The sequence below is a fragment of the Cryptomeria japonica genome, chromosome 4 (assembly GCF_030272615.1).
Source record: "Cryptomeria japonica chromosome 4, Sugi_1.0, whole genome shotgun sequence".
Classification (NCBI taxonomy): Eukaryota; Viridiplantae; Streptophyta; class Pinopsida; order Cupressales; family Cupressaceae; genus Cryptomeria; species Cryptomeria japonica.
The window spans coordinates 238620985-238693073 of NC_081408.1; the positions used below are offsets into that span (position 1 = coordinate 238620985).

The 72089-nt window shown below is 35.1% G+C and overlaps 2 protein-coding genes and 1 pseudogene across 2 annotated transcripts; 2 read left to right on the forward strand and 1 right to left on the reverse strand.

Annotated features, from left to right (window-relative positions):
* The first annotated feature begins 18952 nt into the window (after window positions 1–18952).
* On the forward strand, window positions 18953–19813 carry LOC131037223 (cytochrome P450 716B1-like). Its single transcript, XM_057969291.1, has 3 exons — window positions 18953–19124; window positions 19262–19449; window positions 19520–19813. Exons 1-3 carry the CDS (start codon window positions 18953–18955, stop codon window positions 19811–19813), a joined length of 654 nt encoding a protein of 217 aa, XP_057825274.1.
* Window positions 19814–29133: 9320 nt separating this feature from the next.
* Window positions 29134–34000, reverse strand: LOC131875055 (small ribosomal subunit protein uS2c-like; annotated as a pseudogene).
* An 18578-nt stretch (window positions 34001–52578) lies between these two features.
* LOC131037222 (putative leucine-rich repeat receptor-like serine/threonine-protein kinase At2g24130) lies at window positions 52579–54506 on the forward strand. The gene is made up of 3 exons (XM_059219066.1): window positions 52579–52807; window positions 52966–53071; window positions 53174–54506. The coding sequence occupies exons 1-3, from the start codon at window positions 52579–52581 to the stop codon at window positions 54504–54506; spliced, it is 1668 nt and encodes a 555-aa protein (XP_059075049.1).
* Window positions 54507–72089: the final 17583 nt, after the last annotated feature.

Here is a 72089-nt window from a genome sequence, read left to right on the forward strand (position 1 = left end):
GACTTTTTCTCTCACATAAAAAATCGTCAAATGCAATCAGTGAAATGTAGCAACATAGAATAAATTTTGGTCTACTCATTGTGGTAATGAACCATCAATGTGAGCACATCCCGGTGGCCAAGTTTATCTAGGTATGCCCTTGTTTCACTCTCCAAGTCACCCAATCATTCTGAGCCACACTCTAGCGACGCTTTCTTTTAAGTCTTCAAAGTGTGAAGACCGTCAAACTTTGACGTCGTGTATATGAGAACCCGTGGCACATACATATGAGCCATCTGAACCTATGGGGTCATATGTGTGGTGCCTAAAAAACCTCTCTCTTTCAGATAACTCAATTTCATTTTCCCATACCTAGATTTTTTCGATCGCATAAAAAACTGTCAGATGCATTCAATGAAAGGTGTCCAAATCGTGCAACTTTAATTTTTCCCATTGTGGCAATGAACTATTAGTGTGAGCATGTCTGGGTGTCCATTTTACACTAGGTATGCCCTTGGTTTGCTCCCTAAGTTGCTCGATCATTCCGAGCCACACCCTCGCAATGCTTTCTCTTGAGTGCTCAAACTATGAAAAGCATCAAAGTTTCACATCGCATATCTCAGAACCCATGGAATGTATGGATGATTCATATGAACCTACATGATTGTATGGTGGGTTCCTACAAAAATATCTCTCAATTTCAGAGATCTCAACTCCATTTTCTCGTGGTGATACTTTTTCTCTCTCATAAAAAACCGTCAAATGCATTCAGTGAAACATGGCAATATAACATAACTTTCATTCTTCTTGTTGTGGCATTGAACTGTCAATGCAAGCATATCTGGGTGGCTAGGTTTATGATAGGTATGCCCTTGTTTTTCTCACCAAGTCGGCCAATCATATTGAGCCACACCCTCACGATGCTTTCTTTTGAGTGTTCAAAGTGTGAAAATCATCAGACTTTCACGTCGTGTATCTCGGATCCCATGTCAGGTATGGATGAGCTCTATAAACTTATAGTGTCATATAGTGGATTCTTAAAAAAACCTCTCTCACTTTTGGAGAACTTTATTTCATTTTCTCATGGTGAGACTTTTTCTCTCACATCAAACCCATTAGATTCACTTAGTGAAAAATGAGCAACATAGCATAACTTTTGTTCTTCTCATTGTAGGAATGAACCATCAACATGAGCACATCTAGGTGGCTAGGTTTATGCTAGGTATGCCCCTATTTTTCTCCCCAAGTCTCCCATTCATTCTGAGCCACACTCTAGCAACACATTCTCTTGAGTGCTCAAAGTGTGAAAAACTTCAAAATTTGATGTTGTTTATCTCAGAGCTCATGGAACATACGAACACACCATCTAATCCTACAACATTATATAAGTGGTTCCTACAAAAAACTCTCTCATTTTTGAACAACTCAATTCCATTTGCCCATGCCTAGATTTATTTTGTCGCATAAAAAATCATTAGATGCATTCAATGAAAGGTGGCAACATTGTGTAACTTTCATTTTTCTCGTCATGGCATTGAACCATCAACATGAGCGTGTCCGAGTGGCTGGTTTTACACTAGACATGTCCTTGGTTTACTAGTCCCCAAGTCGTCCGATCATTCTAAGCCACACCCTCACGACGCTTTCTCTTGAGCTCTCAAAGCATGAAAACCATCAAACTTTCACTTTGCATATCTCAAAGCCCATGGCATGTATGGATGAGACATCTGAACATAAGGGGTCATGTGATGGGTTCCTACTAAAACCTCTCTCTCTTTTGGAGAACTCAATTACATTCACTCATGGTGAGATTTTTTTGTTCCATCAAAAACTGTCAAATGCATTCGGTAAAACATGGCAACATACCATAACTTTCATTATGATAATTATGGAAATGAAATATTAGCATGAGAGAGTCCAAGTGGTCGGGTTTACTCTAGGTATGGCCTTGGTTCACTCACCAAGTCGCTCGGTCATTCAGACCCACACCCTCGTGATGATTTCTCTTGAGCGCTCAAACTATGAAAACCATCAAAATTTCATGTCGTATATCTTAGAGCCCATGGCATGTATGTACAATCTATCTGAGCCTATGATGTGATATGGTGGGTGCCTACAAAAACCTCTCTCTATTTGTGATAAATCAATTCAATTTTCTCATGGTGAGACTTTTTCTCTAGCATAAAAAATAGTCAAATGCATTTAGTGAAATGTGGCAACATGGAAAAACTTTCATTCTTCTCATCATGGCAATGAACCGTTAGTGCGAGCGCATCTAGGTGACTTGTTTTACACTAGGTATGCCTTTGTTTCACTCCCCAAGTCTCCTGATCATTCTGATCAACACCCTCGCAATGCTTTCTCCTAATTGCTCAAATTGTGAAACCCTTCAAAAATTCACGTTGCATATTTCATAGCCTGTGGCACATATGGATGAGTCATCTGAACCTACGAGGTCATAGGAGTTGGGCCTACAAAAATATCTCCCACTTTCATATAACTCAAATCCATTTGCTCATGCCTAGATTTTTTCTTTCGCATAAAAAATCATCAGATGCATTTAATGAAAGGTGGCAACATAGTGAAAATTTCATCCTGCTCGTTGTGGTAAGGAACCATCATTGTGAGTGGGTTTGGGTGACTGGTTTTATGCTAGATTTGCCCTTGGTTTTCTCTCCAATTCGCCCCATCATTCCGAGTTGCACCCTCACGACACTTTCTCTTGAGTGCTCAAAGTGTTAAAACTGTCAAACATTCACATCGCGTATCTCAAAGCCCGTGACATGTATGGACGATTCATCTAAACCTATAGGGTCACATAGTGGGTGCCTACAAAAACCTCTCTCTCTTTCAGAGAACTCAATTCTATTTTATTATGGTGATACTTTTTCTCTCACATTAAAAACCATCAAATGCATTTAGTGAAACATGGCAACATAGCATAACTTTTGTTCTTCTCATCGTGGCAATGAAGGGTGAACTCACAATGTTGGTTCCCACTTTTTCATACATCCTATTTTTTGCTAAAATCATACATTTTTTAGAAAATATAATGATTTAAGCTTTAAGAGGTCCCATTTTAAGTAATTAATTGAAGAGAGTTAGATCAAAGGCTCTTAGATCAAAATTTCTTGGATAGATCCTCTCTACTTCTAAATCATACTTGCATTGGAGTCTCCTTTGCATCTATCAAATGCTGATAAAAAACCAATTTTACATTAGCTTTTGGGAGGTCAAATGAATTCATTTAAATTTTTTATTTTTTTATAGCCCTTCTCATAAGCTTTTCAAATAGTGTAATTTTTAATATATTTAGTTTCATTAATATATTTTTATTTTATTTCTTATGAATGTAGGGTTTTCACCGAACATGAATATTTGTGTTCAATGCTTATGGAAAAATAGTAAACGTCACCCAAAAAATTCTGAAAAATATATATGCACTAGATATTGAAATCCTCTTTCCAAAAAATAATAATTTTCATCACATATACAACAAGTTATGTAATATCAAATGGATATATGTCAAAATTACAGTTAACTCAACTTCAAATCTTAATAAAATATGAAATATTGAAGATAATATTACAAAACCGATTTAAAACACTAGATATGGATGTTAAAAAACCAAATTCAAAAGAATCACATTCATATATATTTTAGAAAAAAAGTTATGCTATACAGAGTGAGTATCACTCTTTAAAAATGTTTTTTTTTTGAAAAAAAATAGCTTTCGAGGGAGATAGAAAAATGGAAGCAAATTGATTCCAAACATTATCAAAAAAATATTTTTAGAATCTACATACAAAATGACACAAATCACTAGTTCACATCATCTACACATTCATTACGGTTTAGAAGCAATAGGTGTTTGAATTTGAAGTTTTGTCTGAAAATGAATGATGCAGTGTCAAAGTTGGCACAAAAGTGTAACCCACTATTGTGGGTTTGCCCTGAACCATCAGTGCAAGCTCATTTGGGTGACCGGGTTTATGATAGGTATTCCCTTAGTTCACTCACCAAGTCAGACAATCATTCTGAGCCACACCATCGCGATGCTTTATTTTGAGTGCTCAAAGTTTGAAAATCATCCAACTTTCACGTCACATATCTTATAGTGTGTGGTGCATAGGGATGAGCCGTATGAACCTACAAGGTCATGTGGTGGGTTCCTAAAAAAACCTCTCTCACTTTTGGAGAAATCAATTCAATTTTCTTGTGGTGAGACTTTTTCTCTCTCATAAATAACTGTCAAATGCATTCAGTGAAAAAAGAGCAACATAGCATAAATTTTTTTTTTCTTGTCATGGCAATGAATCATCACTGTGAGCGCATCTAGGTGGCTGGGTTTATGTTGGGTATGCCCTTGATTTTCTCACCAAGTCACCCAATTATTCCAAGCCACACTCTAGCGTCGCATTCCCTTGAGTGCTCAAAGTGTGAAAACCATCAAATTTGGTGTTGTGTATCTCAGAGCGCATTGAACATACAGATGAGACAACTAATCCTGTAGGGTCATATGAGTGGTTCCTACAAAAACCTCTCACATTTTTGGATAATTCAATTCTATTTACCCATGCCTAGATTTTTTTTGTCGCATAAAAACCCATCAGATGCATTCAATGAAAGGTGGCAACATCATGCAACTTTAATTTTTCTCATCGTGGAAATGAATCTTCAATGTGAGCACATTCAGGTGGCCGATTTTACGCTAGGTATGTCCTTGTTTCACTCCCCAAATTGCCTAATCATTCTGAGCCACACCCTCGTGATGCTTTCTCTTGAGTGCTCAAAATGTGAAAACCGTCAAACTTTCATGTTGCATATCTCAGAGCCCGTGGCACATATGGACGAGCAGTCTAAACATATAGGGTCATGTGGTGGGTGACTACAAAACCTCTCTCTCTTTTTGATAACTCAATTTCATTTGCTCGTGGTGAGACTTTTTCTCTCACCAAAAAAACCATCAAATGCATTCAGTGAAACATGGCAACATAGCATAACTTTTGTTCCATTCATCATTGCAATGAACTATGAGTGCGAGCAAGTCCAAGTTTCTAGGTTTACACTAGGTATGCCCTGGGTTTGCTCACAAATTCACCCAATCATTCTGACCCACACCCTCGCAACGCTTTCTCTTGAGCGCTCAAACTGTGAAAACCATCAAACTTTCACATTGTATTCTCAAAGCCTATGGCATGTATGTACGAGCCATCTGAACCTATGAGGTCATGTGGTGGGTTCCTACAAAAACCCCCTCTCTCTTTCAAACAAATCAATTTTATTTGCTCATGGTGAGACTTTTTGTCTCGCATCAGAACCTGTGAAATGCATTCAATAAAATGTGGCAACATAGCATAAATTTTGTTTTGCTCGTCATGGCAACAAATTGTCAATGTAAGTGCATCTAGGTGATCAGGTTTACGCTAGGTATGCCCTTGGTTTTCTCCACAAGTTACCTGATCATTTCGAGCAACAACCTCACAACGCTCTCTCTTGAGCGCTCAAAGTGTAAAAACCGTCAAACTTTCACAGCACGTATCTAAAAGCCCACGACACATATGGATGAGTCATCTAAACCTACAGGCTCATATGAGTTGTGCCTACAAAAATATCTCTCACTTTCGTATCACTCAATTTCATTTTCCCATGCCTACATATTTTTTGTCGCATAAAAAATCATCAGATGCATTTATTCAAAGGTGGCAACATAGTGCAACTTTCAGTCTTCTCATAGTGGCAATGAATCATCAATGTGAGAATGTCCAGGTGGCCATGTTTACACTTGGTATGCCCTTGGTTTTCTTCCCAAGTCGCCCGATCATTCTGAGCCAAACCCTCGCGATGCTTTCTTTTGAGGGCTCAAAGTGTTAAAACCATCAATCTTTCACATCACGTATCTCGAAGCCCATGACACATATGGATGACCCATCTAAACCTATGGGGTTGTGTGATGAGTACCTACAAAAACCTCTCTCTCTTTTAGAGAAATTAATTCCATTTGCTCGTGGTGAGAATTTTTCTCTCACATCAAAAACTGTCAAATGCATTCAATGAAACATGGCAACATAGCATAAAATTTGTTTTGTTCATCATGGCAATGAACCATCGCTCATCATGGCAATGAAGCGTCAGCTCATGCGTATTTGGGTGGCTGGTTTTATGCTAGGTATGGCCATGTTTCACTCCCTAAGTCACCTAATGATTCTGAGCCACACCCTCGCGATGGTTTCTCTTGAGCACCCAAAGTGTGAAAATTGTCAAAATTTCACATCACATATCTCAGAGCCCATGGTACATATGGATAAGTCATCTGAACCTACGGGGTCATGTGGTTGGGTTCCTACAAAAACCTCTTTCTCTTTCGGACAACACAATTCCATTTGCTCATGGTGAGACTTTTTCTCTCGCATAAATAAAAGTCAAATGAGTTCAGTGAAAAGTATCAACATAGCAAAAATTTTGTTTTGGTCATCATGGTAACCAATCATCAGCACGGGTGCATCTAAGTGACTGATTTTATTCTAGGTATGCCTTTGGTTCACTTCCCAAGTCGCCCGATCATTCCAAGCCACACCCTCATGATGCTTTCTCCCAGACGCTCAAAGTGTGGAAACCGTCAAACTTTGATGTTGCATATCTTGAAGCCCATGGCTTGCATGGATGATATGTTCAAACCTATGGGGCCATGTGGTGGGTGCTCACAAAAACCTCTCTCTCTTTTGGAAAAATCAATTCCATTTTCTCATGGTGAAACTTTTTCTGTCAAACCAAAAAACATCAAATGCATTTAGTGAAACGTGGCAACATAGCATAACTTTCATTCTGCTCATTGTGGCAATAAACCATCTGTGAGAGAGCATCTAGGTGGCTGGTTTTATGTTAGATATGCCCTTTTTTTTCTCCCCAAGTCTCCCAATCATTCCAATCAATACTCTAGTGAAGCTTTCTCTTGAGTGCTTAAAGTGTGAAAACTGTCAAAATTTGACGTTAGATATGTCAAAGCTCGTTGCGTATATGGACAAGCCATCTAAACCTACGACACATAGTGTGATGGGTTCCTACAAAAACCTCTCTCCCTTTAAGACAAGTCAATTCCATTTTCCCATGGCTAGATTTTTTTTATTGCATTAAAAACCATTAGATGCATTCAATGAAAGGTGGCAACATAGTGCAACTTTCATTCTACTCATCCTAGTAACAAAGTGTCATTGCAAGTGCATCTGGGTGGCCAGGTTTACACCAAGTATGTCTTTGTTGTAGTCTCCAAGTTGCGCAATCATTCTGAGCCACACTCTAGCCCTCTAAAACTACCAAAATGCTTATAACTTCACAAACTACCAAAACACCTCATGAAACATTTGCATTTATGGATACCCTTTATAGAGATCTTTCAAATGTTTTCTATGAGGAGGTCTGATAGGGCCATACAATGACTATCCTATATATGTGCCTAAAAACAAGGGTTTTTAAGGGTTTCAAGTCTTCTAACACTCCAACACCATTCCAAACACTTCTTCAGACCTCCAAATCTCTTGAGAAGGATTGTACCATCATTATGAATCCTTCCAACTTCCTGACCTGCAAGAATAAAGACAAACACTTGATGTGCAACCAACTTTCAAGAGGAAAAGTGCTCAAAAACCATTGTATTTCAATACTTTGGCTGCTCAAAATGTATTTCTCAACTAATAATTCATTGGAAAACTCTTCCATATGGCTTAAAAGATCTAATAAAACTTTATTCCACCTTAGGAAACCAAAATAAGGTTCACTTGGTGAGGGTTTGTAGAGAAACTTTGTTTTCACCATGAAAGTTCACTAGCCGGGCTATAGGAGCTCGCCTAGTTAGCAACAAAAACTACTTTCTTTGTCATTACCAATAAACAAAAACTTATATGTACAAGAAAGATATGTACAACAACTTAAATTTCATAGGCCATGCAGAAAGAGCCAAATAAAATCAAGTTGCTTCCATTTTTGAAGCCAAACCCTTACTCAACCGAGAACAGGGTAAAACAAAAATAATTTTTCTACAATACTAAAACTTCACACCAGAACACAAACCCACATGAAAAATATTCAAGAGAACATGGCACAAATTCCTAAATGAAAATAGTACGACCAAATGCTCATGAAGTATGGACTGCTATACCATTAGTAGCAAAAAGTGTGAGAAAAATGACAAAATATTGAGTTTTTGTATTGAAATCTTCTTTTCTTTGAACTCCAATTTTATACAAATTTGTGTGAGGCTTTAAATAGTAATGCACCACCTAAATCATACCTCGATATGGACCAATAACCATCTTTTGCATTGATTTTACAAATTTGCTGAATATTGTCAAAATGTTACTTAACAACATTGACACTTTTTGGTCCAATGAGCATTTTTTACTTGTGGGCCAAATAGACTTAAATCCACCATGTGAAATGGTTTTCTAGAACCATAAAAACATATTTCAATTCCTATCAAGGTTTTATAAGGATTTTTGACCATATTTTCACATTTTGCCCATTCTAGGCTTACAAAGCACAATAGGTCAAAAATAGACCAAAACCTCAACAAAAAACAAAACTAAGACACAAAAGACACGTAAACACACTAAACACACCCTTTGGCCATAAAAAAAGTCTATTATTCAATCTTGACCAACATAGGCCATTTCAAACCAAAATTTGATAAAGAGCTCACTTAGCTTCACTAGGTGTTCCTACACCACAAGGTAAAGGGAAAAGCCAAAAAATTTCAAAAGGAAATAGAGGAAAAGGTGGCTCAAAAGGAAGAGGTGGTTCCAGAGGAAGAGGTAGAGGCAGATTTGATAAGAGAAATGTTTAATGTTACCATTGTAACAAGTATGGCCACTTTGAAAGAGAATGCAAATTGAAAGAAGATAAAAGTGCTAAATATGCACAAGAAAGTATTGAAAATCCTCCTGATCACCTATTTCTATCTTATGCAAAAGGTGAAAACACTAGTAAAGATGTTTGCTACCTAGATTCTAGATTCTCTAATCACATAACAAGGAATGAGAAGTTATTTTTAGTAAAGGATGAAAGTTTTAAATCCAAGATTCAACTTGGTGATGATAAATCATTGGAGGTTGCTGCAAAAGGAGCTATGGAAATTCGCACAAAAGAAGGTATACATATTATTCACGGTATCTATTATAGTCCACAATTGAAGCATAATTTGTGAAGTGTTGGGCAGCTATGTGACAAAAATTATAAAGTAGTCTTTGACAATAAGACATGTTTTAGCTATGATAAGAATCAGGGCATTTGGGTGATCATTGTTGTGCCTATGACAAGAAATAGGATGTTCTCCTTGAGGTTTGGTGAAGACAATAATAATCTAGCCAATATGGCATATAAGGATTCAATTTGGTTATGGTATCTTAGGTATGGACATTTAAATTTTCACAATTTGAAGCTTCTAACCTCGCATATTAGTTTCTAGTTTGTCCAAGTTTGACGAGCATAAGGAGGTTTGTGAAGGTTGTGCTAAAGGAAAGCATGCAAGGGAAAAGTTTCCAAAGGGAAATACATGGAGAGACCATCAACCACTTTAGCTTATTCATTCAGATATATGTGGTTCTATGCAAACTAAGAGTTTGGGTAAGTCATCATATTTCATCACTTTTATTAATGATTACTCACAAAATTGCTAGGTATATTTTTTGAAGGCCAAAAATGAAGCCTTGGATACAATCAAGAAGTTCAAAGCCCTTGTGGAAAATGAGAAAGGGTACAAAATAAAATGTTTGAGGACTGATCGCGTAGGAGAATTTTGATCAAAGGCTTTCTAGAGTTATTGTGATGTGAATTACATTAGGACGCAACTTACTACCGCATATACACCTCAACATAATGGATTAGCTGAAATGAAGAATCGTATAGTGGGTGAAATGGCAAGGTGCATGTTACAAACCAAACATTTGAGAAATTCCTATTGGGGAGATGCAGTTGGTACATCAGTATACATCCTCAATCGGAGTCCCACTAGTGCACTCAAGAAGATGACTCCTTCTGAAGCTTGGTATGGGAAAAAGCCTAATGTTAATCATTTCAAAGTTTTTGGTTGTTTGGCTTATGTGCATATTTGTGATTAGAATAGATAAAAGTTACATGACAAAAGTGACTCATGTATTTTTATCAAGTATAGTGGGAAAAGTAAGGCTTATATATTGTCTAATCCCATCACTAATAAGCTTATTATTTCAAGAGATGTATTTTTTTATGAAGGGGGAGTTATGGTCATCAAAAAGGCCATGTTGAAAAACCAAAACCTATTTTGAATGATGTTAGTGACCAGCCTACTAATGATTCTATTGCAAATGATATGATTCCACCAAGTAGCCCCCCATCTAGTTCTTCAAGTCCTAGTTATACAAGGAAGGTAAGAAGATTGAGTGATATTTATCAGATGAGTGCAAATCAAATACGTGAAGAAAACCCAATAGGTGAGAGTGTGAATTTTTCTTTATTAGCCAAGACTGATTTTGAACCATCGTGTTTTAAAGATGCATATACTAATGATGTTTGGGTGCAAGAAATGAAAGAAGCAATGGATTCCATCCATAGGAATGATACTTGGGAGTTGATAGAGCTTCCACATGACAAGAAGAAGGTTGGCACCAAATGGGTCTACAAGACCAAATTTAATATTGATGGTTGTGTTGAAAGACACAAGGCAAGATTAGTTGCTAAGGGATTCACAAAGAAGTATGGAATTGATTATGAAGAGACATTTGTACCAGTAGCAAGACAAGAGACCATTAGAAGTATTAAGAAGATGAAGTATATGTGGAGCAACCACAAGATTTTGAAGTAGAAGCAAAAGAGAATCATGTTTATAAGTTGAAGAAGGCTTTGTATGCACTCAAGAAAGAACCGAGAGCATGGTATGCTAGGATTGATGGATACTTTTAGGATAATTGCTTTCAGAGAAGTAAGAGTGATCCTACCCTTTACTACAATTGAGAAGGTACTGATATTCTAATCATAAGTCTATATGTTGATATTCTATTGTACATGGGTAGTAGTTCTAAGATGAAGGATGAATTCATAATCTCTATGATGAATGAATTTGAGATGAGGGATCTTGGTCTCATGAAATATTTTCTAGGATTGGAGGTTTATCAAAGTAAGGATGAGATTTTCATTTGTCAAACAAAGTAGGCACAAGATATGTTGAAGAAGTTTGATATGGTTGATTGTAATCCTTCCTCCACTCCAAGTGCTCATGGAGGTGTGTTATGTAGAGATGATAATGTTGAATTAGTTTATGAGACAACTTATAGAAGTATTGTGGGGAGTTTGATGTTTCTAACCCACACGAGGCTTGATATTGGATATTCAGTTTCACTTGTTTCAAGGTATATGACAAATCTGTTAGAAATACATATGAAGGCAACCAAAAGGATTTTGAGGTATGTGAAAGACACTCTGAATTTTGGTATTCATTACTAATCTTCTGAAAAGTTCAATCTTGTTGGCTTTAGTGATTCAGATTAGGGAGGTAGTATGGATGACCGTAAGTCTACATGAGGGAATTTTTTTTCTTTTGGGTCTGGATTGATTACTTGGAGTTCAAAGAAGCAGAGCATTGTTCCTCTCTCATCCATAGAAGAAGATTATGTTGCGGTTACTTCAGCAGGTACACAGTCCCTTTGGCTTAGAAAAATTCTTGAAGGAATTGGAGAGAATCAGATTCAACCTATAGTGATTTATTGTGACAATGTAATCTCTATCAAGTTAGCAAAGAATTCGGGTCATCATAGTAGGACAAAGTATTTTGATTTAAAGTATCATTTCATTTGGGATTTGGTATAAAAGAAAGAAGTTGAATTGAAGCACATAAACACACAAGATTAGTTAGGAGATATCTTCACCAAAGTAGTTGCAAAAACTCAGTTTGTGGCACTCCGAGATCAAATTGTGAGCTCTCTCTGCATCAAAGGGGAGTATGAAAATAGATGATGTTGTTGTCCAGCTTAGTTATGCATCCATCGGGCACAAAATAAAACTCTTAGTTTTATTGTTTTTTGCTTTATTAAGTATTTTGTTGAATGAATAAAGCATGTTATTCATGCTATGGTTTTTTTGGTTTTTTAAGGATAGCCTGATGTGTATTGTTTGGTTAGCTTTTAGAGCTTTATTTTCTTTTTTTTTTTTCCAGCAAACATTGCATGATGTGCACCCTATTTTTAGTTAATGCTCTATTTTGTATGATTCAAATCCTTTGGGAATGTGATGCCAAAAATTCTATATGTTGGAATATCTTTGTATTTTTTCTATATGCTGCAATAAACACTATTCAAAATCATAACAGAGTTCTGAAAACTATGTGCTCTATCCTTCTTGTTTCTTTTATCTCTGTTATTTTTTTTTTAAAATCTATCATCTGGCATTGGGAGAAGAGGTTGTTTTTCAGATTCTACACATCTAACATGTCTGTAGCCATCACCTAGTGGGCTTTACATTTTCTCCACGACCATTTTGTGGAGGCTAATAACAACTGGACAAGTTTTCCACTTGTTAACATCCCAACACATTTATCAACATAATGCAAATTAGCTAGGACAAAAGAAAGTTTTTGATTCGGAGAAAAAAATTAATCAAGTGGTACAGTCAGCTACTCCCCTATAGTTCCAGGAGGCAGGAACTAATAATGTTTGCATTATATCATTTTTGTAATACATTGATATTGAAAACTCTTAGACCTACATTTCTGCCCACAAATCTCTCACATAAATTTATCAACTATCAAACTTTAATGATCCCCATTACGTAAAGTGTAATACTAATACTCCTCCCATGAACTAAACCACTAATGTCTTCATACCCGTTGTGGTAAATAAGTTGACTGTCTAGTCACATCAGATAGTACACTATAGTCGTTATGCCATTACCTATCCTATACTATCTAGTCACATCAGTCAGTACACTATAATCGTTATGCCAATACTCATCTTTACAGACTTTCTTTGTCGCTATCTACCCAAACCCTAACGTATGAAACACAGGTTCCCTCATTAAGAAACCCTAATCTCTGGGCCTAGGCTTTTCTGAGTTCCAATTGAAGTGTTTGGGTATGTGTTGATTTGTCTATGTGTTGTGGTTTGTTTTAAGTTATAAATTCATGAATTAAAGCTCAAGATTTCTCATCTTTCATAGATAAAAATCCATGATTTTGTTGTGGAAGATGCTTGTGCTATGGATTCGATACGACGATAGTTGGATCTCCACCGGAGCAGCTGCAACAGTTACCTGTATCATAGTTGACATGGCATATGCCTCTGCCATGTTTTATGCTGCCATTCTCTGGCCTGTCATAAGACTAAGCTACGAGAAATATGCCTCCATTACCTCTAGGAAGGATTGGAATCCCTTATTTGGGAGAATCTCTTGACTATGTGAGGTCGTAGCGTAACCTGCTCAATCTAGACTTGTGGTAAAATACATGATATGCTAAGCATGGGGAGATTTTCACTACCCATATTCTGGGCAGCCCCACAGTTGTCATGTTGGGCATGAAGATAAGCACGAATGATACAACGTATCCTAGAGATCATGAAGGTGGTTTTCTTTTTTGTTTTTAGTTTTATTTAATAAAACAGTTTTTTAAACAACAATTCCCATATCCAAACGGCTATGTATAAATAAAACATCTTTCTTTATTTTTATTAATCAACAATTATATATTGCTAAGATAGGATAGAATAAGTTCTACAGTTTTAATTACAAAATAGATTTTTAGTTTTATTGTTTTAAGTTTTTGTTTTTCCTATTCTTAGGAAAATGATTGTCTATAAGGCAATTACTCTTATTGTAATTTAGAGTTAGACATTTTCCAATATCAATATTATTAGTTCTGAAATTTATTGTCTTCTTCTTTTTCAGCTTTGTCTGTTTCTTGTGTTGTAAATTTTTAATCTTTCATTTGGTATCAGAGCAGGTTGCAAGAGTTCTGATTGTGTAGGTTCCAGGTTAGAACAACAGTTATTTCCAGATGGCTAATGGAAAATATTTAGCATTTCAGCTTCAATTGTTTACTAGAGAAAACTATGATTATTGGAGTATCAAGATGAAGACCCTACTTTTATCCCAAGATCTCTAGGAATTTGTGGAAGGTGGATACACTGAACCTGTTGACTAGAATACATTCAATACATGGACACCACAATAGAAAAATCAACTGAAAGAAGATAGAAAGAAGGATAACAAAGCTCTTTTCATCATTCAATTTGCCTTGGATGTCTCAATTTTTCCTCGAATTGCTTGTTTGACAAAATCAAAGGATGCATGGGAGGCTCTACAAATTGCATACCAAGGTACAGATAAAATCAAATTGGTAAGACTTCAAACTTTTCGAAGAGAATTTAAATTGAGGATGAAAGAATCTTAGTCTATTCATGAATTTATTACAAGGACTCAAGGTGAAATTATATCAGATCAAAAAATTGTGGAAAAAATTTTGAGGTCTGTTCCTCCTACATTTGATCCAGTAGTAATTGTTATTGAAGAAAGTAAAGATCTAACTACTTTCAAATTTGCAGAATTAATTGGTTCTTTGCAGTCTCATGAAGAAAACGTGCATCGTTCTATGGAAAGTTTTGTTCAAGCTTTCCAATCTTCTGTGAATATTGAGGAAAAATCCAAATCTCCTCCCTCTCATACTACTAAATTTCAAGGTTAATCTTCTGGTAATAACAGAGGAAGAGGTAGAGGAAGAGGAAGAAGAAATAATAGAGGAAGAGGACGAAGTTCTGTTGATAGAAGGAGTATTCAGTACAAATATTGTGAAAGATATGGGCATTATGAAACTGAGTGGAGGAAGAGGAAATCTAACTTGAATAAGTCAAGAGCTAGTTATGCAGAAGAATATTTTGATGCAAAGAATTCTACATTCTTTGCATGCAATTTGGCAAAAGAACCCCAAGAAGATGTTTGGTTCTTGGACAACAATTGTTCAAATCACATGACATGTAAATCCAATTTCTTTATCAAATTAGATGATTCAATGAGGAGTAAAGTTAAATTTGGAGATGATAAGGAGGTTGATGTAATGGGAAAAGGTACCCTTGCAATCAAGACTAAGCAAGGAGACACTACAAATATCCATAATATTTTCTTTGTACCAGAATTACAACATAGTCTTTTAAGTATAGGACAACTTCTACAAAAGAACTATAAAGTTGTATTTGAAGATAGCTGCTATAAAATTTTTGATAAATCTAATAATCATCATCTTGTAGCAAATACTTATATGATAGAGAATAGATTGTTTCCTCTCAAAATGGTTTCTAGTAAGTTACATGCACTAAAATCAGCCATAGATTATTCATGGTTATGGCATCAACAATATGGTCATTTGAATTTTCAAGGGCTAACTTTGTTGAATAAGAAAAATAAGGTATGAGGTCTTCCTCCAATCAAGGCAAAAGAAGAAGTTTGTTCAGGGTGTGCACTTGACAAGCATCATCAAAGCAGTTTTACGGTGGGCAAATCATGGAGAGCCAAATCTCCTCTAGAGCTTGTGCATGTTAACATATATGGTGATATGCAAGAGCCATCATTGGGTAAGAACTTTTATTTTTTGACATTCATTGATGATTACTCTCGCCACACTTGGGTTTATTTTTTGAAGCAAAAATCCGAAGCCTTTGCATGCTTCAAGAATTTTAAAGCACTAGCTGAAAAACAAAGTGGGTATCCTATCAAGATACTTAGAACATATAGAGGGGGAGAGTTTACTTCTAATGAGTCTATTGATTTTTGTGCTAAGAATGGCATCCAGAGACAACTTATTGCTGCATATACACCTCAGCAAAATGGTATTGCTGAAAGAAAGAACCGTACCATTATGGAAATGGCACGAAGCATGTTGCAGACAAAAAATCTTCCAAATAGTTTTTGGGGAGAAGCAGTTGCCACTACAATGTATATTATCAACCGTAGTCCCACAAAAGCAGTTCAAAATCTGACTCCAAAGGAAGCCTGGAGTGGTCACAAGCCTTCAGTGGCTCATCTTCGCATCTTTGGATGTTTGGGATATGTGCATATTCCAGTTCAGAAGCGGAACAAGTTGGATGCCAAATCCCAACTTAGTATCTTTGTGGGCTACTCTATTGCAACTAAAGGCTACAAATTCTATAATCCCAAGACAAAGCAATGGATAGTTAGCCGGGATGTGATTTTTGATGAAGGGGGAGTATGGCAATGGAAAGATGATGTGCAGAAAAATCCTTCAATAATCATAACCATGGAAGATAACATTGTTCCTCCTCCTCTCCCCACAAGCTCAAGTGGAAGTTCTAGTTCCAGTTCCAATCCTCCAAGCTCACCTAGTTCTTCAAGTAGCACAAACTCAGGTGAAGATTCACCTCCACCATCACCTCCAGAGGCATCTGTTCCACAAAATGTACAAATTTTAGTTGATGTTTATCAGAAGAGTACCAATATAAATCCAGTTGCTAATTTTGCTTTGTTTAGTACAATTAAAATTGAACCCTCTATGTATGAAGAAGCAGTGAAAGAACCCATATGGGTTAATGCTATGAATGATGAAATGAATTCCATTCATAAGAATAATACTTGGGAGTTAGTTCCACTTCCCAAAGGTAAGTAGGTGATTGGTGTGAAATGGATTTACAAAGTCAAATATCATGCAGATGGTTCAGTAGAATGCCATAAGGCAAGACTAGTTGTCAAAGGGTTTGGACAAACTCCTGGAGTGGATTATGCAGAAACTTTTGGTCCAGTGTCTCGTCTTGATACAGTTAAGATTATATTGGCTATTGCAGCACAAAACAAGTGGCCAATATTTCAGATAGATGTGAAATCAACATTCCTTAATGGTTACAGAGATGAGGAAGTTTATGTAGAACAACCTATGGGTTATGAAGTTCCAGAAAAAGAACAATTAGTCTACAAGTTGAAGAAAGCCCTTTATAGGTTGAAGCAAGCTCCTCATGCCTAGTATGCTAGAATTGGCAGTTATTTCATGAAGAAAGGATTCAACAGAAGCCACTCAGAGCCTACCTTGTATGTCCAACGTATTGGTAATGATATTCTTATAGTTTGTCTCTATGTTGGTGATTTGATTTATACAAGTAATAGCAAAGCTCTCATGGAGAAGTTTCAAGCAGAAATAAAACAAGAGTTTGAAATGTTAGATCTGGGACTTACACACTATTTTCTTGGGGTGGAAGTACAACAAACATCAGAAGGTATATTTATTTCTCAATCCAAGTATATAGCTGATTTATTGAAGAAGCTTTACATGGTGACATGCAAAGCATTTGCAACCCCTATAGCACTTGGTGGAAAACTAACCAAGGTAGATGCTAGCCCCAAGGTTGATGCAACTCGATATAGGAGTTTGGTTGGTAGCCTCATGTACCTCACAACCATGAGACCTGATATTATGTATGTTGTGAGCCTTGTCTCTTGGTTTATGCAGGATCCACATGAGTCACATTGGCAGGCTACTAAAAGAATTTTGAGATATGTGAGTGGTACACAGAATTTTGGCATTCAGTATTCTCCCACTAACAAGTTTGAACTAGTTGGTTACACATATTTAGACTTGGTCGGTTCAGTGGATGATAGGAAATCTACATCTAGTTATGTTTTTTCATTTGGCTCTAGAGTTGTGTCCTGGAGTAGTAAGAAACAAGCAACAGTGGCTCTTTCTTCAGTAGAAGAAGAATACATGGCAGCTTCATCAGCAAGTTCTCAAGCGGTATGGATAAGAAGAATATTGTTAGATCTATATTTTGTTCCTGAACATCCAACTACCATCTATTGTGATAAAAATAGCACTATTGTCATGACCAAAAATCTAGTGTTTCATGCCAGAACGAAGCACATAGAGATCCATCATCATTACATTCATGATTTAGTTCAAGATGGACAAGTGGAGTTGCAGTTTTGTCCTTCATCTGAACAAGTTACTGATATTTTTACTAAAGCTGTTCCGACCATAAGTTTTATTGCCTTCAGAAATTAGTTGGGACTCAACTCCATTGATCATTCAGGGAGAGATTGAAGATAAGCTTGAATGATACAACGTATCATATAAATGATGAAGGCGGTTTTCTTTTTTGTTTTTAGTTTTATTTAATAAAACAGTTTTTTAAACAACAATTTCCATATCCAAACTGCTATGTATAAATAAAACATCTTTCTTTGTTTTTATTAATCAGCAATTATATATTGCTAAGATAGGATAGAATAAGTTCTATAGTTTTAGTAATAAAGCAGATTTTTAGTTTTATTGTTTTAAGTTTTTGTTTTTCCTATTCTTAGGAAAATGATTGTCTATAAGGCAATTACTCTTATTGTAATTTAGAGTTAAAGATTTTCCAATATCAATATTATCAGTTCTGAAATTTATTGTCTTCTTCTTCAACTTTGTCTGTTTCTTGTGTTGTAAATTTTTAATCTTTCAGGACGCGCAGGCCAACAAGTTTATCCTAATCAACGAAAACAAGTTGTTCAGAAATAGCTGGCCCAAATCTATGAGATTTCTGATCAGAGACGACGCCATGGTTACTTCCCAGGGCGCCGACCACCAAAGGATGCGCCCGATTATACACTCCATTCTGGGGATCGAAACGCTCAGGAAGTCAGTTGCGAGGTTCAAAAGGCTTGTGCTGCATCATCTGGATTCTGACTGGCGTCCGGACCAAGTCATCCACGCCCATAGCAAATTGAGGGAAATGGCGCTGTGTGTGGCAGCTGACTATTTTATGGGGTTAAAGGATGGGGAAGAGTTAAAGAGCTTTAGGCGGTGCTTTCACGATTTCAACGAGGGTATTCTTTCTCATCCTCTTGATCTTCCCTGGAGAGCATTTGGCAAGGCCAAGCGCGCTCGAGTTGCCATTCTTGCTCAAATTGCTGAGCAGATCCATCCGCGTAAGACTCATTGAGCAGAAGTGGAGAAGAGGGAAAAAACTTTTTGGACATGGCTTTAGAGATGCAAAAGGCGGGGAGAGACTATTACTTGAGCGACGAGGAGATTGCAGACAACTTGATGGGTTTTTTAAATGCAGGTTATGGTACTACTGCCTCCGCTTTCGCCACGATCCTTAAGCTCCTCTCTCTCTCTCTACACGTGTTGCAACGCCTTCGTAAAGGTACTTGTACTCCATACTGGTTCAAAAGTCTGAGGTTTCAAATATGAATTGTGATCTTTGAAAATTATTTAAAATTTTACCATTGGAAAAACTCGTATTCATAACCTAATATTTTGTATTTTATCGAGACAATCCAGATTGTGAAAAGCTCAGAGATAGTAAGAAATTGGGAGACCCTCTTACTTGGAATGATATTAAAGGTGTGGAATATTTGAGAAATGTAATAGCAGAAGGAATGCGCGTTGAGCCCTCTGTAATTGGAGGATTCAAGCAAACAAAAATAGATGTCGTATATGGTGGATATAACATTCCAAAGGGGTGGAAGGTGGGTATTTATTTTTTATAATTTAATCTGTAGAAGAATATTTTGAATGTTAAAAATCCATGTCTTGTAGGTTCATTATTCTGTCAGACAAACAAGCAGCAAGGAGGAATACTTTGACAATCCAAAAAAGTTTAATCCAGATCGCTTTAGCGAGCGACATGAGCCGTTTTCCAACATCCCTTTTGGACAGGGAAATAGAATATGCCCAGGAAATGAGTTTGCAAAGATAGAAATGGAATTATTTCTGTATCATTTAGTGTTGAGATATGATTGGGATTTGATAGAAAATGATGAACCCATTATCATCTCCTTCAATCCTCAACCCAAACATGGTTTGCCTTTGAGGCTTAAAACAATAGTCTAAACTAGTTGATATATATAGGACAAAATAAAAAGGCCATTAGTAAATTGTATTATGCTCCTCATTTCACGTGATTTATAATGGTCATATTCTAGATTAATAGTTTTGACAGGAATTATGTTTTTCAACATAAAAGAAATCAATTCCCTATTGTAAACTAGTATGCTATGCATGATGCCATGTTTTGGAAAATTTTATTATTGTTTGTAATTGATATTGGAGTTTATACATTCAATGAATTTTAACAATTTGTATTCCAAAAAGGCAATGTGTATGTACTACAATTTATCAATAAAGAAGAAAAATAGGATGGGTTCTATGTGTAATGATATATAAATTTTATGAATGAGAAATATCTTTCAAATATACTTAAATACTATCAAAATATTTAAGTAATTGTCAAATACTATAACCTTATCTTTAACTCTAAATGGCGTGAAACTATGATTGTCATTCTTAGATTTAGTAAAGACAAATGATTGAATATTAAGTATATCCCATGGAGAAAAAATATAATAATGACAACAGAAAAACACTATATCAAAAGAGTAGAATTTGATAGAACTTTAATATCCTCTTCCTTATCTATATAAGAGTAGAGAGGTACTATTTGGTAGTCTTTTTTTTGTTAAGACTGTAGGAATCGGGTATAACACCCCCTATAAACTACAGTGCACTGAGTAAACTCTTTAACGTGACCAGTGAGCCTGGCATGACACATCCTCCGGTACCACGTGGGCTGGGCACAGACTAGACCTCGTGACCTCGTGCTTCACCACTAGAAGCTCTCGCCAATCGAGCTAGGCCCCCAGCACTATTATTTGGTAGTCACTATGTATGAGAGCTATTTAGAATTTTATTCTAAATCTCCTTATAGAATGTTTATTTGTGTTTATAGAACACTATGATGTTGTTATAATAACATGGCTCTAGATTATCAAACCTTTTGTAGTTTTGATTAATTAAAGAAGGATAAGCCCGAACATTTATATAACGACTAAAAGGAAACTACTTGGGTGCATGAGGAGTGCATGCCTAGCCAATAAAGGCAAATTACCAAAACATGCTAGAACACAATAGGGGACTAGTACATAAGTAGAAAAGATAGAGACAAAAGAAAAACCCATCCAACCACCCACCAAAGAAATGAAGTAATGGTCTACTAAGAGAGGGTATTAAATCATATTGCCATTCATTACACAATACTTTAACTTTTTGAGAAAAATAATTTTTTTATTTGAATCTTTTGTAGAGGTCAAAGTGCCCAAATTCAGAGTAGCCTTGAGAACAAAGGTGAGGAGGTCCATTGTCATAGAGGGAGACTCCATGTGTCTCTTCCTCTACACCTTTCTTCAGTTGATATCTTCCTATATAGCATGCAAAGAGGTCAAATTATTTAGTGCCTTCACCTAGATCAAAGCAAATATATCCTCAACCTTCCTCTTCAAGACCTCTTGATTCTCCTTCAACTCAGCCAAAACATTCCTCTTGACCCTCTAATAAATTTTTCATTAAGGTCATTGAGCATCACCTCAACCTTCTCCCATTTATCCAATTTATCTGCCATATCATTGGTGGCCTTCCAAACCCTTTGATCCTTGTCCTTCAAAAACCACTTGTTTTCCTAAGCCTTAGCCTCAACCATCTCTTCAAGCCTGTTTATCATTTTTTTTACCACACCAAATTGAGAGAGTAGCTATTGAATAGCTGCGTCTTATCATTCAACTTCTTTTTCCATCTTAGAAACTTTCTCATGAAAGTAGGGGACTCATGATTGGGGGTAGAAGCACCCTAGATAGGTGAGAAGGCTCGTAATGGGGGGAAAGGGGGAAAAATACTTGAAGAAGAAGGAGGAATCAGACTCCTCCAAATAGACATCCTCTTTTGAATCTACCTACTCAACATCCTTAGAATTTGGGGCTTGGGTATTTTTCTATCTCGACCCTCAAATAGGGTTGAACTAGGTAGGGACAAGTTTTGGTTTGGATAAGGAAGCCAAATTAGGGTCCAATTTCAAACTAGGGGCACCCAAAAGCTCCGCAACTAATTTTAATCTAGCTTGGTGGAGGGGGAGAGGGAATTCTTGGATTTAGTTCTAGCAATTGATTATAATAAATAGAAACAAGCCTAAACAAGAAAATTCATTTTATACCATACCTAAGATGATTCAACATGGGAAAGGCTTGTTCTGCATTTAGTTTAGTATTTGCATCATTTCGTTCAAGGTTATTTCCTAAATTAGGGTCTAACTTAGGCAAACCCATATTACCAACAATTTTACCTTTCTCTCTCTATGTGCATGGTTAGGTACAAAGTTGCACTCGAGAGGATCAATAGAGTTCATAGAGACAAAAAGGTTCAACTTTTGATGACAAAAAATCTGGACGACCATGGTGAATTGATACTACTTGATCCCAGAAAACTTGGCTAAACTTATGAGAGTAGATCCCAAACATCATATTTTTCCCATATCCAAGTTGGTAGCTTCATGCGACATCTATAGCTTACTATTTCTACCAAATCACTTCATTTATCACCTTTTATTTTCTCTAATCTTTGACAATCAAATCAATTTAGTCTAGGGAAGGAGAAACACCCTGCCAAAGGAGCCTAGAATTTGGCTAAAGTCTCATCCTTCTAAGGATAGAGCTTTTAGGTTCCCTCTCCTCTCTAATGTAATGGTTAATGAGGTAATTAAATTATTTTATTATCTTAATTTAACCCTAACCCTAATTTTCACACCGTTATAGTTTCAAAAGTGGATTTCTCCTTTGGAGAGATGTCAAATTTACTAGGGGACATAGAAAAGGTGGGGATATGGCTTGCCCATCTTTTGTTTAGTCGAACCTTGAGGTGTATAGTAGGGTTCTCCTTAAGACTACTAAGATACATATTGATATGGCTAGGGGTTCCAATGCTAGACCTTCTTATACTTTATTCCTTATATAAATGATTTTGCGGGCTTGAAATATGTGAGGGTTCTAGTTGGGGAGAGGGCATAATAATTTTGAGCTAAATATTTATTTTCGTGGTCATGAGATGTTATTTTTAAATTTTGAAGGTCTCATATATGCTTCATGGGAGACTGAAGATGAATTATCAATTTTGTGAATGAAAATGGTGATAAGGATTTAAGATAATTTGAATATAGATAAATGTTATATGATACCTCAATGAAGAGTCAAATCATTTTTAGCCAAATTAAAACTTGATGTGCTAAGTACTTAAGAGAATATAAATTTTGAAAATAAATTTAATTTTAATGTCATGTCCTAAGTGACTCAAAATGGGAAATATGTAAGAGTAAAACCTTTGAAGTCTTCCTTGTAGCATGATACAATGGATTAAAATTTGGAAAAACTTTTCAACACTAAAGAAGTCTTAAATAAATATTGGATATCACTTTTTCTCTTGGCCTAAAGAATTTACTTGTTTCCTCATGTTTGTGATTCTTCATAATCTCCAAAAAAAAATGTCCCTTCCATCTTGAACCTTATAGTAAAAAAATACTAGGTCTTGTAAGAACCTAAAGTAGATGTATTTATTAAAAACTATACTAGCTTTAAATCAAGATGAAAATATCACAACCATTGATGGATTTGGGATAGCACAAATTCTCTTAATATCACCACTCAGGGCAGGGTTTCCAAGTATTTAAAAATACACATTTAACTCCCATTTCAACACACTTAGAACTTAAGGGGATTGGGAAAATCTCAACCATTAACCCTCACATATTCACCAAGACAATATGTGGTGGATTGATCGGGTACCCTCAACATTATAAAATTTAATATATTTTATAATTTCTACCAAAATGTCTATTGATTTCTTATTTAGCAAAGTTATTTCATACATATTAAACATCTCTAAGATAATTTTGGACTCACCTTTAAGGATTTATTTTTTTGTGTTCATCTATTTATTTGATATGGAAAAGAGATATAATAATTTAGCTAGTAATTTAACTATAAGTAACTTGTCAAGTCCATAAAATATTGGAATATAAATGAACCAAAGGTATTTAGTTTGACTAACTCTAACCAAATAGACTCAAAAAAATAGGTTCTATTACTTTGTTGCATAAAAGATGGATTGATTAATTTAGATATTATCTAATTAAGTTTTAAACCATGCATAAAAAGTATATAAAACACTAAAATAGAATTAAATCGACACACAAGAAGCCATTAAAATCTAAAAACATGGGAGAAAAGATACAAGGGTGTATTTATGACTGAAGGAAGATATTTCTTGAGTCAGAGTAGTGTGATGGGCACTCTAGTCCTAAGGATATCCAAAATATAGTAATTATCAAGTTTTGGGATTTGTAGACACAAAAATTATGTTCCTAAAAAATCTTTCCAAAATATGCAAGTTAATGACACTAAGTGCCCATGTCTAGGTTTTTTCTCCCAAAATTGTTGAGTACCTTTTTCCCTATAAACTCAGTCTTCCTATATGTAACAATCCCCATATTATAATATTAACATAATCATAAAATTGATAATTAAGCATAGGATTAAAACACATATGAAACGATATAAAATATTAGAGATATATTATTAGAAGTGAGGCATTATAATATGTATTTTGACATAATATTTGAATACATAAGCCAATGATTAGGCTAAAAATATGAAATTATTTCGTATACATAGATCAGATGGTTGAATAAAAAGAGTAAATAAAGTACAAAGATAAATACATTCCTTATAGTAATATGTAACTCATGATCTCCACTTGAGCACACCATGATTAAGAAAATCATTGTAGTAAAGTACTACCAAACTATGAAGCAATATGTTTCCCTAAAATTCTTCTTGACATGAGAATACTCAAACCTACATGATAATACCTAGTAACTCAAAATTGGTAGGGTGATGGAATATATCATAACATGATATAGCTACATTATAATATGATAATGTAATTATATAATGATATGGAAGAGTGTGGGGCATAACAATTAAATAGAAATATTTAAATAAGATATCAAAAAGATTTGGCCAAAGCACCTTTTTAAGCCTACTATTGGTAGATAAGTTAAATAAAAAACTTACCCTTATCTAGAAACTTCCCTCTCTTTGCTCCATATATGGTACCCATCTGACACACAAATAATACACAAGAATACAATTGTACATACAAGGCACATATGAGTATATGAGAGATTACAAAAGTATACAAGAGAATACATGAGCATACAACAGTACAAAAACAAATGAATACAAGAGCACATGTTGGAGAAAATAAGAGTAAACAAGATTACGTTAACGCATGCAAGTGAATCAGTCAATTATTACCACATTAAAACTTATCAATATTTGATTATGACTTTTATTATAACTATTGTAAAATGATATACAATTTAAAAAGTTAGGCCATTATGAGCTGATATTCCACACTTTCTCCTAAATGGTTAAGAGTATGTACTATAACATTCATTATGACAATTTAATAACTAGACGACCATTAATCAACGATATTTAAAACATGTTATCTTACCCTTGATAGAAATGATATTATATGATCATTAAGTTAAGATAAACTCTAACAATAATCAAAATATAATACTATTTAACATATTCTATAAAACCTTGATTTGGGTAAGCTTTAATCCTAATTTTAAGTTCCTAGATCCTTTGATACAAGTTATGTTTCTAAGATTCAAAAACATTCACAATAATTATCTAAGGGTATCTATCATCTAAAAACTATTGACAATTGTGAAACCAACAGATGACTTATAATTACCTAATAAATCCTATAATGGTGTAGAAATAATATCACTCGTGGTATTCTTAGTCATACATGATTTAAGGTTCACCATATTTATGAATATTTTTCCTTTTAAATTAAAATGAATGAATTATATCTTCTGAAACTTTGTGCTACCACCTAGACATGGCACTATTATGAAGTATTTTAAAATTTAAATTATGAACGTGTCCTAGAATATATAATAGTTTTATTCTACAAAATGAAAGTATTCAAAACTTCTTTCTCATCTAAGATATTAAGAAAATTTAAGATACAAAGTACCTCCCTTGGGTAAGAATGATTATTTCATATATATATTTTCTTATTAATTGTGGAATTATAGCTTCTTCTAGAAGTCATCCTAATGAATTATCATAGATATATTATTACTATGGTTTATTATCAAGATGAATTAAACTCATTCTTTTATAGCTATTCTATCCATGTTCATAAGAGAGAGATCAATTTACTAGTTTGCATATATATTATACATTTGAACCACCTTGAACTAAACTAGATAATTATAATTTAACTAACTCCTATTTATCTATTAAAAGAAAAAGGGATAGAATATTATTTTATTATGTATTTATAATTCAATATATATAAATGAAATTGTATGACTCTATAAAGATCATGTTTCCCTTTTAAATTCTTTCCTTTCTTAAATAAATTATTTTTCTTTTTTCATTTCAACATCTATAACTCACTAATCTTATTTAAATATAAGATAAATCACTTATAATGCTATCTTACTCACTATCTAAATTTATATCAACACAAGAAAAAAAACCAAGTGCAACTATTTGATATATTAATTAAAAATTTGATATTATTGAAACAAATACTATGCTTACAAATGATTTGAAAAATTAATTGTATATCTTAACTTATCCTTTATTGATATGCTAATTTTGTACCTATATTAAAAATAAATTAAGGAAAGTTCAATCACTGATTCCATTTTGTAAAGCTCCTCACTTACACTGATCTCTCGATAATTTATTACTAGTTATAATATAATTGTACTATTGCCAGACCATAATGATTTCCAAAACTAAGAATTTAAGACTAATATATGGGTAGATATTCGACCTCAACAATTATGATTATGTTTTAATATTTGGAAAACCATGTAATGCTACATTCATGCCAAAAGAAATGAGCTAATGCATTATTGACTTCTATTTGGGCATACTAAAAATCATAAACAATAGAGAAAACACAACCACTATGGTAATATTATAAGCTATAGGCATACATAGGCAGGACACATAAACTAGATATGTATCAAGTGAAATAATTAAAGCACCATAAAATGTTATTAATATCGAGTCCTAGAATAAAATATACAAGGTAGATAGTCAAGTGAACAACTTGACAAGGAGTTCCATGATTTGTAAATTTACAGACCTAAGGATGTTTTTAAAAGCAAAATATGTACAAATGTATTTAGATACAAGACTTTAAACAAAACATAGAATTTTGAAACAATTTTAAAATACCAAAAGTAGTAAATTAAAAAATCATTCATCAATATCATTTAATCTAATTTTTTTCTGAGGATATCATCTGTAAAGTCATTCTAGTTAATTCTTCCAATTTCTAGTGTTGGTGAAAATATGGCATGCAAGAGTAAATATGATCATTGTGTTAGAATAATTAAACAATCATAATGATCATAACATTGTTAAAAGAATTTTGTTGGGATTAAGTTACCTCAACCTTTGCAAATCCTAAATTTGTTTTTGCTATATTTATTTATTGCTTTAGCTTATTAATTGCCTACAAATGTCTAGTCATTTAGTGAGACCCACATGCTACTTGGTGATGACTATATGATACATGTCTTGCACGTGTGGAGGTAGGCAACTCACTTTCTAGAACATTGACAAGTCCTGGCCATAGTATATGAATATTGTGGGATCCAACCCCACCGTGGTTTTTCCCTTTCCAGGGTTCCACATAAAAATTTTGGTGTTGTAGATCTGTGGTTTATTTGTTGCATGTTTATGTTCTTTTCTATTATGAGTTGCTAACTGGTGGAGAAAGAATAAGTTTGTAGATTTGATATGTGGCAGATCACTGATTCAACTCCTCCCCCCTCTCAGTGATCTTTGATTCTAACAGAAAATGGTTCATGTATCGTATTAAAGAGATCTAGAGAAAAAAAAAATTATTGAGAGAGTACTCATCTTTGTTTTTTGTTTGTCTAATAGAGTAATGAACCTACAGGTTACCAAGTATGAAATTTAAATTATTTGAAAGTTATGACTCCTCTTACATCTATAAATAAAAAAAATACACACCTTTAATCCATTTGGAATGTTATAACCACCATATATAATATCCTTTTTGGCTTGCTTGAATCCTCGAATTAGAGGTTCCACAATGCACAATCCTTCTGCTATTACATTTTTCAAGTATTCTACACCTTTAATCTCATTTCAAGAGAGAGGCTCTCCTACTTTCTTTCTATCTTTAAGCTTTCTACAATCTAGATTGCCTCAACATAATTGAAAATATATAATTAAGAATACAATATTTTCCATATTTCAATTTTAAAATTTAAGATTTAATAAAATTTTAAGATTTAAATGAGTAGATTAAACTATAAAATAAAACTTGTATGTCCAATTATTTATTCCTAATATAATAGTTTTACTAATATTTTTATTATGTCATCTACTTACAAATATAATAAATAATTATTTAGTTTTAAAAAAATATGTATCATTATATCACATACATGTTATTTAGACTTAAAATCTATTGAAAAATAAATATTAAATTAAAATTTTAAATATTAAATTACCTACACAGCTTGAACTTCTTTTCTATTGCATTTAGGAAAGTTTAACATTTGAACCACATATTGGTTTTACGACTTATTAATATTGAAATAAATTGAATTCCAATAGATACTTAATGTATAGTGAAATTGGATTTTTGCAAATGAACCCACCAATTATCACGTCTTTGTAAATGCAAGGCCTTGATACTATAAATAATTAGGCTATGATCATGTATTAACTTATTGAAATATAATGATGCTCTTAACACTCATATTTTACATAATTAAATGATTATATAGATTCAACATAAAAACACTAAAAAAAAACAACTTACAAAATAATATGTTTCAACATTAAAAAAAAGAAAAAAGAAAAAAAAGAAAAAAGAAAAAAAAGAAAAAAAAAAAAGCGTTAAAACATTTCACATTGTATTGCCCAAAAAAAATTATATTCTAACATTATTTCATATTATAAAAGTAAATATTTAATTAATTTTTTATTACTAAATTACTAACACATCCCAAACATGTAATCTATTATATCTATGGAAGTTTAATATTCTACTAATCATCTCTTCCAAGAAACGAAAAGGTTTCTCAAATTAAACACTTAAAATGAAAATATATTTTAGATTTTTCATTCATTTTTTAACAAACTTTAATTGGAAACAAATATTACAACGAATTAATATTAAAGTAAATTGAATAGCAATAAGCACTTAGTCTATGGATGAAATTGAATTTTTCTAAGTGAAAGCACTAACAATCATATCATCCAGCGAAAAGACCCAACAAGTTGTCTACAATCTCCTCGCTCAACCAAAAGTCGTTGCGTGACTTTTGTGCCCTCAATACCATATCCCAGAAGAAAGTTTGCAGCCACACACAGCGCCATTTCCGTCACTTTGTCATATGCGTGGATGTCGTGGACAGAATGCCAGTCAGAGTCCACATGGTGTAGTACAAAATGATTTTTTCTACAATTTTAATATAAATTAAAACTATTCAAACAAGGGCTGCAAGGCAGCTTTATTCTTGCCCAGAGCTGCGAAGGTGGGTGTGGATGGGTTTTGTTCAAATTGAATGTTTAAGGAAAACTCGTGACTAATTTAAGAGCATATGAAGAAGAACTATTGTAGAGCCTAAAAGATGAAATTAGTAATTTAGTTTTAGTTTTCTTGGGTCAATATAACTGAATGAATGAGAAATTAATGGTATGATGTTATGCAGTGGAGATGAAAGTTGAGGTAAGTAGAGTGATCTGACCAGCGTGTGTTTGTTGTGAACTAGCCGCCAATTGCAGCACCTGCTACACATGTTGTGCAACCCCCATTCTAATCTCTGAGACCACCATGTATTCTCTTTTGTTTGCTTATACAATAAATAATAAAAGGTGTTATTGTAACACGGCTTGCTTTGTATCATAATCAGTAAAATTCTTGACTGAACAATATGGTTTTAGGGTCAAATCTGCTGGTGTTAGCTCAATACATTGCTTTTGGCATCTGCACTACCACTAAATATAGACTGTAAATCACAGTTTCCAAAACAAAGAGCTTGAAAAATAATTTACTGGCAGTTTTAGTACTTTGTTTCATAAAATTATCTTTCGGAAATAAATAATTGCTTTTTCCAACATGCCCTTCATAAACTTATAATAAGAACAATAGCTAGTTCTTGTAAAGAACTGAAATTTTCCCCAAAAGTATTTAAATAAATCAAGCTACAACATAAATATGATAAAAGTTACAAACAATAATAAATATCTATACGCAATGCTTCAACATAAAAATACAGTGTTATTTCAATCTTGAGATATAATTTCACAATACAATTATCCTTTATCACTTAGCAAATGTAGAACATCACTATAAATAAATGTATATGCAGTCATTCAACATAGAAGGATGAGATATAACATTAACCCTAAGATATAATTTCAACAACCACCTATCCTTAAGGATAAACTCAAAACTTGAATAGACGATTATACCTAGACCAACAAGCCTAAATTTAAGAGTAAAAAGAAACAACCAAACCCTAATTGAAAAAAAATCATAGAAAGAAAAAAATTATAAATGAATTAATGCTTGTGAATAAATCAAAGCCCTCTCACATATAGAATTAATTTTTTGAGAAAAGAAAAAGAGAGGGAAAACTTCTATTACCTTATGTGCATATTGTGATTGTAATTAACAACGGTTATAAAAGATTTACGCCTCAATTTCTTGGCTATTTTCTTAACTAAATTATTCCTCATTATCTAAATCCTCTGACACATACAGATGGATCACAAACACTTAAAGAAAGTTATAAAGACTGAAAGATAAAATGTATTTAAAAATGAAATTAAAAATTAAAAATAGAAATTAAAAACCCTCCCTCCTATAGGTCTCTTTCACAAAGATTAGTTTATCCATGACTGTAGTAGATTTAAAATGAAAATCACTCCAATCTCCTACCATATTGTATCACTACCCCCAACCACTCTGAGTAAACTCGATTATGAAGCAAAGTGTAGCCTACAATCCTTAGAACCTTACAAAAAATTCTAGAACATGTCTCCTCAATGAAAATTGAACCCTATACATCCTGAATTTAGGCTTTAAACGCTAAATTTTAACAGTCACATGCTAAATCAATGTTTTCTCTTTTCCACAAACAAACATGCAAAGGCTTTTCTTTTACAATAGACAAGTGAAATTTTAATGCTTTATCAACAAGACTTATCTGTACAGGTCTAAGCTCAAAAGAAGCAGCAGAAAATGGTGATCAGTAAGAGGCAGTGTGTGGTCAACCAAAAATTTAAACACTTCCCTTCCTCATTTCTGCTGGTTGGATATTTTTCCTAGATTCTATCTTGGAAACTACCCTATAAGGCATGTGTGCAGAATGGCATGTGAATTGCTTTTCATAATGCTACGTCGTTATCTGTAGCAATTTCATGTCCTGTAGTCTATGTGCCACATGTCTGTCAAGGAAACAAAAAACACTGGAGAGATAGCAATATTGGAGAGCCTACACAAATTTCCCTGTAATTGTAATCAATCTTTTTCATAAATTTTGTTAAAGATCAATCCAATATTTTTCATTTGTATTTATACTGATCTTAATATACTACTTTTAAGTGCCTGGCATTTCGTTCTAGAGCCCACCAGACTCCACTGATTTCTTTTCCATTAAAATCCCTCTCATAAGAAGCTCCAAAGCACGTAACTCCCTATGTCTACATCATTCGCCACATCTGTACTGTTGAATAAATGCCATGCAAGGCAATGCACTGACAGAGCCATTATTTTTTGTGCATTCTCTTGCGTTGGGTCTGAGATACCTCCACGTCCGCCAACCACAGCCTACCAACATTCTCACTTTACAGGCAATTGTTAAAGTCCGATCACATACTTTGGAAAATATTGAATTAGACTTTACGTAGCCTGAACACAACAGAAATCAAGGCATGCTATTGGTTGTTCAAAGATAAGTATAATAACTATTTAATCCAAACCCTCACCAATAGTTCCATGAGGGGCAGGAACTAAAACGCTGATGGCATGGTTGATAGTGATCAACAATGTTTAAGAAATATGAATTATTGTTAAAAAATTATCAAAGCATTCTTTTGGAAAATATTCGTGGTTACAAATTATAGAAATCCAAAATATGTAAAGTGAGTTTTTCTATGATATCAATATTGACTAAAACTCAAAAAAGTAGATGGCACAGTTGATAGTGATCATTGGTAGGAAATAACTGGTGTATTCCATCAGATATTGATTGCACCCTTAAAATAGAAATATGAATTATTGGACTCTTGTTAGGAAAACTTTCAAAAAAACTCTCTGGATAAATATTTGTGGTTACAAATTATAGAAATCCAAAATATGTGAAATGACCTTTCGTACAATTTCAATATAGATAAAAACTCTTTGAAAAAGTTGTTGGGCATGACTAATAGTGATGAAATTTTTTGATAAATAATTGGTTGATTCCACCCTTAAAAAAGAAATATGAATTATTGGACTTTTATTAGAAATTTTTTTGAAAGCACTCTTTAGAGAAATATTCATCATTACAATTTATAGAAATCCAAAATATGTAAAATGACATTTTTTTTGGTTTCAATATAGATTAAAACTCTTCAAAAGAGTTGATGGGCATGGCTAATAGTGATCAACAATGCTGGTAGGAAATAACTAGTAGATTCTATCACATATTGATTCGACTCTCAAGAAAGAAATATGAATTATTGGACTTTTGTTAGAAATTTATTTGAAAGAACAAATTCAAAATATGTAAAATAACATTTTCTACTATTTCAACATAGATTAAAACTCTTTGAAAAAGCTAATGGCATAGTGGATAGTGATCAACAATGCTAGACTAACCATTTTGCAGAGGCCAGCGCACCTACATAGGACTACACATTGCGAGCAAGGAGGGGTTCAAACGGGTCTGCTGAAGAGTGACTCGCTTAACATCGTCAAATGCATTAAGGGATGTATAGTCCCTAGTTGGACTATTTCAAACTTAATAAAGGATTGCCTTAAAATTATAACCAACCAGGAGGATTTCAAGATCTCGCACATTTTCCAGGAAGGAAACAAACCGGCAGATCATTTGGCCAACTTGGCAGTGGGTAACATGACATTTAAATGGTGGAGAAGAGAGGAAACTTTCCCAAAAACCCTGTGCAACCTGGCAAGAAATGATGCCAAGGTCTTTAGCCTTTCCATCAAATTTATGATGAAAGATTATGATGGGACGGGAGTCCTTGGGGTGATATTTCATTGACTTTTTATAGTACAATTCTCTACCCACACGAATTGCTAAAATTAATTTATTTAGGATCAGGCGGATTGTTCCTCTACCATCATCATTGGCTAGGATTGGGATATCCATGAGATTTGGTTCACAATGTGTATCAACGAAGAAAATTGTTGGATTACCCAAAGTTCTACATTCCCGAATAGCAGTATAGTCTCCTTTTTGATGGAGAATTATTACAATATCGAGCAATTTTGTCATGTATGTAATACCCCATAGATCTTCCTGCAATTTGTTCAATTCTCTCTTGAGTATTGTTGCTTCTTTTTTCTTAAATCCATCAAATCCTCCCATATTTTTTTTTTCATTAAATTTAGTCTTGCTTCTATAGTAAACCAATTAGTTAACAAACCCGTGAGCCATTTTTTATTTACATAATGACATCAAGCTGCTAAAGCAGCCAATTTAGCAGCATCAGTTGTTTGATGTTTTGTACCAACTATCATAAATCATTTTCCTCTTTTTGCTCCATCAAACACAAAATCACAGGCTTCTGATAAAAAATGAGCGGTGTAAGTTAAATTTATAATATGATTATCTTTACGTTCTTTAAAAATGTAAGGTGTCATTTTAGGATTCCATTTTTTGGTCTCATGACCAAAATGAACTCCTACTTTTACCATCTCTTTCAAATTGATGGTCCAATTTTTTTTTGTCTAGAAGCACCAATAGCATAAGTACCCATACCACCAGTTTGAGTAGCGGCTGCAAGTCGTCTCAAGCCCACATTGCTCATCAAGTCCACCTAACCCCACGTCATCTACCATGAAGGAGAGTACCAGCCAAGGGAATTGGCGGGCCATTGCCATAACGATTTAGATCTACCCACTGCCGCTTGAGATGGTCAACTATTCTCCCTCTCGCACGTTTGCCAGGAAGGAAACAAACCAGGGGATCATTTGGCCAACTTGGGGGTGGGTAACATAGCATTTAAATGGTGGAGAGGAGAGGAAACTTTCCCAAAAACCCTGTGCAACTTGGCAAGAAATGATGCCAAGATCTTCAGCCTTTCCAATCAAATTTATGATGAAAGATTATGATGGGATGGGAGTCTTTGGGGTGGTATTTCAAATTATTACACCTTTGAGAAGTTTTAGAATTTTCAGTTTGCCCCGTTTCTAATTTTCTTTCCTCCTTGTTTTTTCTAGAGTCTCTGATTTTCTTGAGCTTTATAATGGGAGGTGAAAAGAATAGGTTTTAACCCACAACATATGATAAGTGGCAGAAGAATAAGGAGGTTTGGGAGGAAATTTATGATGGTGGGATGGTACCCTTTTTTGAGAGATTGCATGGTCATTCTATCATTGTTACATAAAGATTTGTTAAAGGTTGGAATATGGGTGTGCTAACTTCCTTTGGTTTGGAGTTTCAAGTTGATGAAAACTGGTTGCCACTATTACTGTTTTAGATATGAAAGGCATAAAATTCTATAGAGACACTTGGAAGTCGAGTGAGGAGGCTATTGCTGCCTTTTATGATCAGGAAAAGGAAAGACTGAGGATTATAAAAAATGGCGGACGGTGGCTATAACAAGAAAGAACTAAATTCCCTCTAAGCTGATATGGCAGAATTCATCATGAGGTACATCGCCCTGGATGGTAGATTTTCTAGTATTTTCTCACATCATTTTACTATCTATAACCATTTTAGGCATGGTAGATTTATTTCCATTACTTTTTATTTAGTTTCATCCCTAGAGAATAGTCTAGTTAAATATTTTGAAAACTAGGATAACCTTATGATTCATGAAGGGCTTATCTTGTTGATTATGGAATATGCACAAGCTTATGAAGTGAAACCCTCCCCCAAGGATAAAACCCACATTTACACCTCTAACGTTGATGTGTAGTTGGTTTCTTATATGGAGATGGACAAGGATAATAGTGGTACTACCATGGATTGGCATGATATCAAGGATATGGCGGACCCTTAGTATAAACAAAAGAAATAAGGGGAGCTTATGGTGACCCCGGGAACTAACAGTAACAGGAAAATCAATCCTCCAAGGTGGACAACTAGTAAGTTCAAATCTAGTAGTAAGAAAATGCAAGACCTGAAGCCACCCACCAAAAATAAAATGAAACTAACCAAATCTTGTGGGTCTAAAGTCCCAAACCACGAGATTAGGTTGGACATGCCTATCAAAGTGGATGATGAGAAATAGGGGTCTACGATTAAGAAAAATAAAGGTTAGATAAAGGAGGAGAGGGTGATGGGAAATTTTCTATTAGAGGCTACTAGAAGTCACGAGAACTGCTAGAAGTGGGTGGAGAAGGAAATTGGATCCCTAAAAGATGGGATTAAAGGAATTGTTGACAATTTCAGGGAATCCCCTAGGCCCAATAAAACTGAGAAGATCATGAGTAAGATGTAGAAAATTTCTTAGGACGTGGAAACTATGAAGGTTGCCCAAGAGTGCAAAATTCAAAAGCTCGAAGAGGATGTGAGTGAGATTAAGAAAAACGTAAACAATCTGGTGGAAATTAATAGGCAAGCGATGAACAATAATGTTGATGGTTTGGACCAAAATAATTCCATGATAACTGATTATAGAACCAAGACCTTCACCAATGACCCTCCCTTGGGGGAAAAGAAGAAAAAGATTGCATCAGAGGGTGGATAGAGTGTTGCTAGTGGGAAGACTAGCTTGGGTCCTTGCACTATAACCAGGAGTTGGAGCTAGGATCAGGGAACCTCCAGATTCATCATGGAGGATTTGGAGAAAAGTAATAGGAGTATTATTCAGAAAAATATTGAATTGATGCACTCTCTTAGCTGACTGCTTTGCCCTATTTTTTGGTTAAGCTATTTTATTTTTTGACTTTCGATCTGTGTGGGGTTTGTCCCCTATTTTACTTAGTTTTTTGGTCTGTTTGGTTGTTATCCTTGGTTTGTAATACTCTAGGTTTCAGGTCCCTGTAAAACCTATTTATCTTTATCAAAAATAATGCTAGTGTTGTCAGGTGGATTTGCCCCTGATGCAAGTTTGAAACTTCTGCAATCCAGTGACACATTGGACTACTCTTAGGCTGTAGGTATCCTATTATGAGAGAAGACCTCCAGATTATAGGCCGACTTCCTATTTGATCACCTAAAGAACTTACTTGAATTTTTGAGAAAAGGGAAGAAGGATATGCATAAAACTGAAAATTAACTACTCCTAGGTGATCCAACAATGATAAAAGACCTATAAACTGCTTACAAATCCACAAGATAACCAACTAATGAAATTACTTAAACTCAAAACTCAAACATGCATGTTTGCATAAATGATTCTCTTGAAAGGCTAGCTTACTAATGTTAAAAAAAAGGAGAATAATAATGTTCTCATAATTTTGATGAAACAAAATCACATACACAATCAGAAACTTGCACTATAACATGTACCTCAGCCCTAGGCATCTGAAGAAACTAAGATAAAATGAAGGATTCTTCAAAACAATCACAGAATTTTAATCAAAATGCTTACAATCATAACACTTAGACCAAATAATTTAAGGAGGAACTCAGCTTATTTATTGAAAACAAGGAACTTTCTGCATTATAAATATGGAAAAACTCCTAAAAAATGAGTTACAGGAGCCTAAATATCTGGTGCTACACAAGTACAAGAACTCTAGATTTCCCCAACTCTAGAACCTCTCCCCTCAAAAGAGTGAAAACCAATCACTTATACAAAAGCTTGCAGAAATTCAAATTTTGAGTTTTTTTTTTGCTCCAAGATGCATCGGCAGTCATTAATTTTAAGCTTCTCCTCAAAATCAGGGGCTTAACTGAGAGAGAAACTCTTCCAAAACTGCAACTTACTACCTGATGACTTCTCCATTCTTCATCATTGATTCCACCTGGATGCTATTGGACTTGGCCCGCTTTTGAGTCATTTGTCTACAAAGAATTTATAATTCGTGCACCTTCTTATCGGGTTATCAGGCGTAGCTTCTAAACATGTTGTATTGGCAGCCAATGGTGCGCTCCAAAATAGCATGATTTCCTATCGGGTCATCGAAGTAGCATCAAAATACTTACTCCGATGCACGATGATATTTTTCAAACTATGCACTCCCTCAATGGTTTTCTCCATCGGGTCATCGGAATAGCACTGAAACACTTATTTTGATGCCTAATGATGAACTTCCCAACTGAATGATTCCTTAGCGGGCTTCACTTCTTGGTCACCATATCACAGCAAATAAACACCGTGCATCTTCCAATCGTGGTATAATGACCACCACTAGATCTTCACGAACCTATTTGGTATTTATCTTTTCTTGAGTTTCTCTCTTCTCCTATGCCATGTGTCAACCTCTGATTCACTAGCGGGTCCACCTTGTCTGCCATCTGGACTACCATCTTAACCACCACTGGACTTGGACCCACCTTGTCGCTAGGTCATGGAGATAATTGGGCATGCAACTTTTCCCTATGCCTTACTGATAGCCATCGGATCCTTCAGACTTGCACAACCCTTAACCCACCTGGGCACTCACCTTTTCTACATTTACTTTGTCGTCAAGCTATGGAGATAACTGGCAAGCTTTTTTTATAGTGGTATGGAGGTAGCCTTTAGATCTTTTGGACTACCATTGATCTTCCCTCAAAATGCTATATCTTTAGCACCTGAATTGAACTTCTCTCTTGTGCCGCATGTCAACATGTGTCACCCCTTATTCGCTCTGGAGATCCACCTATCATGCCACTTGGACCTGCCACTAGACTTGGGCCCACCTTGATTTGTTCAATATTATTTCTTTGGAAAAACTTCCTCCCTCGGTGAATTCCTTATATGTCTCATTGAAACCCTACTTTCATCAATACCTTACATTGATGGAACTGAGATTTCTATGAAACCATTTAGAGATCCATCGCGGCCAAGGTTTGTTCGACATTCAGTTTGATGACATGCCACCTCTTCTGCCATGTGTCACCTTGTGATTTGTTCAGAGTCCACCTCAACACCACCTGACCTGCCCCCTGTTGCGAGGGTATTCGTTCTGGGAACTTCACAACCACGGTACAGTGACAGTCATGGATAGCCCCAGAATGTCACTCCATCATTCGATCTTCCTTGATCTGTAGGGTGATCTCAGTGATCTGCTCAAGCTTTAACTTTCCCTTTTCAGCACGTGCTTTGTCGCCAAGTCGTGGGGAGTATTTGGTGATTATCTTCCCATCATGACATATCGACATTCGTCAGATCTTTTTTGATCACCGTTGATCTACCTTGATTTGCTCAATCTTTAGTCTTTCAGAGCAGCTCTCTCTTATGTCATGGTGTCACCACGTGTCAGCCCCTATTTTGCCACCTCAACTTCCACTTGGATGCCACCTGAACTTCCACCTGGATGCCACCTCACCAATCGCTAGGTTGTGGAGATTAAGAGTCAAGCACTTTCACATAGTGGTATATCGATGGCTCTCAAATCCTTTGCAACCTGCTCGCTTGTTAATTTGCCTTTTTACTGCAAAATGTGGCCACTTTGAGACACGTGCGCACATGAGGTGCCCACCAATGTTGAGTTTCTCCTTGTCAAAAGCCAATAAGCTTTGACACTTAATATGTGTGGGACTTTGCCTTTAAATACTGAAATTCTCCTCCTCGTGGCCAATGTGGGATAAATGGACTACGCCTGGGCCTTTCCATTGGGTAATCGGGATAACCTGAGATAGTTTCTTCTAATAGCCTATGACAACATTCTGCACTCTGCACTTCTTATTAGGTTATCGGGGTAGGTCTTGTTGATAAGGCAAAAATTCAAAAAACTGTATAGAAACACCCATCTCCTTCAACATGCTAGGCTCAACCCTCATGGGAGCCACATTTTACCCCACATGCTATAATTCAATGAACAAAAGGTTATTTTCCCTGTGTCTGCACATGAAGCAAACAAGTTAGACAAAAACATGTATTTTTTTCATACTTAGCACTTGTTTCTCCTTTTTAGGCATATTGAGCTTGTAGCTAAAATAGGTAACATTTTTGGTGACATCTGCTATATGTTTGCCTGCTAAACATCTTGACCAGCTTCCTAACTCTATCTATTGGGCACAGTCACTGAGACTTATAGAAAACTAAAACAACACATCACACATGACTGCAAGAATTCTCTTTTCCATCAAAAACCTATCCAAATCTATTGAGTACAGGTGTGTGGTTTATGGTAGTGATCTTAACACCTTACTATCATGAATTATGAATGTGTATTGACAGATTAGGACAGGACAAAATAATAAAACACTTCTGAAACACTGTAATAAATTATTGCAGATATATGAGGGAGATGCCTTTTGTGTGTGAGAGGGGATAACATATTCCTTGTTTCATATGATGAACACCTCTCTTCTATAGCTTCAATAGATTGCAGTAGTATGACTCTTAATACTTCTCCACAACTGTGCTCTAGGCACTTAGGGAAAACAAAACTACAAATGGACCTACCATGCAGAGCATTTATTACCACTAGAAAAATTGAAATAAGTAAAAATTTTAGGCATAACTCAAAAGAAATGCTTGAGGTGAATCCCATTGACTAGGATTGGTTGAAATTCACTATCCAACTTAGAAAACTGGAAGGCATTGTGTTGCTTGCACTCAGAAATCATATAAGGCCCACTCCAAAAGGCATGAAACTTTGTATGCTTGCTTGGCCTGCTCCTGAATTCATCCCATTTCAGGACAATGTCACCTTCCTTGAATACTTTAGGAGAAGCCCTCTTATCAAAATATCTTTAAATTTGAGCTTGGTGATGCTCAATTTGCCTCATTTCCTTATTTCTAACTTCCTCTCGCTCAATCAACTGAGCCAATCTTGCTGACATAGGCTCCTCTTCAATCATATACAGCTGGTTAGATAGATCAAGGGTTGGAAACTCAAGTGAAATAGGTAACCTTTCCTCTTTCCCATACACAAGCATGTATGAAGACATTCCAGTGGACCTCTTTGGTGTGATTCTATCAGCCCATAAGGCTGATTTAAGCTTGGTATGCCAAGCTCACTGATTTCCTTCCATGGTCCTTTTGATGATTTTGAGAACATTCTTATTTGTGGACTTAGCTTGTCCATTTCTCTGAGGGTAATATTTAGATGAGGTGTTGAGATAAACACCATTCTTTACTGCCCAATCATATATTCGGCTCCCTACAAAAGTAAGAGCATTATCCAAAACTATAGATTCAGGGACACCAAATCTAGTTATCAACTCATCATAAAAGTTCAAAACAACTATCTCGTTTGCTTCCTTAAGTGCTACAACCTTAGTCCACTTAGTAAAATAATCAGTGGTTGTGATCACCCACTTGTAGCCAGCACTTGAAGGTGGATTTATGACTCCAATGAAATCCAAACCCCACTTCATTAAGGGTTGTTCTACCTGAATAGGCTACAATGGTAGCGCTTCCAACTTCTCTTTTCTTGCAAACATGGCACATTATTTACACTTTCTAACCTAGGAATGTGCATCTCTGAATAAATTAGGCCAATAATAGCCTCCTTTCATAACTTTTAGAGCTGTATCTCTTGCTGAAAAGTGTCCTATTGTTGATCCTTCATGAAACTCATGCAATACCTTATCAACCTGATCAACATCTATGCACCTCAATAATACACCATGAAAAATCCTTTCTAAATAGAAAACTGTTCAAGAGTACATAGGTAATGGACTGAAGTCTATAATACCTTTTGCTTGACTTACTCAATCCATGAGGACACTCACCGGTTAGCAAGAAATGGGTCATTTCTTGTACCCAACTAATAGGAGGAATAGGAACAACTACTTGTTCTTCATCTTGGAGGGCTAAAACAACCTTCTCCTCATCCTCTTCACTGTTGTTTGTGTGATCAGCAAGCTACACACATAGTCCCTTACCTCTGGCTAGCCTGGTGACCTTAATATGAACATCGAATTCCATCACCTTAGTCACCCAACTAGCCCTCTTAACATTTAAGTCTTTGCTGAGAAAAAACTCTTTAACTGAGGGGTGAGCAACCATCAACTTTATCCTATTGTTAGACAACATAAACTTAAACTTTTCAAGCTCCTAACAAAACCAAGAACATGTTTTTCAACAAAAGAATATTTCTCCTCATAATCCTTAAGGCCTTGACTGAAAAGGCCAAAGGCTGCTCCAAACCATGCTCATTTTGTTTAACCAACATAGCTGAGATGCTGTCAATACTACCATAATCATACAAAATAGTCTTTTGAGAAATATAGGTTTAGCAAAGTAGGAGTAGTTGCAAGTGCCTCTTTTATAAGCTCAAAACTCCTCCCATCCATAGACCAACTAAAAGAAATATCCTTTTTCAACATAGAAGTTAGAGATTTTAATAATTCTGCAATATCTAGAATAAACCTCCTAACAAAATTAATCCTACCCAAGAATATTTGCAAGCCCTTCTTGTGTGCTAGTAGAGGTAAGGAAATAATAGCACTTACCCTCTCCAGATCAATAGTAATACCCTCTTTTGACACCACATAGCCTAGGAGCTTACCCTCATGAACAAAAAACACACATTTCTTTGGGTTAAGAGATATACCATACGCTCTACACCTCTCAAAAATTTTCTTTTGGTGAGCTAGGTGTTCAACTAAATTTCTAGAATAAACAGTGATATCATCCAAATAAACTAGTACAAATTTATACATCAAACCATGAAATGCCATATCCATAGCACGTTGAAAAGTGGCACTAGCATTTGACAAACCAAATGGCATTTTTTTATATGCCATAGTGGCCCATTTAGTTGTAAATGCTATTTTAAATTGATCTTCCTCCTTCACTAAAACTTTGTTATAACCTAAAAAACCATCTAGAAAAGATAATCTCTCGAAATCTGGAACAACTTGCAAAATCTGTTGCATAGAGGGAAATGGATATCTATCCTTTAAAGAGGCTATATTGAGAGCTCAGAAATCAACACGAAGTCTGATTTCATCATTCTTTTTCCTAACTAGGATAAGTTTTGACACCTAAGAGGTGTGTTTAATAGGAAAAATGATGTTGCTCTCAATGAGTTTATTAAGTTCTTTGACCATAAGGGACTCAAGCTTTGGATTAAGAGGCCTCTATTTTTGCCTCACAGGTTTAGAATTTGGCTCAAGCTCTATGGTATGTTGGGAAATACTAGGGTCAAAGCCTTTTAAATCAGAATATTGCCAAGCAAATATATCACTAAACTCTTGGCGTAGTAAAATAAATGCATGCCTTTCCTCTAAAGTACACACCTTGCCAAGCTTTAACAACTTATCCTTGAAAATCTCAACATTTTCATAATGTTCCCCCTTGATATGTAAGCTGGATTTTTCTTTTCTCACTTTATCATCCTCATTGAAAATTGACTCCAATGTGACCAAACCCTTAGGTAGCTAGTTTGTTTTCAGCTATATGACCTGATCATCATATTGTTGCTTAAGTTTCTCTTGGTTGGTATTTGAAAACTCTGCCTCTTCCCTCAAAATGTTAATAATATGTTGATCACTATCAAAAACTTTCCAATGATCAGCATTGTTAGGAATAGAAGACCTAACAATCACTTTTACATACTGATGTTCATTAATATTGCTGATATCACTTGGAATATCATATTGTGCTCCTATTGCAACAAGTCTATCAGCATGCTTATTAAGATTTCTAGGAATAGACAGCAGATTGAAAGCTTGGAAATCTTCAATAAGATCCCATAATCTATGTAAATTGGGTGGGTGCAAGAAGTTGGCTCCCAATTCCATGGAAGTCTATGAGCAAAAAAATTTGCCACTAGAAATGAGTGCCCGTTTTTTAAGAAACGGGCACCCGTTTAGCTTCGGAGCCCTAACCCATAAAAATAAAATAGGTGCACATTTAAAAAAATGGGTGCCCGTTTAGGATTAGACCATCGTAGAGAAACGGGTGCATGATTTTTAGAAATGGGCACACGTTTCTAAAAACTGGCACCCATTTCTAAAAATGTGTACCCATTTCTAAAAACGGGCACATGTTTCTTAAAGTACTATAAATTTCAAAACGGGTGCCCGTTTTTTGAATTTTAAATAACGGGTGCCCATTTCATGAAAGATGGAGTGGGAAACACACCTATGCCTTGGTTTTGGCTTCAGGTTAGGCTTGGTGGGACCAAGCCTATGCTTGGACCTCCAAAAAAATGGCTAAGGCACTAGAGTACTAGATTTCTGCCTTGCCATAATTTTTTGAAGGTCTTCCTTATCATAGTTTTTGATGAAACAAAAACCCATTAGAGTTCTCACTGTCCTAATTTCAAAAATGTAAATTTCATAGTGATATGATTAGTTTTACTATTTTTGCATTATTTATTAATCAAAAGTGGTACCTAAATGTAAAATAGTGAGCTTTAGTAAAACTTTAATAAATTTTTTGCTTTTAGGTTTTTTTGAAAATAAATTATATGACATCAATCTACATACAATTCTTTTGAAGATTAAAAAAAATAAAATTAAAAAATATGAATTTTTCATCAAATTATGGTGGTCGTACACCAGATGTTTTGAAAATGTACTTTATAGTCAATTAAAAATTAATTTAAAAAAATATTTTCAATAAAAAATAAGATAAAATATTCTCATCAATATTTGGTGTATTAGGTATCTTTTCCGAGAAGGATTTTCAAAAATTCTTTTATTTACGTCAAAATATGGTGGTCGTACACGTGTCGTATGATCCTGAAACAAGCATTTTGAAAAAGTGGTTTTTAAATGTGCCTACTAAAAAGCAATTTCTACAATGTGGGTATTGGAATAAATTACATATTTCAAAATTAGACTATGAGGACTACATTTTCTATTACTAAATTTTTTTCAAATTCAAACTCTAAGTACCTCAAATTTTGACATCAATCAACAAAAAAATTGAAAAATAGGGAAAACACTTCCACTTTTTGCCCAAAAGTGGGACTCAACTTCTTGCACCATTTCATTTATAAGACTTTAAAAGATCATTCTTAGTGTTATGGAGACCTCTTACTTGGTTGACAACCAGTTCACTATCACCATAAACCTACAAACAGTTGATTCTTCTCTTCTTTGCACATTGTAGACCATGAATTACGGCCTCATACTCGGTTGTATTATTGGTGTAGCTAAAAGAAAACTTGAAAGTTGCATAATACTTATCATCAATAGGGGAAATAAACATGCAACCACCACCAACACCATTCTTACTTCTTGAACCATCCAAATAGAGCTTCCAAAGCTCATTTTGATGTTGGTTATCTTCTTGTCCAACATCTTTCTTCAAGTTTGGGATAGCAGAACCTTGTTCATGAAACATATAGACTCCAAGGCTTACCTTATCCATATTTTTAAGATCCACAGCTTCCCATTCATCCAGAATAATGTCAGGAATGTCATCAATTGGGGTGTTTGGATCAAGTGGAATGGGTTGGTCATCTTGCTCATGAATAGTCAAATTGGCATTGACAACACTAGGGACATAGGGTTCTATGTGATCATTAGCTAAAGCTTCTAATTTAATAGTAACTTTAGTTCCATACCTAGTCCTAAAAAACATATGTGACTAGTCAGATGACAAATAACCCCCTAATTTGGTTGTAAAGTCTCTTGATAAGCAAATTGCAAAATAGGGTGGTAGGTCTATCACATATACATCTTGCGGAAAAGAAAAATTGGGGCAAGCATGCTCAAATTTTTAATGACTCATACAGTATTTATAGTAGTCCCATCTAACTGCACTACACCATTATTCAATGGCTCATAAGTCAATCCTAACTGATCAACCGACTGCTTAGGCATGCCTAAGCTACTTGCACCTGAATCTATCATGTAGTTATGCACTAGGTGTTGGCCAATGATTAAAGTGACATAAAAGGGAGGTGGGTTGTTTACCTTGGACTGTTAAGACTGTTGTTCACTCTTTTGTTGAGGCTTATTGGTAAGAACAACCTTTGAATCTTTCTAATTAGATGGTTGGGCAGTCAAGGAAAGGTTAGACAAAGCATCATGTAAATAATCTTTTTGCCTAGGTAGAGCTAGTGAATCCCATATTGACACGCTAACATGAGTTTTCTTCAACTGATCCAAAATATTAAAATCTGTCATACTAACATTCTATTGTCCCTTAGTAACAAAAATATCCTTTTGCACTTGTGTTGGCTAAGGTTGGCTTTCTGGCTGATCTTTGGTCACCATAGGCTGTGATCTCTGAAGAAGCTATGTATTTTTAGCGTCGAAAGGCCCTCCCTGAGCTTGGGTACTTGAGAAAGGTTGGTTATTATTATTATCAGTCTATTGCCCCATGTTGACAACCCTTTTCTTGGATCTTGTGTTGGCTGCTACAGGGATATATGACTGATTTTGAGGCTGATTAACCCCACAGAACCCCTCACCTTGCCAATTCATCAAAGTAACACCAAGACTACCTTGTTCCATGGGTGTAGATTATTTTTCATTAACTTCCTGAGACTAATATATCAGAACAACAACACTTTTTTGCACCATCAATGCCTAATTTAACATGCCATTGGAGCATGTAGATTGGTTATGTGGCTAGTTGCAAGGAAAACACCACTCATAGTCATCTACCAAGTTATTCAAGGCTAGAACAATATCCCTTGAGGAACTGGGTGTATTAGGATTATACTTTTGAAAAGGCCTTTGGTTAAAATTCCTTCTTTGTCCTTCATAGTTTGGCTGGTAGGGAGCTTGGAGAGGAATTTGGTAAGGTGGTTGAGTTTGGGCTTTCTTGATATTAACCAACTCATTACCAAATTTTTGCAAAGTCTTCTGTAGGTTAGCATTTTTCTCTGTAATACTTATTATCACCTACAAATGACTAGGTATAACATGCTCTTGAGCTGCAACTTGAGCATTATGTGTTGTAAATGAAGGTACGACTACTATAACTGGTGGAACTACAGGGATAATGGGTTGTATATCAACAAAATTGGCATGGGATGCCTAGGTGCTATCTTCCATGCTTGAATAAGACTATTCTCAATCCTAACAACAACATCAAATGCTACTAGTAAATTATATCCCTCCATAGACTATATGATGAGTGAAATATCACTATTCAAATCCTTTAGGTAAAACAAAAAAGCATAATCATTAGAAGGTTTTACTAATGTTGGAATCTGATTCCAACTCCTTTGAAACCGGTAATTGAAATCCATTGTATGCTCATGTGGAGCTCTTTTGATGGTAGTGAGCTGCTCCACCAATGAAAGATAATTTGACTTGTCTTCAAAATGCCAATTTAAAAGTTATCCTAGCTTATCCCACGTAGCTATTGAGTTCACAGGCAGGCCCCTGAACCACTGAATGGATTTCCCTTTGAAAGAGACTACCAAAAGCCTCAAAGCAATATTTTCTGCAACAATGTGATGCACTCCAAACAAGGAAGCCACATCCCTAATATGTTCAATAGTTGTTGTTTGATCCTGTCTAGTAAAAAATGGCAAACTCTTAAGAGTTGCAGCTGGTATGTCATCATGTTGAACCAAATTTAAAGGACTACCCTGATTAAAAGGCACAAATGGATGAGCCCTAGGGGGGCTGATTAAGAGCCATATTTGGTGTATTCTGATTGGAAGAACTTGCAAATAGTGGATTGTTATAAGCTATAATGATAGGGTAAGAATTAGAATTAATAGGCAACACACAAATTGCTGGATCTGGAACTTTGTTAACTATCCTAGCTCTATATTTTGGGGGTGATAGCTGGGTATGATTGACTGGGGCTGCACTTTGCCTAGTCTAGTATTTTGTCATAAGCTAGGAAGGCTGGAGTGCTAAAATACCAAAGATTCGAGTTGCCAGGTGTGAAAAATAATTTGTTGCTGCACACACAAAGACATCATACGGTGGCCTTCTATGAACTATAAAGTCCAATAGTTCCATCGAGTGTGCCAAAAACTATTGTCACATGGATTTGCATCTAATGCAAGTTTGAAACTCCTGCAATCCAGTGACACATTGGACTACTCTCAGGCTGTGGGTGCCCTATTATGAGAGCAGGCCTCTGGATTATAAGTCGGCATCCTATTTGATCACCTAAAGAACTTAATTGAATTTCTAAGAAAAGGGAAGAAGGATATGCATAAAACTGAAAATTCACTACTACTACATGATCCACCAATGATAAAAGACCAGCAAACTGCTTACAAATCCACAAGATCACCAACTAATGAAACTGCTTAAACTCACAATTCAAACATACATGTTTGCATAAACAATTCTCTTGAAAGGGTATCTTAGTGATGTGCAGTTGGTTTCTCATATGGAGATGGACGAGGATGATAGTGGTACGGCCATGGATTGGCGTGATATCAAGGATACAGAGGACCCTTAGTATAAACCAAAAAAAGAAGGGGAGCTTATGATGACCCCGGGAACTAACAATAGTAGGAAAATCGATCCTCCAAGGTGAGCGGCTAGTAAGTTCAAATCTAGTTGTAGAAAAATTCAAGACTTGAATCCACCCACCAAAAATAAAATTAAACTAACCAAATATTGTGGGTCCAAAGTCCCAGACCACGAGATTAGCTTGCACATGCCTATCAAGGTGGATGATGAGAAATAGGGGTTTGCGATTAAGGAAAATAAAAGTGAGATAAAGGAGGAGAGGGTGATGGGAAATTTTCTATTACAGGCTACTAGAAGTCAAGATAACTACTAGAAGTGGGTGGAGAAGGAAATTGGATCCCTAAAAGTTGGGATTAAAGTAATTGTTGACACTTTCACGGAATCTCCTAGGCCCAATCAAAGAGAGAAGATCATGAGTAAGATCTAGAAAATTTCTTAGGATGTGGAAACCATGAAGGTTGACGAAGAGTGCAGAATTGAGAAGCTGGAAGAGGATGTGAGTGGGATCAAGAAAAACCTAAACAATCTGGTGAAAATTATTAGGAAGGCAATGAACAATAGCGTTGATGGTTTGGAAAAAAATAATTCCATGATAACTAATTATAGAACCAGGACCATCGCTAGTTACCCTACCTTGGGGGAAAAGTAGAAAAAGATTGCATCAGAGGGTGGAAAAAGTGCTTCTGGTGGGAAGACTAGCTCGGGTCCTTGTACTAGAACCAGGAGTTGGAACTAGGATAAGGGAACCTCCAGATTCATCATGGAAGATTTGGAGAAAAGTAATAGGAGTATTATTCAAAAAAATATTGAATTGATGCACTCACTTAGCTGAGTGCTTTGCCCTGTTTTTTGGTTAAGTTATTTTTGTTTTTTGACTTTCACTCTGTGTGGGGTTTGTCCCCTGTTTTGCTTAGCTTTTCGGTCTGGTTGGCTGTTGGCCTTGGTCGGTAATACTTCAGGTTTTAGGTCCCTATAAAACCTGTTTATCTTTATAAAAAACAATGCTAGTGTTGTCACATGGATTTGCACCCAATGGAAGTTTGAAACTCCTACAATCTAGTGACACATTGGACTACTCTCAGGCTATGGGTATACTATTATGAGAGGAGACCTCCGGATTATAGGTCGGCTTCCTATTTGATCACTTAAAAAACTTAATTGAATTTCTGAGAAAAGGGAAGAAGGATATGCACAAAACTGAAAATTAACTACTGCTAGGTGATCCACCAATGATAAAAGACCTACAAACTGCTTACAAATCCACAAGATAACCAACTAATTAAACTACTTAAACTCATCACTCAAGCATACATGTTTGCATAAACGATTTTCTTGAAAGGCTAGCTTACTGATGTTCACAAAAGGACAATAATAATGTTCTCTTAATTTTGATGCAACAAAATCACATACACAGTCAGAGACCTGCACTATAAGATGTACCTCAGCCCTAAGCATCTGAAGAAACTAAGATAGAATGAAGGAATCTTCAAAACAATCACAGAATTTTAATCAAAATGCTTACAATCATAATACTTAGACCAAAGAATTTAAGGAGGAACTCAGCTTCTTTATTGAAAACAAGGAATTGTCTGCATTATAAATCTAGAAAAACTCCTAAAAAATGAGTTATAGGAGCCTGAATATCTGATGCTACACAAGTACAAAAACTCCAAAACTCTCCAACTCTAGAACCTCTCCCCTCAAAAGAGTGAAAACCAATCACTTATACAAAAGCTTGCAGAAATTCAAATTTTGAATTTTTTTTGGCACCAAGATGGATTGGCTATCATTAATTCTAAGCTTCTCCTCAAAATCAAGGGCTTAACTGAGAGAGAAACTCTTCCAAAATGACAACTTACTACCTGATGACTTCTCCTTTCTTTTTCGTTGATTCCACCTGGACACTATTGGACTTGGCCCGCTTTTGAGTCATTTGTCTATAGAGAGTTTACAACTAGCGCACCTTCTTATCGGGTTATAAGGCATAGCTTCTAAACATGTTGTACTAACAGTCGATGGTGCGCTCCAAAACAACATGCTTTCCTATCGGGTCATCGGAGTAGCATCGAAATACCTACTTCGATGCTCGATGATATTGTTCAAACTGCACACTCCCTCAATGGTTTTCTCCATCAGGTCATTGAAATGGCACTGAAACACTTATTTTGATGCCTAATGATGCGCTTCCCAACTGAATGTTTCCTTAGCGGGCCCCACTTATTGGTCGGCATGTCACGACGAATAAACACCACGTATCCTCTGATCACGGTATAGTGACCACCGCTAGATCTTCAAGAACATGTTCAGTATTTATCTTTTCTAAGTTGCTCTCTTCACCTGTGCCATGTGTCAACTTCTGATTTGCTAGTGGGTCCAGCTTGTCTGCCATATGGACTACCATCTTAACTGCCACTCGACTTGGACCCACCTTGTTGGTAAGTCACAGAGATAACTTGGCATGCAACTTTTCCTTGCACCTTAGCGACAGCAGTCGGATCCTTCAAACTTGCATGACCCTTAACGCACCTGGGCACTCACCTTTTCCGCACGTGCTTTGTCACCAAGTCATTGAGATAACTGGCAAGCTTCTTTTTATAGCAGTATGGCGATAGCCTTTAGAACTTTTGGACTACGATTGATCTTCCCTCAAACTACTCGATCTTTAGCACCTGAGCCGATCTTCTCTCTTGTGTCGCATGTTAACATGTTTCACCCCCTGATTGGCTCTAGAGATCCACCTACCTCACCACTTGGACTTGCTAGTGGACTTGGGCCCGCCTTGATTCATTCAATATTATTTCTTCGGCCAAACTTCCTCCCTCAATGAATTGCTTATATGTCTCATCAAAACCCGAGTTTCATCAATACCTTACGTCGATGGAACTGAGATTTCGGTGGAACCATTTAGAGATCCATTGTGGCCAAGGTTTGTTCCATATTCACTTTGATGACATGCCACCTGTTTTGTCCTGTGTCACCACATGTCACCTTGTGATTTTCTCAAAGTCCACCTCAACACCACCTGACCTGCCACCATTCACGAGGGTATTCATTATGGGCACTTCTCAACCGCGGTACAATGACAGTCATGGATAGCCCTAGAATGTCACTCCATCATTCGATCTTCCTTGATCTACCATTGGATCTCAGCGATCTGCTCGAGCTTTATCTTTCCCATTTCGAAATGTGCTTAGTTGCCAAGTCACAGGGAGTATTTGGCGATTATCTTCCCATCGTGACATAGTGACAACCGTCAGATATTTCTTGATCACTGTTGATCTGCCTTGATCTGCTCGGTCTTTAGTCTCTCAGAGCGACTCTCTCTTATGTCATAGTGTCACCATGTGTCGGCCCCTATTTTGCCACATGATCCACAAAGGCGCCACCTCACCAATTGCTAAGTCGCGGAGATTAATAGTCGAGCACTTTCGCATAGCGGTATAGTGATAGTTGTCAGATCCTTTGCAACCTGCTCGCTTGTTAATTTGCCCTTTTACTACAAAATTTGGCTGCTATGAGACGTGTGTGCATGCGGGGTGCCCACCAATGCTAAGTTTCTCCTTGTCAAAATCCAGTAAGCTTTGTCACTTAATATGTGTGGGACTTTGCCTTTAAATACTGAAATGCTCCTCCCCGCGGCCAATGTGGGATAAATGGACTAGGCCTGGGCCTTTCCATTGGGTAATCGGGATAACCTAAGATAGCTCCTTCTAATAGTCGATGACAACATTCCATGTTTCACTTCTTATCAGGTCATCGGGGTAGGTCTTGCCGATAAGGCAAAAAATCAAAAAACTACAAAGAAACACCCATCTCCCTCAATATGTCGGGCTTAACCCTCATGGGAGCCACATTTTACCCCACATGCTATAATTTAATGAACAAAAAGTTGTTTTCCCTATGTCTGCACATGAAGCAAATAAGTTAGACAAAAACATGTATTCTTTTCATACTTAGCACTTGTTTCTCCTTCTGAGGCATATTGAGCTTGTAGCAAAAATAGGTAATAGCTAGAAGGAAATAATTGGTCAATTGCTTATATCCATAGTTTTCAATATTTGTTTGCAAGAAGATAATTCCACATTTCCAAAACTTTAATTTATTTTCAAGTAAGAAAGAAACAAATGATTCTAATGGACTTGGCAATACAAACTTTTGGTAAAGAGGTTCAAACAAGTGTTTTATCGGATGGTATACATAATCCAGTCCAAAATATGTAAAATGATCTTTTCAACATTTCTAATGTGGATTAAAACCCTCTATGAAAGATGATGGCACTACTTATAGTCATCACTAATGGCAATTCTAGTAGGAAATAACCCATGGATTGCTTGTCATATCTATAGCTTTCAATAATCGATTGACAGAAGATACTTCAACTTTTCTAAAACTTTAATTTATTTTCTAGTAAAGAAAAAGAAAATGATTCCTAATGGACTTAGATTACAAACTTGTAGTAAATAGGCTCAAACGAGTTTTGTATGGGATGGTATACATAATCCAATCCAAAAAATGTAAAATAAAATTTTCAACATTTTCAATATAAATTAAAACTACCTACGAAAGTTGATGAGATGGCTAATAGTGATCAACAATTCTGTTGGTGGATTATGTGTCATATCCATAGATTTCAATAATTGATCGAGAGAAGATACATCCACTTTTCCAAAACTAAAATTTATTTTCAAGTAAGAAAGAAATGATTCCCAATAGACTTGACTGTAACAACTTTTAGTCAAGAGGCTCAAAGAAGTGTTGTATGGAAAAATATACATGATCTAATAAAAAATATGTAAAATGGTTTTTCCAATATTTTCAATATATAATAAAACTCCGTAAGAAAGCTAATAATGTAGCTGATAGTTATCGACAATGCTGCCAAGAAATAACTGGTGGATTGTGTGTCATATCCATAGTTTTCAATAATCAATTTAAAGAAGATTCTTCCACTTTCGCAAAACTTCAATTTCTTTTCAAGTAAGAAACAAATGATTCCTAATGGAGTTGTCCCTTCCCTCAGGAATTTTATTTTTCTCTATCTTTGATTCAAGTCACAATGCTTTCTCTGCTAGCGTTATTCCTTTTAGCTTTCACACCTGTGATAACTCATACATCACACAAATCTTCTTCTTCTGATCAAGATGCACTTTTGGCTTTTAATAAGGCGGTGCTAGTTGACCCGTATAAATCCTTGGACAATTGGTCTCCCAATCACACCCTCTGCAACTTGATTGGTGTCGCCTGTTCTTCTCGCCTAGAGCGTGTAAATTCCTTGAATCTCACAGGTATGGCTTTACTCGGTTACATCTCTCCTTACCTGGCAAATTTCTCTTTCCTTTCAACACTTGTTCTTAAAAATAACAGCTTTGAAGGCCAAATTCCACCTCAGTTGGGAAGGCTTTTTCGGTTAAGAAATCTCCGACTGTCTAGAAAATATTTGAAGGTTTCTATTCCACCGAGTTAGGAGACTGCCGCTCTTTACAATCTCTTACTCTGTCTTATAACAATCTAACGGGCAGCATTCTGCCCCAGCTTGGCCGTCTGTCAAAGTTAGAGACCATGGCATTAGCGATGAGCCAACTGACAGGTACAATTCCATCATTCATAGCAAACATGTCCTCCTAAATTCAATTAGATTTTGGCTGAAACAGATTACATGGCGTCATTCCTGTTGAATTGGGTACGCTTACCCAGCTCAAACTTCTTTTTCTCGGCCTAAATAACTTCACCGGACCAATTCCTGCTACCCTTTCCAACTGTAGTCTTCTCCAAAATTTGTCATTACCGGACAACCTGTTGACAGGTGATATACCTTGGCAACTTGGCAAACTGTCAGAATTGCAGGAACTTATATTATGGGAAAACCAACTCACTGGAAAAGTCCCAAGCTCCCTCTCGAATTGCACTCAACTTGAGCAGCTAGTGTTAGCCATTAACGAACTAGAGGGTACGCTGCCCTTAGAGTTTGCTAAATTGCTCCAGCTTAGGCGGTTTGAGGTAAGGGAGAATCATTTCGTGAGTGGAAGTAACCATCTACCCATTTTAACAGCCTTAGCTAAGTGCTCCAAATTAAATGTATTAGATTTGGCCTGGAATAATTTCACCGGGGTCATTCCCTCTTCAGTAGGCCTGCTTTCAAATAGTCTGTCTCTGTTTATAATGGGATCAAATGAGATTGGAGGAATTATTCCAGAGGAGATTAGCAATCTCACAGAGTTGACATTGCTAGATTTAAGCAGCAACCTTTTCATAGGGAATATACCATCCACCCTGAGTAGACTACCCAAACTTGAAAGGTTAAATCTGAAGAAAAACAATTTAGATGGGAGCATCCCAAACGGTTTGGGTGATGCAAAAATGCTTGGTTTTTTATCACTAAGTGAGAACAAGCTGTCAGGACAAATTCCGGATACTCTTTGCAACCTCACACAACTACGCTACGTCTATCTTGATCACAATCATTTGTCAGGAGAAATCCCTGCTATTTTAGGGAGATGCCGATCTCTGATGCTGCTGGATTTGGCTTACAACAATCTAGCAGGCAACATACCTCCAGAAGTTGCTGCTCTTCCAGATCTCCAATTCTATTTTAACGTGTCCAGAAATTTGTTACAAGGTTCTCTCTTAGACATGAGCAATATGGTAATGGTCCGGGCTATAGATGTATCAATGAACAAGTTCTCTAATGGCATTCCAGGTGCAATCGCAAGCTGCATCGCATTAGAGTATCTAAATTTGTCTTGGAATGCAATTACAGGTCCAATTCCTACCTCTCTTGCAAAACTGGTAAATCTTCAAGTCATGGATCTTTCCTTCAATAACTTGACAGGTACAATACCAGGGAATTTTAAAGATATGAAAATGCTCCGGAATATCAATCTGTCTTCAAGCAGGTTAACTGGAGAGGTCCCACAAGGAAGAGTTTTTGCAGAATTGGATGTCTCAGAACTTATGAATAGCCTTGGCTTTGTGGCACATGGATAAACTTACCGGCATGTTCTCATTCCGAGCACAAATACCCATCAGTCTCCAGAAATGTGATAATCCCTGTTGTGATCGGCATTTCAATTTTCATCCTATCTTCTGTGTTGGGAGCATTTTCTTATAGATTGAGGCATAGAAAGATCCCTCCTCTCAAAGTGTGGCCCCCACGAATTTTGTATGATGAACCTGTAGCTGCAACTGGTGGCTTTAGTGAGGCAAATCTTATAGGGATTGGTAGCTTTGGATCTATTTATAAAGGGGTTTTAAACAGTGGTAGAAAGTGGTAGAAATGTTGCAGTTAAAGTTTTCAATCTGCAAGAGTAAAATGCTCATCAATGTTTTTAGTAAAGAGTGTAAGATATTGAAAAGGGTTAGGCATCGGAATATAATTAAGATCATATCAGCTTGTTCTAACAATGAGATTAAAGCTTTGATTCTTCCTTTTATGTCAAATGGAAGTTTGGAGCAGTTGTTATATCCTTCTGAAGGAGACGAATGCATCTTAAACTTGAGTGGAGATGAATGCATCTTAAACTTGAGTGATCGATTAAGGATAGCAATAGAGATGGAATGAGATATTTACATCATCAATGTTTTGTACAAGTAATTCACTGTGACTTGAAACCTAATAATATATTATTAGGTGATGATATGATTTCATATGTAGCAGATTTTGGTATTTTAAAATTATTATTTGAAATTTTGTGGATTCAGTAACTTTTGTGAACGCACTAAAAGGTTCTATTAGCTATATTGCACCAGATATGGATTTTGCATTCTTAATATTATGATGTCATATATTATATAAATGCTTCAAATAGATTGAAAGTTACTAACCACTATGTTGAACTGTAGAATATGCAATGGGTGGAAGAGTCTCTACAAAAGGAGATGTATATAGTTATGGAATTCTACTTTTAGAGTTGTTGACAAGAAGGAAACCTATGGACAACATGTTTGTAGAGGGAATCAATCTTTGCAAATGGGTAGGAATGAATTTTCCAAATAAAATTAGAGAAGTGGTTGATAAGGCCATCCTTACAAATGTTAATGAATTAGAAATAACAATGGTTTTGTCATGCCTCGCCCATTTTATGGAAGTGCGACTGGTTTGCACAAGGGAATTGTCTCAACAACAAACAAACACGGAAAACATAGTTGAGAGATTGGAAAAAATTAGAGATACATTTAATGGTATTCATGGAGGTTTTCAATTACCAATAGATATCTCACATTCGGTTGAGGATACTAGGGTCATACTAGAAATATGAATCCAGACAGCCATGAAAATTGGTCTACATCTACCTACTAGATTGTTAAGGAGAAGTTCCAAATGTTAATTCTTCTTTTACTACTTTTTCATTTATTACAAGATTTATTTTGAGTGTCATATAAGCATTAGAGAAAGATTAGGAGAATATTTAAGCTTAAGGTTTTTTAAATAGTATAGAAAAAAGTGAGGAGATTCAAGGTTGACATGTAAAATTTAAAAGAAATCCAACTTCAATAATCTAAGCATGATTATTAAAAATAAATTTTAGAAGCTGAATTATATCAAACAAAAATGTAATACTCATTATTATCTTCAAATTTTTATTACAAACTGAAAAGATTCAATAGGGATGAAATCTAGTTTTAATAGAAAATTTATATGTTTATTTTTTTGAGTTCCACAATTTTATAATATAAGAGTTTTATTTTTATATTAAGACATCATATTTTTTTTGGTTGTGATGCATATGTACATGTGTCAAAGAAGAAGCAAACAAAGTTTGAGAGCAATGTTGTGAAATGTACCTTAGTTGGGTATAGCTATGGTGTCAAAGGATACTAGCTTTGGGATCTTGTTGCATAGAAGCTAATAAATATTTATGTTTAGAGAATCTAATCCTTGTTTTATTACATTACATTCAAAATAAAAAAATGAGGAAGATGTAATTCAACTTCTTTCTACACCTAATAAAATTGAATCAAGACCCCTAGATAGGAAATAAGTTGAGGAAAACTCATGTAGCTATGAATCTTTAGAAGGCGGTGAAGAACCTCCAACTTAGCTTGTTTTAAGGTTTAAAAGACATAGAGAAAAACCTAAAAGGTTTTCACCTGATGATTGGACATGTATATATAATGAGACCATAAATTGTCTCACATTTAACTTATTAAAATCATCTATCTCTTCTAAGCATATTAATGTAATAGTGGTTTTTAGTAATAATTGGAAGTTATATAGATTGCTTAAGGTAAAATGTCAAGTAGATATCTTGTTTATTTTTATTAAATAACTGTTATCCAAATTGATTTTTATATATCTCTATGAGTGTGAAAGATGTTTTTGGTTAAGGGAAATCAAGTTTTGAAGGGATCTAAAACCCTTTACAAAATAGGTTTTTGAAGGACCTGAAATCCGAACCTTAAGGTAAACCTAAAAGTCCACCCAATGATATAGTACAAAAGTGAGACAGGGTAAAACTATACAAAAGATGGGGGACAATGCAAGAAGGACCCCCAACAAGAAACAAAAGGTTGCAAAAGACAAAGACCAACAAGTAGCCCCAACCCAACCAAGACAGATCAAGGAATTGATCTGCACTTGTGGGAGAAAAGGGTCATATCAAAAGAGGACTTCGAGGATTCAGATTTATTACCTTTAACAGTAATCCACCACTCCTCAACCCTAGAATAAGTGCTTTGCCTATAAGATGGCTCCAAAATAGAGGACATCCCACCAATATAAGGAACAATAGCATCATCCAGAGAGGCAGGGACAACAGAAATATAAGAATCAAAAGGACTAGAAAAAGATCCAGTAGCAATCTGGGAAGTGGGAGGGTCAACCACCATTGAAGACCATCCATCATCCTTCAATTGATCAATCGGGATGCCACCACCAAAAGATAAATCCACACACACTTGAGGCAAAGCAACAAGATAGCTTTCATTTACAAGGGCCACAACAAGGGCAACAACCTGAGGCGCATTACCATCACCATCATCGGCCTGAGGAACCTAAGAAACCACTTGGGAGAATCTTTTCTTTCAAACAAATAGTGTTTAGAAGAGGCACCCTACCACTAAGAATCAAAACCTTCAAACAAAGTAGTGTTTAGAAGACTATGCAAGATGTTACAACGTAGATGAATGAGTTATTAAATAAACCATGACAAGAAGAAGATTAAAAAATAGTTACAACAAAGAGCTCAAGAAATGAACTCCAAAAAACTCTAGGCAAGGATTTGCAGAGATTATGAGAAGGTAGAGAAGGATCCTCTAGGCTCCCAACATATTCCAACATTCATGAAAAATCATGGAGCATCATTCATTCCTAAATTAATGGACAAAGTATTTGTTTCATGCAAGTTGTAGTTGCACACTACACTGTGCTATCTTTCTCCAACAAAGATAAATTGCATTATCAAATCACTCTAATGTAATTTCATGATTATATAATCTTCTTCATGATGAATAATAGTTTGGTCAAATAAACTAAAGAATAATTCCTTCATCTATGTTGATAACTTGGAGACTTCCAAAAATTAGGGTACCCAAAAATTGTGAAAAACATAGTCATAATAAAATAATGATATATCCCATATTTCTTAATTAAATTAAAACCTTCAAAATGATCCAAAAACTATACTTCAAGGGATAAAATAAATTCAAGAGTTGTTTTATATTCGTCATATGAAAGGAGGAATTCATGATAGGAAATGACTTAGACAAAGGTGGTAGGATGAAGGACATCAGTTTTAGTTTTCTTTAAGTTTTGTTAACGGCCCCTCAAAAAATGGATCACAAATACATTTTCTTAGTGGACTGGTTGGGTAGATATGGAATATAAATTCTATAAATACATTGCAATCGCTTGAGCATAGGGATGGATTAGAAATGCTTGTTTTAGCCCAAAGAAATAGGATATATCTAGTTTCATTTCCAGCAATGTAAACAAGGGACCAACAATTTTACTAAATCCCTTAAGGAATCTTCTATAACAACTTGAATGCCAAAAAAAACTTCTAATATCAATTTGGGTCTTAGGAACCTCTATCTACTAAATAATTTCAATCTTTTTAGGATCCACTTTGATCCCCTATTTTGAAACATGACAATACAAAATAATTCCCCCAGTCATCATTAAGGAACATTCCTCATGATTAAGAGATAGATGGTTATCTGTAATCCTTTGTAAAAACCTTGTTTTGTCTTTCAAATGCTTCTTCAAACTTTTTTCCCATAAACAATGTAATCATCCATATATACCTCCACACAAGTAGTAGTCAAATATGCAAAAAAGGCCAAAATTGCCCTTTGAAATGTTGCAGACACATTAAAAATCTTGAATGTAAGAACTCTATATCTAAAGGTAGCCCAAGGTCAAGCAAAAGTGATTTTTTCCTAATCCTCAAGAGCTACTTGGATCTAATTGTACTCGATAAAACCATCAATAAATGAGAAATAACTATTGCCAACTAAATTGTCTATAACTTGATCAATAAATGGGAAAGGAAAATAATCCTACTTGATTGATTCATTCAATTCTTTATAATCTACATAGGGTGATTCCACAATACTGGGTTACACTTTTTTATACATCTTGATTTTTGCTGAAATCATACATGTTTTAGAAAATATAATGAATTAATATTTGAGAGGTCCCATTTAAAGTAATTAATCGAGGAGAGTTAGATCAAAGCCTCTTAGATCAAAATTTCTTAGATAGGACCTCTCTACTTCTAAATCATGCCTACAATGGAGTCTCCTTTGCACCTATCAAAATGCTAATAAAAAACCACTTTTACATTATCTTTTGGGGGGTCAAACGTACTCATTTAGAAGTTTTTCTATAATTGTTTAGTCCTTATTATAAGCTTTTCAAATAGTATAATTTTTAATATATTTAATTTTATTAATATATGTATTTTTTATTTCTTATGAATGTTGGTTTTTCATCGAACATTAAGGATTGTGTTTTACGGATGTGGAAAATTTGAAAAATAGAGAAAACAAGTTGTAAAAAATATCTCTTTTGTAGGTATTGATATCATTTCAAAACAAAAAATATAAGTTAATTCAAATGCATACAAAGAAAGTTATGCATTACAAAATACACCATTGCCCAAATTATAATTAAATTATCCTCAAAAATTAAATAAAAAATATATATGTAACAAAAAATTATGAAATTACATCCATTCACTAGATATTTGTGTGACTATTTCAAAAATTAGAATTTTCTTCTTTCTATAAAAAATGTTATGCCTTACCAAATAAATGTCACTTCTAAAAAATGTTGATTACTGTAAATATTGGGTTATTAAAAGTAACATAACAATATAGACAATTCAAAGTAAATATTGAGGGAAAGAAAATTTATAGAGAGAGGAAGTATGGTGAGGAGGCCATCGCTTCTTTTTTTGACAAGGAAAAGGAACGATGGAGGGTGACTGAAATCATGGATGTTGGGTACAACAGGAAAGACCTGAATTCTCTCTGAGCTGACATGGCGGAATTAATCATGAGGTATATCACTCTTCAAGGAAGAGTTGCTAGTATTTTCTTATATCATTTTATAATTTTAAACCATTTTAGGCATGGTAAAGTTATCTCCATCCTATTCTACTTGGTGTCATCCTCAAAAAATAGTTTAGCCAAACCTGCTAAGAACCAAGATAATCCTGTGCTTCATGAGGGGCTTATCATGTTAATCATGGAGTATGCCAAATCTCATGAAGTTAAACCTTCCCCCATGGATAAAACCCACATTTCCTCCTCTAACCTTGAGGTGCAGTTTGTTTCTGATACAAAGATGGATAAGGATGAGAGTGGCAATGCCCTTGACTGGTGTGATATTAACGATTCAAAGGAACCTAAGTATAGACCAGAGAAAGAAGGGGACCCTATGGTGACCCCTAGAACTAACAACAGTAGGAAAATCAATCCTCCAAGGTGGGCAGCAAGCAAGTTTAAGTTTAGCAGCAGGAAAATGCAAGACCTAGAGCCACCCATCAGGAAGAAAATGAAATCGACCAAGTCAAGTGGGTCCAAAGATAAGAACCATGAGATTATGTTAGACATCTCAATAAATGTGGATAACGAGGAATAGGGGACCATGAATAAAGAAAACGAAGGTGTTCAAAAGGGGGAGAAGGTCCTAGAAGACCTAGTTTTGGAGGTCACTAGGGGCTAGGAGAGATGCTAGAGGTGGGTTGGTAAGGAAATTGGAACCCTGAAAGAGGATTAAGGACTATACTGATACTTTCACAAATTCCCCAGGGCCTAGTAAAACTGAGAAGCTCATGAGATTGACTTAGAAGTTGTCTCATGATGTCGAAACTATGAAGATCAACCACAAGTGTAGAATTAATAAGCTAGAAGAGTATGTGGTTGACACCAAAGATGACATGAATAATACGGTGTAAATTAGCAAGGAGGCGATGAGTAACAACACCGAGGGTTTGAAAAAAATCAATGCCATGATTGGAGACTATAGAACCGGACCCATATCTAGTGATCCTCCCTTGGGGGAAAAGTAGAAAAAGAATACTTCGGACAGCAGCGAGAGTGCTGCTGGAGGGAAGACTATCTCGTGTTTCTGTACCAGGACAAGAAGTCAGAGCCAGAACGAAGGTATCTCCAGATTTATCATGGAGGATTTGGAGAAAATCAACAAAAAGATTATTCAGAAGAATTTTGAATATTTTTCTTATTTTTTGGGGCTTTTCATGTTGTTTTTGGCTTTTGGTCTATGTGGGGCTTGTCCCCTATTTTGCTTCTATTTAATGTATGTTTGGCTGCTAGCCTTGGTCTGTAAAACTTTTGGTTTCGGGTCCCTATAAAACCCAATTATCTTTATCAAAAATAATACGGATAATTATTTTTTAAAATATATATTAAGAATTCATATGAAAATTTTCACAAATTAGTAGTTTACTTCATCTAAAAATTTGTAATGGTTTAGTTGCTATAGGCTTTAGAAAGTAATAATCCAATGCAAAATGTTGATTTCAATGTCAAGTTTGGCCAAAATGTGTAACCCAGTATTATGGGATAACCCCACACACACAACATTCACCATTCTTTTTAGTGATAATAACCAATGGGAAAGACCATTGGCTATCTAGTGTAGTTACGGTAGGAGTAAGTCCTCAAAGTGAATAATCTGGACCGTGCAGCAAATGAAACACAACACAAACAACTCAATGTGATGGAGGCAATGTAGAATCATAATTATATTATATCAAGGATTGAAATACAACTTGTCGGCAACATGCAGGCTTACAAGATTTGACACACAAGTCTAATTACAAACATGCTCCAATGCAATATCTAGGCTCCAGGAAGAACATGAGCAAACTCTAGATCTTCTATCTCTATCTTACTTGTCAAAACATGTGTCTATTTTCTTAATTACATTGATTTATATGACATTCATAGCTCAAGGATGATCCACATCAGCCCAAGATGGAACAAATATCAATGAAGAAGATTTATGTGTAAAACAACAAGGTTAGCCTTCACCAAAGGAATCCCTCTGGAAACAACATAGAATGATGCGCGGACCCCAACGGAAGGTCTTTCATGAGCCAAGCAACGTTGGAAGTAATGCAATTAGGCTCCACAAGATATGAAAAGATCTGCAAGATTTTCCATTAGCAAAATAGGTCTGGGCAGTTCTGGAACTCTGAGCTTGAAAACTATCCCAGATTCTGGAAGTGATAACTTACTAGAAAAAGATCCAAACATCCCACGGACTTAGGATAAAGTAGATAAACATGTCCACAATAAAAATCCAACTCTACAAGATCCGATGTGTGAATACAAAGAAACATAGAAAGAAATATTGAAACTACAAAACAAAAAGAAAATATTTTTTGTTCATGCAAGATTGCATAGAACTAGGGATTCTCCTGCACTAAACGTCTAGGGTTGATGAAAAAAAGAGACTCCCTCACTTTGCAGGGGTCAAAGAAAAACTGAAACGGCCTGCCTCTTCCTAAGAAATACATGATTAGTCTTCAACTAGTATGCCCTTCCACTTCATAAGAAAGTCCCTATACTATTTGCCTCAAGTGTTGCGCCCAATTCTATTATCTAAAATGTCTTCAATCTGGTCTTGTACCCTCTGGATACATATATGATAAGCATTATCAAAGGTAACATTAGATAATTAAAATATAATTAATGGGAAGGAATCATAAGTTCCAAGATTCCTATAATGCCAAATAAACCTTCTATCAAAATATTTACAATAAATTTATAATTTGTCATTAATTATACAATATCTCTTACAAACAATGATTACCAAAAAGTAGCTCTATACGCTTATATAGATAAGAGACAAGTTTTTGATATTCTATTATATAATTCTCTTTTGACTACTTGAGAATTTCTATTGCCATAATTATATTTCTTATTATATAAGTATATTTAATATTTTTACTATTGTTATTCGTTATATCTAATAATAAAAAATTAGGTTGTAGATCACTTTAAGATTAAGACAATTGTGAAATAGTTTTAGAACTACTTATAGATCTATAAAAGGATTTGGGTTAATTTCCAAGGTTTTCTTCTTCCTAATGCTTACATATCATTAAGCATAGTGTCTACCCTATGTGTACTCATGATTGGTTGGTTGTACAGTAAAAAAACTTGAATAGCATGCCGATTAAAATAACATGAATTATTCACAAGACAAACTAAGAAAAAGGTTAATTACCCTTTGGTTGGCATTACATGATGATTTAATATGATTATTATAAATATTATAAAAGATAGTTTAAATAGGGCATAAGTTAAGGGAGATGAGTGTAACATACATCCTTTAGTTTCTCAATTGATGTGTGATTACATATCCTATGAGCATATCAGTTTCTAAATGGAATTTTAGTCTAAAATACATAGTGGATCGTCATGTCAAAGTAATTCAATACAACACATTTCTTGATTATTGATAAAAAAAAATAATTGTATAAATTTATTACATTTCATTGGTTATTTAATTTTATAATGTCGTTTTGTTCCATTTTAAAAAATTTGTTGATATTTAATTTTTATGTGATTGGACTATATAAATAGAATATATTTCATTAGACATCCTATTTATGGCCGCATTAAAGGGAACATTGTGTTAACATCTACAACATTTGATAATAACATTTACTTATTTGTTTATGTTTTTCTTTGTGCATCTTCCAATTATTTTCAACACTAGTGAATCAATCTACAAGCTCTTAACCCCATTAAGAAAAGATGTATATTCTCTCTCTTAACATTAATATTTACTAATTCTTTTAAGTAACACCCTTTTCAATTCATAGATATGAATATCCTTTTCATGACTAAAATTCTATTATTCAACATCACAATTTTCTAGATAACTACATATGTATTTATGCACCTTAATCTAGCATATATTTTTTCCAATTCTTTTGAAATTATTTTATCACATATATAGTACCTTTTCAATACTTTGAGTTGCATCTTAGTCTTTATTCTAATTATTTATATGTACTTTGAAACATAAAAGATAAATTTTGGAAATTTAGATTGGAATCTAAAAGAGATGACCATGGATATGACATGCTTTGAAATATACATTTCAATTTTTTTTTTTTTGGATTAAAGCAAGAATGATATAAGAATACAAGGAGTGCTCTAGAATAACTAGCATCAGTTATAAAATCCAAAATTCTTTAGAAAATGAAACAATAAAGATGAAGGATAGAATTTAAATATGCAGAGGGGATACTATAAAAATTTGTAGAACTAAATAATCAAAGATGAATACTAGTGAGAAATTTTTGTATCTCAAAGATGACATAAGGATAATATTAGATACATTTTAAATGCCTCTATACCAACCCACACATTTTTTTTATATTATTTCTAAATTATTATATGTACAAAATTATTTTCTATCATACAAAATTGATTTTCTTTTATTTCAATTGTTTCAAATTTAAAAAGCATATTGTATATTATACAATATATAAAGTTTAATATTTTTTCACTTCCTCTAGGGGTTTGAGACAGGGAGATCCCCTTTCTCCCTTTTTGTTTATTCTCCTATCTGAAACATTTAGTTGGGCTATTAGGGCTGCTAAAGTGGGGGGGCTGTGGAATCAGAATATTCCCCAAAGTATAACTCATTGTCTCTTTGTAGCTGATACTCTATTAGTTGGACATGCTTCGTTAGTTGAGGAAAAAGTGATTAAAGGAATAATACATAATTATGCATCATTTTCTGGTCAGAAAGTAAATGGTGATAAATCAATGATTTTTTTCCTTAATACATCACAACTGGTTCAACATAGGTTGCAATCCTTTTGGGGATTTGAGACTGGAAATCTTCCATGTACTTACCTTGGGATTTCTTTCTTTGTTAAATAGGATAAGATTTATTTTTAGGATAAGATTATTTCGGTCATTTCTTAAAGAATTCTCTCATGGAATCATAGATGGTTAACTTTGGCGGGTAAAATTGTTCTCATCAAGTCTATTTTGAATGTTGTTCCCATATATCTCATGTCTATTTTGAGGTCTCCAAAAGAAGCTATTGTTAGTTTACAAGATACTTTTAGAGATTTTCTTTGGAACAATAATAAATATGGCAAGAAGAAACTCCCTTTAGTTGCATGGGATAAGGTATTTTTACCTAAGGAACTTGGGGGAACAGGAATTCGGAGTCTGGAGAATCAGAATTTAGCTTTAGGTGCCAAGTTGGTTTGGAAATAATATGACAAGCCTAGCTCCTTATGGGCACAAATTATGTTTGCCAAATATTTAAATAATGGATTGAGAGAGTACATTTTTAAAGTCTCAAATTTGCCTTCGGGTTCTACTATTTGGAATTTCCTTTGTAAATGTAGATCAGTTATTTTGCCTCATCTCTCATGGATTGTTCATAATGGTAGAAAGGTCAAATTCTGGGATGAAGTATGGAATTGAAACACACCTTTGGTGAATATTAGGGATTGGTCTCCTCTGATCACTATTCTTTCCTCCCTTTGGGGTGTTTTGTAGCAAATTACTTTGAAATTGTGACTAGTGGACCCCTTAGGCTAGCTAGATGGAAGTCGATTGATTTCTTAGATGTTGATCAAAGTATGAAATTAGATTTTGAGAAGATTTTGGGGGATAGAATTGTATTTCTTTTTTATTCTGAGCATTAAATTATTTGGACAAAGAATATTTCTGGTAAGTATACTGTTAAAGATGTTTAGAACTCTCTTATGGTTGCTAAAGATTTATCATCTTGGCCTTATAAGTTGTTTTGGCATTCAGATTGTCTTCCTAAAGCTAGAGCCTTTGCTTGGTTGGCAGTTCAGGACAGAGTCCTTACAGGTATGAGACTAGACAAGCTTGGTATTACTGTTGTTTTCCCTTGTGTCCTTTGTAACAAAAATTTGGAATCTTCTTCACACTTGTTCCTACATTGTGATTATGCTTATGAATGTTGGCAATGGTTGTTTGAGAAGTTAAATATATCCTTTGTTATTGGTAAGGATCTCTTTTCCCATTTTAGATCTTGGCCCTTTATGTTACCTCATCTTTTTATGCATGCCTTTGGATCATATCTCCATCTATTGTGATTTGGAATGTTTGGATAGAGAGAAACAACAAGATATTTAGAAAAACAAGGTCTCTTGTATCTGAGGTTCTATTAAAAATTGAGTCTTCAATCTTTGAGGTTGCTTTGTCATTTATTTATAAGAATTTGGAAAATCTTACTTCTTTTTTGCACTCGGATAGTAGAGTTAGTAGAGTTTGGAAGATGATGTCAGTTTTACCCTCTCATGGTTCAATTTTAAAAAATAATGATGCAATAGGTAAGAGATGCTCTGCTAGATGGAAACCTCCTCCGCAGGGGCACTTTAAACTAAATTTTGATGGGGCCTCTCATGGTAACCCTAGGCCGACTGGGGTAGGCATGGTAATTTATGATCACAATGCAAATTTTATTTAAGCTAAGTGTCATGCTATTGGTTTTAAACTAACAATTATGCAGAATTTCATGCTTTGTCTTTTGGATTGGATATGGCAATCTCTCTGGGAATTAAGGACTTAATAATTGAAGGTGATTCTATGGTGATTATTCAATGTGTTATGAAAAAAAATCAAATTGTTGGAATTTGCAGTATATACTTGATCCCATTTTACAAAAATTAGAATTGTTTGAATCTTTCTTCGTATCCCATTGTTACAAAGAAGTTAATAAGATTGCGGATTATTTGGCAAATTTAGCCATTGATAGCAATGCTAATGAGCGAGAGGTGGGTTTTGAGGAAATTCCTTCTAGGGTATGGGAAGGTTTACAACAATAGTTATGCGATTTTCTTGAGTAATGTTGATGTAAAATTTAATGATGATAAGTATTCCCACTTTCCCCTTTCATTTTAAGTATTCATGTTCGTTGTCTGGAGGAGAATTTGAGCTCATGGTATTTGACACAATATTGTTTTTCCAAAAGTTTTTTGATACTTTCTTTTTTCGCAGGAAGGTTTTTTGGCTCATAGGATTTGGCATAGGGCTTTGGAAAATTTTGTCTTCTTCCATTAATAGCGGCCGTGGAGTCTACATTTGAAAATTATTCGATGGGTTTTTTTGGCAAATTGTCATATGGATTCTATGCAAAACTGATATTATATGTGTTGTGACTGCATTTTCTATGTGGTTTTGGGCGAGGTGTATAAACTGATCTATTAGATACTATAGGTTTATTTTATGAGTTGTGACCGGAGGTTTTCTTCCCACGGTTCTTTCCTCCAGTATGCTCTTTGAATCCTGTGTAAAAAAAAAAAAAAAATATTAAAAAAAAAAATTTAGTGGAATAATCCACTTCTATTATATATATATATATTTTAATATAACATCACGATTATTTTATAAATTATAAAACTTCTTCAAAAATATAAACTTCTATATCAATGATAAACCATAACAATATGTTCCGAAACAAAGCATCATACACAGCCTACTAATTTACAATAGCATTTATTTTTTCTATGTCGAAATATCAAAACAAGGCATGATGCATAGCATACTAATTTACAATAGTATTGATTTTTTCTATGTTGAAAAACAAAGTTCCTATCAGAACTATTATTCTAAGATATGACCAATATAAATCATGTGGGATGGGGAGCATGAGACATAATACTAATGGCCATTATATTTTGTCCTGTACATATCAAATTGTTTCGGCTACTAATGAAACAATATAACAATGGCCATTTTATTTCTCCTATACACATTAACTTGCTTAGGCTACTAGTTTAAGCATCAAAGGCAAACCATGTTTGGGTTTAGGACTGAAGAAGATGCTAATGGGTTCATTGACATCCATCAAATCCCAATGATATCTTAACACTAAATGATAGAGAAATAATTCCATTTCTATCTTTGCAAACTCATTTCCTGGGCATATTCGATTTCCCTGGCCAAACGGGATGCTGGAAAATGGTTCATATCGTTCATTGAAGCGATCTGGAGCAAACTTTTTTGGATTCTGAAAGTAATCCTTTTTGTTGCTTGGTTGTCTGATAGAGTAATGAACCTGCAAGTCATCAATTTTAAATTTTAAATTTGAAAGAGGTTATAACTCGTTTTACATCTGGGAATGCAAATAAATACCTGCCTTCCATCCCTTTGGAATGGTATAACCACCATATACAACGTCTATTTTTGCTTGTTTGAATCCTCCAATTACAGGGGGCACAAGACGCAATCCTTCTGTGATTGCATTTCTCAAGTACTCCACACCTTTAATCTCGTTCCAAGTAAGAGGTTCTCCTTCTTTCTTCCCATCTCTGAGCTTTTCACAATCTGGAAATATCACGGAGAATATTTAGATAAAAATATCAATAATGAAATTTTAAATAATCTTATAACCTCATTTTATATTTCAAATCTCAGAATGTTTAAGTATTATGGAGTACAAGTACCTTTACGAAGGCGTTGTAAGACGTGTGGCGAGAGAGAGAGGTGCTTAAGAATCGTGGCCAAAGCAAAGGCAGTGGTATCATAACCTCCAGTTAAAAAACCCATCAAGTTGTCTGCAATTTCCTCGTCGCTCAAGCAAAAGTCCTTCCCTGCCTTTCGCGCCCTCAATACCATGTCAGGAAAGTTTTCTTCCTCTTCTCCACTTTTGCTTAAGGAGGTTTTACGCAGACGGATCAGCCGAGCAATTTGAGAAACAATGGCGGCGCGGGCTCGCTTGGCCTTGCTAAAGGCCTTCCACGGAAGATCCAGAGGGTGACAGAGAAGCCCCGCGTTGACATCTTTAAAGTGCTGCCTAAAGCTCTGCAACTCTTCCCCACCCTTGAACCCCATAAAATACTGGGCTGCTACACAAAGCGCCATTTCCCTCACTTTGCTATAGGCGTGAATGACTTGGCCAGGATGCCAGTCGGAGTCCAGATGGTGCAGCACAAGCCTTTCAAACCTCCCAACTGACTTTTTCATCGTTTCGATCCCCAGCATGGCATGTATAACCCGCCGCATCCTTTTGTGGTCGGCGCCCTGGGAAAGACCCATCGCCGTGGTCTCCGATCAGAACTCTCACAGATTTGAGCCAGCTGTTTCTGAAAAGCTCGTTTTCGTTGATAAGGACGAACTTGTTCTCCTGCGCGCCCAACATGACCACAGTGAGGCTGCCCAGAATATGGGTTTCGAAAATTCCCCCGTGATTAGCGTATCTTGTGCCATACCACACGTTAAGGCTGTGCAGGTCAGTCCACGACCTCAGATAGTCAAGGGATTCTCCCAGAAAAGGGATTCCAATTCTTCCAGGAGGTAACGGAGGCATATTTTTTCTAGCTTTGAGTCTTATGACCGCCCAGACAATGTGAGCATAAAATATGACAGAGGTAGATGCTATGCCAACCACGATACACGCAGCTACTACAGCTCCTCCGATGGAGATCCAGCTGCCGTCGTATGGAATCCATAGCACAGACATTTTCTACAACACGATCCCAGATTTATCCTGGATATTAAGCTGTTGTTGGTTAACTCTTCCACTCTAAAAGAGTGTTTATATAGCTCGTTGGAGTCCTGAGGGGTAGATCATATGATGGTGAAGCCTATGGAAACTATGGCTAGTGGTTTGATTCAGGCAACTTATTTTATATGAATGAATGACAGTTCATTGCGAGTCACGTTCTAATTGTCATGGGATATGTGTTCTGTCGTTTAAAATTATAAAAAATTATATTTTTGTTGCAGAATAATTGATAAAAATTGGAAGACTTTTTCGTTGTTTTCTCAAACATAAGATTAGAGAGTTTTTAATTTTACTTATTTAAATGAATAGAAGACAACTGATATGAAACAAAGATATAATAATGTATATTAAGATTGATCCCATTGGATTTCTCCAAAAAAAAACAAGGCTCATTGAATTTCGTTGCAAAATTGTCAAAGAAGAATAGAAAATTGAAATGACGTTTTCGTCGTTTCCTCAAAGATAAGATCGAAATGTTCGTGATTAGATAATCATACAAATCTAAAATATGTAAAACGTCTTTGCCAAAGTTGTCATTGGCGATCTAGTTAAAACTCCCTAGGAGAGCTGATGGCACAGCTGATAGTGATCAACTAGGCTGGCAATAAATAACTGGTAGATTGTCGGTCACTTATAGGTTTTTTATTGAAATAATGTAAAAAGTTACAATAAGGTCAAAGAAGATATTAAACATGGCACAGTAGCTGAAACAGTACAATAAACAGCAATACAAAGCTGTTGTAGAACACATAAGTAACAGCTGGCCATTAAATATTGTAAACATAACATAGTTGAACCTGAAAATACAAGACCATAACGGTAAAAAAATTAAGTGACAACTGAAAGAACATAGCAACTGTTTTAGGAAGGTTAATCATGAAAGCTAAAAAAATATATTAGCAGTGACAACTGAAAGAACATAGCAACTGTTTTAGGAAGGTTAATCATGAAAGCTAAAAAAATATATTAGCAGCCTGAGCTTTAATGGTACCAGCAATGACAACTTTTTCTTTAATGAGCAGCTTCTTGACTTGAAGTTTGATTTGTTGGATTTGGAAATCAATCTATAGATTCTTTTCAGCCTCAGTCTGTAACTGAGAAAAGAGTGAAGTCAGACAGTATCTCCGTACATCAAACAAGATAACATGTCTGATTGTATCAACAATAATATTAGAATGCAACCCCACACAAAGAAGGTGGGAGTACTATAGAATGAAGGAATATGTCTTATTATTGAGAATCTCTCAGCTTCTACCTTGAATGCAGTTTATTTTTCCTAAATTTGCATTGTTCTAATAATGAAAACTAGATAATGCTAGTTTTTAATAAATACACTTAGTTTAAACATGAATATAAATAAACGATTATTTTCAAGTATTTTCTAGTTTTAAATGATCTTTTTCAAATATTATCTTGTTTTCATTATTAGAACAATGCAAAGTTAGGAAAAATAAACTGGATTGAAGGTAAAAGCCAAGAGATCCTCAATAATAACACATATTGCTTCATTCTATGGTACTTCCACCTTTCCAAAACCCTTTCTCTTTTCAATCCAAAAAAAACAAATGAATTCTAAAAGACTTGAGTATGAAATTTTACTAAAGAAGCACAAACAAATGTTGTATGGGATGGTATACATAATCTCCACTCTCTCCAAAATGAATCTATAACTTGTATTGTTCACCTTGATATCTTGAAGCAATGCTGCCCTTAATACTACAATCAATCTGGAATCTCAAATGGGGATAACCAGGGATGTCATGGCTTTACTTCTTTTCTACACTACACCTCCATGTGTATGTCATTTATGCTTTGCCTTTGTTTCACCCTTCTATCAGACACCACCTTGTCCTTGTCTCCTCCATTTCCACCTTTCATTTCCCTTAGCATCACTTTCATCATTATTCATAGATAGATATCAGTCCATCATGAATTCAAGTGTGACTTATTCTCAACAAACTCTTAACCATACCATAGAAACTAGGCCCCATCTTGACACTAAGGGAATTGCCTCAAGAGTTATTCCATTCATTTGGTCTAGGTAAGTACAAGGTCAAATGTGCATCAAATACAAATTGACCTAAAATTAAATTCCAAAACTAATACTCAACCATTGGACATTTTATATTCAAAAGTCTAGTTATACTTATTATCTTCACTCAAATGTTGGGTATCAAAATGATAAGATATATTTTTGTCAAGGCAACCAATCATGAGTACTTTCTAGTTCTAGAAACATCTGAGTAAATCGTGTCTCCAACCCTTAAGAAAGGTTCAAAGTATGATGTATGACCTATAGAATGTTCAGTTAAAGTAGTAGATGGTCATTCCATGATCCATTACCATCCTATCATTTATATAACTTGAATGCAAATAATATGACGGATGCACTTACTTTCACAACCTTGTTATGACAAATTTACCAACATATATTTTTATTCTAGTATATGAACTCTTAAACTCTTAATTTTAAATATAAAACATTTTAATTAAAAATTAACTTACAAACCCAAAATAGAAATAGATCTAATTAACATGTGAATGCAATTATAAATTAACCAAAATATAAACTCGAGATG

Excerpts from the sequence above, each read along its gene's own strand:
- LOC131037222 (XM_059219066.1), top strand. The coding sequence starts at position 52,579 with ATGCTTTCTCTGCTAGCGTTATTCCTTTTAGCTTTCACACCTGTGATA. Across the intron at positions 52,808-52,965 it reads AAATTCCTTGAATCTCACAG|GTTTCTATTCCACCGAGTTA; the intron begins GTATGGCTTTAC and ends AAATATTTGAAG. Across the intron at positions 53,072-53,173 it reads CAGCTTGGCCGTCTGTCAAA|ATTACATGGCGTCATTCCTG; the intron begins GTTAGAGACCAT and ends TGGCTGAAACAG.
- LOC131037223 (XM_057969291.1), top strand. The coding sequence starts at position 18,953 with ATGGCTTTAGAGATGCAAAAGGCGGGGAGAGACTATTACTTGAGCGAC. Across the intron at positions 19,125-19,261 it reads GTTGCAACGCCTTCGTAAAG|ATTGTGAAAAGCTCAGAGAT; the intron begins GTACTTGTACTC and ends GAGACAATCCAG. Across the intron at positions 19,450-19,519 it reads ACATTCCAAAGGGGTGGAAG|GTTCATTATTCTGTCAGACA; the intron begins GTGGGTATTTAT and ends CATGTCTTGTAG.